Genomic DNA, 72,089 nt, shown 5'->3' on the forward strand with positions numbered 1-72,089 from the left:
GGTAAGAACGGTTCTTGCTAGAAGCCCGTAGTAGCCACGTAAAACTTGCAACAACAAAGTAGAGGACGTCTAACTTGTTTTTGCAGGGCATGTTGTGATGTGATATGGTCAAGACGTGATGAGATATAAATTGTTGTATGAGATGATCATGTTTTTTTAAAGTTATCGGCAACTGGTAGGAGCCTTATGGTTGTCTCTTTATTGCATAAGATGCAAGCACCATATAATTGATTTACTTTATCGCTATGCGATAGCAATAGTTACAAAAGCAATAGTTGGTGAGACGACCATGTGACGACACGTTGATAGAGATCAAGATGATGGAGATCATGGTGTCATGCCGGTGACGATGGAGATCATGACGGTACTTTGGAGATGGAGATCAAAGACACAACATGATAATGGCCATATCATGTCACATTTTTGATTGCATGTGATGTTTATCTTTTATGCATCTTATTTTGCTTAGTACGACGGTAGCATTATGAGATGATCCCTTACTTAAATTTCAAGGTATAAGTGTTCTCCCTGAGTATGCACCATTGCGACAGTTCTTCGTGCTGAGACACCACGTGATGATCGGGTGTGATAAGCTCTATGTTCACATACAACGGGTGCAAGCCAGTTTTGCACATGCAGAATACTCGGGTTAAACTTGACGAGCTTAGCATATGCAGATATGGCCTCGGAACACTGAGACCGAAAGGTCGAGCGTGTATCATATAGTAGATATGATCAACATAGTGATGTTCACCATTCAAAACTACTCCATCTCACATGACGATCAGACATGGTTTAGTTGATATGGATCACGTGATCACTTAGATGTTTAGAGGGATGTCTATCTAAGTGGTAGTTCTTAAGTAATATCATTAATTGAACTTTAATTTATCATGAACTTAGTACCTGATAGTATTTTGCTTGTCTCTATGTTGTAGATCAATAGCTCGCGTATAGCTTCCCCGTTTTATTTATGATATGTTCCTAGAGAAAACTAAGTTGAATAATGATAGTAGCAATGATGCGGACTAGGTCCGTGATCTGAGGATTATCCTCATTGCTGCATAGAAGAATTATGTCCTTGATGCACCGCTAGGTGACAGAACTATTGCAGGAGCAGATGCACACATTATGAACGTTTGAGAAGCTCGGTATGATGACTACTTGATAGTTTAGTGCACCATGCTTTACGGCTTAGAATCGGGACTTCAAAAATGTTTTGAACGACATGGAGCATATGCGATGTTCCAAGAGTTGAAATTGGTAATTCAGACTCATGCCCGTGTTAAGAGGTATGAGACCTCTGACAAAGTACTTTGCCTACAAGATGGAGGAGAATAGCTCAGCTAGTGAGCATGTGCTCGGAATGTCTGAGTACTACAATCGCTTGAATCAAGTGGGAGTTAATCTTCCAGATAAGATAGTGAATGACAGAGTTCTCTAGTCACTATCACCAAGTTACTGGAACTTCGTGATGAACTATAATATGCAGGGGATGACAAAAACGATTCCCGAGCTCTTCGCGTAGCTAAAATCGGCGAAGGTAGAAATCAAGAAAGAGCATCAAGTGTTGATGGTTAACAAGACCACGAGTTTCAAGAAAAGGGGCAAAGGAAAAGAAAGGGAACTCCAAGAAAGAATGGCAAGCAAGTTGCCACTCCTGTGAAGAAACCCAAAGCTAGACCTAAGCCTGAAACTGAGTGCTTCTACTGCAAAGGGAATGGTCACTGGAAGCGGAACTACCCCAAATACTTGGCGGATAAGAAGGATGGCAAAGTGAACAAAGGTATATTTGATATACAGATTATTGATGTGTACTTTACTAGTGTTCATAGTAACCCCTAGGTATTTGATACCGATTTAGTTGCTAAGATTAGTAACTCAAAACAGGAGTTACAAAATGAACAAAGACTGGTTGAGGGCAAAGTGATGATGTGTGTTGGAAGAGATTCCAAGGTTGATAAGATCACCATCGCATACTCCCTCTACCTTCGGGATTAGTGTTGAACCTAAATAAATGTTATTTGGTGTTTGCGTTGAGCATGAATATGAATATGATTGGATCATGTTTATTGCAATACGGTTATTCATTTAAAGTCAAAGTTGTTATGTTTACATGAATAATACCTTCTATGGTCATACACCCAATATAAATGGTTTATTGAATCTCGATAGTAGTGATAAACATATTCATAATATTGATGCCAAAGATACAAAGTTAATAATGATAGTGCAACTTATTTGTGGCACTGCCGTTTAGGTCATACTAGTGTAAAGCGCATGAAGAAACTCCATGCTGATGGGCTTTTGGAATCACTTGATTATGAATCACTTGATGCTTGCGAACCATGCCTCATGGGCAAGATGACTAAGACTCCGTTCTCCAGAACAATGGAGCGAGCAACTGACTTATTGGAAATAATACATACTGATGTATGCGGTCCGATAAGTGTTGAGGCTCGCGGCCGATATCGTTATTTTCTGACCTTCACAGATGATTTGAGCAGATATGGGTATATCTACTTGATGAAATATAAGTCTGAAACATTTGAAAAGTTCAAAGAATTTCAGAGTGAAGTGGAAAATCATCGTAACAAGAAAATAAAGTTTCTACGATCTGATCGTGGAGGTGAATATTTGAGTTGCGAGTTTGGTCTTCATTTGAAACAATGTGGAATAGTTTCACAACTCACGCCACCTGGAACACCACAGCGTAATGGTGTGTCTGAACGTCATAATCGTACTTTATTAGATATGGTGCAATCTATGATGTCTCTTACCGATTTACCACTATCGTTTTGGGGTTATGCATTAGAGACAGCTGCATTCACGTTAAATAGGGCACCGTCTAAATCCGTTGAGACGACGCGGTATGAATTGTGGTTTAGCAAGAAACCTAGGCAGTCGTTTCTTAAAGTTTGGGGTTGCGATGCTTATGTGAAAAAGTTTCAGCCTGATAAGCTCAAACCCAAATCGGAGAAGTGCGTCTTCATATGATACCCAAAAGAAACTGTTGGGTACACCTTCTATCACAGATCCGAAGGCAAGATCTTTGTTGCTAAGATTGGATCCTTTCTAGAGAAGGAGTTTCTCTCGAAAGAAGTGAGTGGGAGGAAAATAGAACTTTATGAGGTAATTGTACCTTCTCTCGAATTGGAAAGTAGATCATCACTGAAATCAGTTCCAGTGATACCTACACCAATTAGTGAGGAAGTTTATGATGATGATCATGAAACTTCAGATCAAGTTACTACCGAACCTCGTAGGTCAACCAAAGTACGATCCGCACCAGAGTGGTACGGTAATCCTGTTCTGGAAGTCAAGTTACTTGACCATGACAAACCGACGAACTATGAGGAAGCGATGATGAGCCCAGATTCCGCGAAATGGCTTGAGGCCATGAAATCTGAGATGGGATCCATGTATGAGAACAAAGTGTGGACTTTGGTAGCCTTGCCCGATGATCGGCAAGCCATAAAGAATAAATGGATCTTCAAGAGGAAGACGGATGCTGATAGTAGTGTTACTATCTACAAAGCTAGACTTGTCGAAAATGTTTTTTGACAAGTTCAAGGTGTTGACTACGATGAGATTTTCTCACCCGTAGCGATGCTTAAGTCTGTCTGAATCATGTTAGCAATTGCCGCATTTTATGATTATGAAATTTGGCAAATGGATGTCAAAACTGCATTCCTTAATGGATTTCTTAAAGAAGAGTTGTATATGATGCAACCAGAAGGTTTTGTCGATCCTAAAGGTGCTAACAAAGTATGCAAGCTCCAGTGATCCATCTATGGACTGGTGCAAGCATCTCGGAGTTTGAATATACGCTTTGATGAGTTGATCAAAGCATATAGTTTTATACAGACTTTGGAGAAGCCTGTATTTACAAGAAAGTGAGTGGGAGCACTACAGCCTTTCTGGTAAGTATATGTGAATGACATATTGTTGATCAAAAATGATGTAGAATATTCGGGAAAGCATAAAGGAGTGTTTGAAAGGAGTTTCTCAAAGAAAGACCTCGGTGAAGCTGCTTACATATTGAGCATCAAGATCTATAGGGATAGATCAAGACGCTTGATATTTTTTTTAGTGAGTACATACCTTGAAAAGTTTTTGAAGTAGTTCAAAATGGAACAACCAAAGAAGGAGTTCTTGCCTGTGTTGCAAGGTATGAAGTTGAGTGAAGACTCAAAACCCGACCATGGCAGAAAATGGAAAGAGAATGAAAAGTCATTCCCTATGCCTTAGTCATAGGTTCTATAATGTATGCTATGCTGTGTACCAGACCTATTGTGTACCTGACCATGAGTTTGGCAAGAGGGTACAATAGTGATCCATGAGTGGGTCACTGGACAGCGGTCAAAATTATTCTTAGTGGAATAAGGAAATGTTTCTCGGTTATGGAGGTGACAAAGAGTTCATCGTAAAGAGTTACGTCGATGCAAGCTTTGACACCGATCTGGATGACTCTAAGTCTCGATCTAGATACATATTGAAAGTGGGAGCAATTAGCTAGAGTAGCTCCGTGCAGAGTATTGTAGACATAGAAATTTGCAAACTACATACGGATCTGAATGTTGCAGACCCTTAGACTAAAGTTTCTCTCATAGACAAAACATAATCATACCTTATTAATCTTGGGTGTTAATCACATAGCGATGTGAACTAGATTATTGACTCTAGTAAAACCTCTTGAGTGTTGGTCACATGGCGATGTGAACTATGGGTGTTAACCACATAAAGATGTGAACTATTGGTGTTAAATCACATAGCGATGTGAACTAGATTATTGACTCTAGTGCAAGTGGGAGACTGAAGGAAATATGCCCTTAGAGGCAATAATAAAGTTGTTATTTATATTTCCTTATATCATGATAAATGTTTATTATTCATGCTAGAACTGTATTAACCGGAAACTTAGTACATGTGTGAATACATAGACAAAACAGAGTGTCCCTAGTATGCCTCTACTTGACTAGCTCGTTAATCAAAGATGGTTAAGTTTTCTGACCATAGACATGTGTTGTCATTTGATGAACGGGATCACATCATTAGAAAATGATGTGATGGACAAGACCCATCCGTTAGCTTAGCATAAATGATTCTTTAGTTTTATTGCTATTGCTTTCTTCATGACTTATACATGTTCCTCTGACTATGAGATTATGCAACTCCCGAATACCGGAGGAACACTTATTGTGCTATCAAACGTCACAATGTAATGGGGTGATTATAAAGATGCTCTACAGGTGTCTCCGATGGTGTTTCTTGAGTTGGCATAGATCGAGATTAGGATTTGTCACTCCGAGTGTCGGAGAGTTATCTCTGGGCCCTCTTGGTAATGCACATCACTATAAGCTTTGCAAGCAATGTGACTAATGAGTTAGTTACGGGATGATGCATTACGGAACGAGTAAAGAGACTTGCCGGTAACAAGATTGAACTAGGAATGATGATACCGACGATCGAATCTCGGGCAAGTAACATACCGATGACAAAGGGAACAACATATGTTGTTATGCGGTTTGATCGATAAAGATCTTCGTAGAATATGTAGGAGCCAATATGAGCATCCAGGTTCCGCTATTGGTTATTGACCGGAGATGTGTCCCGGTCATGTCTACATAGTTATCGAACCTGTAGGGTCCGCACGCTTAACGTTCGATGACGATTTGTATTATGAGTTATGTGATTTGATGTACCGAAGATTGTTCGGCGTCCCGGGTGAGATCACGGACGTGACGAGGAGTCTCGAAATGGTCGAGACATAAAGATTGATATACTGGACCATGTTATTCGGACACCGGAAGTGTTTCGGATAGTTTCAGATAAAACCCGAGTGCCGGAGGGGTTACCGGAACCCCCCGGGGAAGTAATGGGCCTTAGTGGGCCTTAGGGGAGAGAAAGGGCAGCAACCAGGAGGTGGCGCCCCCAAGGGTAGTCCGAATAGGACTAGGGGAGGGGGGCGTGGCCCCTCTTTCCCTCCCCCTCTCCTTCCTTCTTCTCCTACTTGGACTAGGTAAGGGAGGAGCCGATTCCTACTTGGAGTAGGACTCACCCCCTTGGGCGCGCCTCTAGGGGCCGGCCGGCCTCCTCCTCCCCTCCTTTATATACGGGGGAGGGGGCGCCCCATAGACACACAAGTTGATCTTTAACCGTGTGCGGTGCCCCCATCCACAGTTTTCCACCTCGGTCATATTATCGTAGTACTTAGGCGAACCCCTGCGTCGGTAACTTCATCATCACCGTCACCATGCCGTCGTGCTGACGAAACTCTCCCTCGGCCTCAACTAGATCAAGAGTTCGAGGGACGTCACCGAGCTGAACGTGTGCAGGTCACGGAGGTGTCGTGCGTTCGGCACTTGATCGGATGGATCGTGAAGGCGTTCGACTACATCAACTGCGTTACTAAACGCTTCCACTTTCGGTCTACGAGGGTACGTGGACACACTCTCCCCGCTCGTTGCTATGCTTCTCCTAAATAGATCTTGTGTGATCGTAGGATTTTTTTAAAATACTACGTTCCCCAACAGGAGGGTGGCGCCGGCTCGTCCTCGGCAGCGTCCTCCATTGGGACGTCGTCAGCCTCTGTCTACTTGTTGGCAGCAATGGCGGCCATCTCCTTCTTTTGCTTGGATGAGAGGCTATCGCAGAGGGCTTTGGAGCGCGAGGAGGCCATAGTGGGCATGGTGGTGAAAGGAAAAAGGGACCGAGGAAGGATGACTGTGGCTATGGCTGGGGCTGGAGTTTATATGGAGGGTCGATGGTAATGGACCACGGAGGTGTGGTTAATGGAGGGCGGCAGACGAATGAACAAGTCGCGCCGGAGTAGGTTCCTTGGCAACCCCATATCATTAATGCAGGGCAACGAACCGAAATGGTGACATTTGAACGTAGAGCAGTCGCCTGCATCAGGAAGCGGCACAGGCGGCGCTCTCGGTCGGACACCGTTTCAATACCGTTAGTAGTGAGAGGTCGCGTTCTTTCTAGCCGGGGACGGACGCGACATTGAAGCTCTGGAGCGACGTTGACCGTTTCGGGCAGGAAGCGCTCACGGGCGAGGGATGGGGCTAATGGTGGGCCAGGGCAGTCAGATTCATTTCAAATGCGAAAGCACATTGTGCCCTACGACATGCACATCATCCATGATCACAATGTGTAGTCGTTATCGTATCGATGGTACGCCATCTAGATCAGTGTCACCAAGTTTTGTGGCACGGTTAATATGTTGGAGGAAAGGATGCCATTGCTCGCGGCAACTGCAGAGATCGTAAGTTTTGCTTCTTCTTGCTCAACCTCTTGATTGATTCGTTCATTAATTCAATGTTGCCCTACACATTGTGTAGCCCGTACGAGCTACTGTGATGTACCTTAGGATAGAGGGACGGTCATTTATTTGCATACATTATTGGATGAAACTGAAGGGACAGTATGTGTGGGACCACATGATCCGTTCATGAAAACCTAGTTGAACATCCAGTAAATCTCGTTGAATTTGAACTATTGTTGTACTAGACTGTATTTGCATGCTTTGTATGAATGATTTGTGTTATTTTCTATCCAAACTTTAATGAAGTCCGCCATGTTTGCATGAATTCTGTATCCGTATGGATAAGCATTGAAGATGCCCTAACAAGTTCGAGCCGTATTTGGGGCGAGTCAAATGGTTACAGAACTAGTTTTAGTTCCAAACATGCTTGTGGCATAATGGTTGTTACTCCGCTTCAACGGTCATCAGTGCCTTGGTGGTAAGGGTATCTCCAACGCCAACCCTCAAACCACTCGCAATTGTCCAGACCGCGTGGTCCGAACGTGTTGTGTCATCCAACGCAAGCCTGTATCAGTCCGCTGAGCGGCCCGGACGCACTTTATCCTGCAAAACAGAGACAAAGTTAGGGGCATCCCCCCTTCCAGTCCCATTTTCTTTCAATCCACCCCTTCCGCCCCCTGCTCTGCATCCGTACCCTCCTCCTCCACCGCCGCCGTTGTACCTCTCCGTCCAGCACACAATTATTGCCAGACCTCTGAAACCAGCACCGAAGCGACCGCTCCCCTTTTAAGACATCGTCGTTCACCCAGGACCCGTCCGTAGTCAGGTACACTCCGCCCCCCTGTCGAATTCGTCCATGGCGGTCACCACGCCCGGTAGATGTTTGGTCAAATGCCTTTGAGCTTATTTTCGAATGCCATGTCGGTTTTTTAGAGTACAAAGGATGGCGGGGTACTTGACCATGGAGTATGAGTTTTTATGCGATGCATGGTTAGACGTATCTGCAGATTTCATAGGCAGGAGCAGAAGGGGGGTCGTTTTGGCAACGCGTGCATGATTCGTTTCACGCGTCAAAACACATTGCCCCCAACGACATGCACATCATCCATGATCACAATGTGTGGTCGTTATCGTATCGATGATACGCCATCCAGATCAGCGTCACCAAGTTTTACGGGCCGTTAATATGTTGGAGGCAGGGATGCCATTGCGCGCAGCAGCCACGAAGATCGTAAAATTTGCTTCTTCTTGCTCAACCTCTTGATTGATTCATTCATTCGTTCAATGTTGCTCTACACATTGTGTTGCCCGTACGCGCTGCCGTGATGTACCGCCGGATAGATGGACGGTCATTCATTTACATACATTATTGGATTAAACTGAAGGGGCGGTATGTGTGGGGTGACATGATTCGTTCATGAAAAACTAGTTGAGCATCGGTAAATCTCGTTGAATTTAAACTATTGGTGTACTAGATTGTATTTACATGCTTTGTATTGATGATTTGTGCTATTTTTTATCCGAACTTTAATGCGTTAGAGATGCCCTAATGAGTTCGGGCCCTGTCTTCCTTTATTTTTTCAAAATTCCATTGTATGTCCAACGAATTAGGCAAACATAGCAGAAGAGGGTTGTTATAAAAAAAAGCAGAAGGGAGTTTCGAATTTAGGCAAAATAAAAAAGCAGAGAGGGTTTCGAACCCACCACATTGTGGTACAAGAACAAGCGCATTACCATGGCTCCACTGTTGACTGGATTGTGATCAAACTGGGTTCCTGCGCTACTTGGCTATATATTAGTCGTCCAAGTTATAAAATTTAAATTCGATTTTTTTCTCTATAAGCCCATTTACTGGGAGGCACCAAAATACTCGGTAACCGTTGGATAACACGAAATTTTGAGCGGTAACCAAAACATTGGTTGGAGATGCTCTTAAAGCACCGGCGCCGTGATTGAAAGAAAATATCTTCCGTACACAATATTGATTTTTACATCAACTTTTTGATAATCTGTTGGAGATGTCCTAAGGCTGCAGTTTGATATAGACTAAATAAGTGCTAATCGTCGGGATGCCTCGGCGCAATTCACCATTACTACACCATGCTTTCCATGGAGCGGCGCCACCGCCGAGCGCACATACTACGCGGCACGTGTGGCTCAAGCGGCCGCCGGCGAGGACCCGGGCGCAGAGGAGAGGGAGGAGGATGGCGATGATCTCATCGACTCTACGGAGGAGCTCATCGGCAACCCCGATTTGGTGTCGGAGCTCATCGCAAACAAGAAGATTAAACCGAATTATAAACTTGGTGATGCAGCCTGGTAGGGCCGCTGCTTCAACCTGAACTGCAACTGAATTTAGAAGAACAGAGTTCTGACCATATGTGCAAATCAAGAAGTGCTGCAACTTCAAAAACATCAGGATTTGCCTTAGAAAACCGTCGACCCGAATGTATACAAGAAGGAAATTTGCATTAATGATGAAATTGTCCATTGCAAGAATCGCAGAACAGACAACCATATGATCGGTTCCAAATTTGTAATTCAATAAGGCAATCATATTTCATCAACCTTGGTGCTACTAACAGCACCTCAATCGTGCTAATCAGACCTCAATTGATAACAACAAATCCAAGAACTGCCGATAGAATCAAAAACAACAAATCTTGGAAAGGATTCTGCAAAGAACAAACAGCGTTGCCGCCGTAACCGCCGTCCGCCATCGATTTCTACTCATCTTCATCATCGTCGTCGTCGTCTTCTTGGGGTGGAGCGAAGGCGTCGGTATCGAGACCGAACCCCGGGCGTAGAAGTACGGCGCCGCCGTCGCCGTCGTTGCACGCCCCCTCCTCCTCCTCGCGCTCGCGGTCGACGGGAAGCGTGAAGAGGGGACCCCGCGGCCGACGCTGGCGATCTCCGCCCGGCGCTGCAACTAGAACACCGGCGGCCACCGCCGCCTCGTCCGCCATCACCGCCGGCCCCATCCTCGAGCTCGAGCTCCAGGTCCGCCTTCGCCTCCCCACCATGGCGCCGGTGCGGCGGCCCGGTGCACATGAACAACCTCCTGTCTCACAGAGAGCTGCAACGCAAAGACTCATCGCAAAATTGTCGTCCTTAGAGCATCTCCAACCGCGCCCCCAACAGGCCCTTCCCAGGCGTTTTTGCTGCGCCGGCGCCAAAAAACGGCCCAGTCGCCCCCCCAGAAGTCCTTTTTCGCCGGCTCGGGCCGAATCTGGTGCCAGCGGACCCAGCCAGAACCCGGCGCCCTGGGGGGCGCCTGGGGCGCCGGCACAAGCGAAAAGGCGCGCGTGGGTCCGCCCTGTCGGCGAATCGAGCGCCTCTTCCCGCCGTTTCTCCCTGCTTTTCCCCCAGTTCCCTCCGATTTTCTCCGTTCCTCCCGCCATTCTCTCTCCCGCTCGCCTCCCAGCCGGCCGCCATGGCACCGAAGAAGTACGTCGTCCCCCGCGCCGCGGCAACCGCGACCGCCTCCGTCGCCCAGCGAAGCAGAGGAAGCCGAGGGCGCCGCCGTCCAAGCCACCAGGCATGACAAACGCCGATTGGAGGGTAGAAGTACAGCGACGGGAGACCGTCACCGCCGACCGGCGGAACAGGGCCCTCGCCAAGAAGGCCCGTGACAACGCGGCATGCGCGGCTGCGGGTGCCGCTGCCGCTTCCGCGGACCAGGCCGAGGCCGAGGCGGCACGCGCGGCGATGATGAATCCCCCCGGCAATCACGCGCCGTACGCACCCTGGGGCCAGCAAGGTGTCGGGTCTCCGACGCCGCAGCCATGGGGATCGCCGGGCTACGCCGACGGGGACGTGCACAGTGGGTTCAACCCAAATGTCACGTTCCCCCATGGACACCCGGCCCAGCGCACGCCCTCGCCCGCCTTCACCGGCGTGCAGTACCTTCCATACAACTACTCGCCGCCCGCGTACGCGTCCTCCCCGACGCCCCCTCTCCGCCGTTGCGCACTGCCCTTCTCGCACCTCGGCGACGCCGACGAGACCGAGACCGACATGGACGTCACCATCGCGGAAGTATCGGCCACAGCCGCCGGGTCTCCCGGGTTCACCGCGGATGAGGCGGTGGATCTCGGCGGCGGCATGGACGGCGAGCTCGGCTACGTCTACGGCGATGAGGAGTAGGAGGAGCAGCAGGAAGAGGACGAGGGGGAGGACGAGGAGGAGGAGGAGCCGGCGAGGAGGCGCAAGAAGAAGAAGCGGACGGCCAGGTCAGCCGAGCCGCGCATCAAGTGGGCGTCCAAGGAGGAGGAATGCCTCGCTGAGGCATGAAAAGTCGTCTGCCTCGACCCGACCACCGACGCGAACCAGAGCATCGACATGTACTGGGCGCGCATCAAGGCCGAGTTCGACGAGCGCAAGCTCGTCGACCCCTACTTCAAAGGCGTCTACATGCAGCGCGGGTCGAAGGCGATGGCGAACCATTGGGGGCGCATCCAGGGGGCGTGCAACAAATGGCATGGTGTCGTCGAGGAGGTGGCCGCTCGCTCGGAGAGCGGCGCCAGCATTGAGGATCAGGTATGCCACGCCGGTCTCCCGTCTCTCTTCGCCGTGTGCGCCCGCCAACTGTTTGTTCGTCCCCGCGCAGTTGCTGCGCATGTTCGGCCTGTATAGGCAGAGCAACAACGACGCCGAGTTCAAGTACCTCCACGTTTACAAGCGCATTGACAAGTGCGACAAGTGGGCGGAAGTCCGGCGCACCCTCGAGAAGGCCAAGGAGACATACAAGCCGAATGCGCCGGCTCCGGGCGCGTCAGAAGGGTGGCCGGACGGCAACAAAGGTGCCAAGAAGGGGAAACACGCCGACGCGGCCACCGCTCGCGTGCAGGAATCCATCCAGCACTGCCTCGCCGACGCACAGGCCCGGGCCGTCCTTCGTGAAGAGAAGACCGAGGCGTGGTGGTCGGCGTTGATGTCGACAAGCGCCGTCAAGCTCGACCTACTCCGGACCAACGTCGCCGCGAAGAAGAGGAACACCGACCTGGCTTTCCTGCTGGGCGGGGCGGACATGCTCCAGAGCACCGACGAGGCGGTCAAGGCGTGGTACAGGGTGCATGTCGGCCTCATCCTGGACCAGCTTCCCTCGACGACGCCGCCCACGCCCACGCCCACGACGACGCCGCTCACGCCCACGCGCACGCCGACGCCGCCAACAAGCCTGACCGATGATGCCGTCGAGACTGCCCGCAGCGCAGAAGCCACACCGCCAAGCACAGAGACCCCGCCAAGCCCGCGCACGCCGACTCCGCCGACGCCGGAGGCCGATCTCGCCGTCTGATGCGCGTTTCTGTTCTAATTTTTGTACGCCGAACTTTTCATCGATCGCCGGTCACCGCTTGATCGCCGGATTGTGGCGTTTATTTTTGAACGCGGGAATGAACTGCATTTAAATTTGCCAAGGCTGGGGGGCGCCTGGGGCCGTGGCTGGGAGCTAGGCCGCCCCAGGGGCCGAACTAGCGCCGACTCGCCCTCAGGGCGCAGTTTTTCGGCGCCCTGGAGAGCCGAACAGCTGGAGATGCTCTTATCCACGCACGCCTTGCGGTCGCCGGCGCTCTTCGGCCTCGCCTCCTCGCTCTCGCCGGCGCTTCTTGCCCGCGAACAAGTGATCCGGGCGGGGGCGCTCCTCCCCCGCGCGCGCAACACAGGGGTAGGCGCGCCGGGTGGTGGCGGGGCACACGGCCCAGCCACGATCCCACCCGCTGGGGTGAGGACGCCTGAAGACATGGACGCGACACGCGAGACGGCGAGAGGATTCCGTTCGAGAGCAGGGCTTCCTCTGTTCCGTTCCGTTGGAGGGAGAAGAAAAGAAGAGGCAGCTCGTCCTTTTGGTCGCCGTATTTGTAATGGGGTCCGGCCCATTTACTCCTTCGCTCTCCTACATGGGCCTGCCCCATCGCGTAACAGCAGCCAGGAGCGACCACATTCGTTTGTTGAAAAATGTTCAAGAATTCAAAAAAACATATTAGTTCAGTACATACATTTTCTTCCAATACACACTGAATAAAATTATAATCTATGATGAACATCTTTTATACACAGTCAACATTTTCTCAATGTACGGTGAACTTTTAAAAATATATGGTGTACAAGTTTTAAATACACACTAAACATTTTTCAACATATGGCGAACATTTTTACAAAATACACGCTGAACAACTATTTACTCTACGATCGAAATTTTATTTATACATAATGAACTTTTTTTAATTGTACAGTGATTTTTTTAAACATGGTGAACAAGTTCCGCCCCCTCCATGCGCTTGACGATGTCAGGGTCGTTGAAAGCGGGCTGGGGGGACGACGACAGCGCACCCGAATCCTCTCTAGAAGCGCCCCCATGCAAGTCAGACAAGATGTCATGTACAAGCTAGTTACAACCAAAATACTAACATCCAACCCATGGTTCCACAACTCGGACCTTCAAACTAAGCTTGGCCATCGGCGGCGACGAACTCATCGTCTCGTGCTCCCCCCCCCCCCCCCCCCCCAAGCTCTCAATGTCGTAGTCATTGAGAGTGTCGTCTGGAATGGGGGCGGCGAGCGGACACCCGAATCCTCGCTGGAAGTGGGAGGGGTGACCTCCTTGCTCGAGGAGGGGACAACCCATGGCCCATCCCAGTACATGGCAGGGCAAGCATTTTTTTCACCAATAACAAGTTGCAAATATCTAGCTAGCTTTCTAATGATTAATTAAGAAACTAGCTAGCTATAACTAGTATTTTCTATATTATAACCATTTATTTTTATCAATTTGCTAGCAAAAACCGATCATACATGCATGATATGGACATATACTTAACTATTAAAAAATAAACAATTTGCTTCAAATTAATTAACTAGCAAACTTGGGACAAATAAAAAATTTTAATTAGATATGTAATGTGCATTTTAATACATACAAAATTTACTCCTAACAGATACACAATTTACTTCTAATTTGACTAACATTTTCAATATTTTTCCAAATTAACAAGCATTTGCTATACACATGCATGCACATTTTCCCCAAAGTGGAAAAAGATGAATGTGACGCCCCGATTCAATCATACACTAATCATACACGCAAACGTGTATGATCAAGATCAGAGACTCACGGGAAGATATCACAACACAACTCTAGACACAAATAAAATAATACAAGCTTTATATTACAGGCCATGGGCCTCGAGGGCTCGAATACATAGCTCCATACACAAGAGCTAGCGGAAGCAACAATATCTGAGTACCGACACAAGGTTAAACAAAGATGCCTTAAGAAGGCAAACACAAAAGCAACAACGATCGAAGAGGCAAGGCCTCCTGCCTGGGACCTCCTAACTACTCCTGGTCGTCGGCGGTCTCCACGTGGTGGTAGTCGATGCGGTGGCATCTGGCTCCTGCGATTCACCACTTGATCGCAGCAACGGAGTATAGGGGAAAAAGAGGTAGCAAAGCAACCGTGAGTACTCATCCAAAATACTCACGGGCATCAGATCTATACTAAGTATGCATTAGTATCAAAGGAATGGATGTATCTGTGGACTGAACTGCAGAATGCCAGAATATAGGGGAAGGCCTAGCCTATCAAAGACTAGCATCTTCAAGCAGCTCCGAACATCTTGCAACATTCAGAAGTGGAAAAAAGGTGAAGTAGCTCACCTCGCGTGCTCCTCCCTGTGGATTCGGATGGCGGTGCTAGTGTGACAAGGATGGAGGCGGCTGGCGTCGATTGCGGCCGAGGCACCCGTGCCCCTGGATGCGACGGCGTCCACCGATTTGACGACGGTGGAGCCCGGGACCACGTCTTCGACGAAGGCAGCACCGATGGCCATGGTTGCGACGGACGCGACATCCATCTGCATAACTGTTGCGGCGACGTGCGCGGCGGCCGTCCATGCAACGAATGACTCGGCCGCCAAATCGATGCGATGACAGCTTCGAGATGGGGAGGCGGTGGTGCGGCTGGGAGAAGTAGAGGAGGCGGCATGACGGCGGTCCATTGTCAGAGGAGAGGGAGAGGAGGCGGCATGACGGCGGTCCATTGTCAGAGGAGAGGGAACTTGGGTGATTGCATTACAGGTGAGGGGTTTTGTTTGGCGCGAGCCCTCGCCGTTTCCCATTTAAGATGATGGGTCATCGTTTGCCGAGTTTTGTAACTGGACATAGAGAGATGCATGGTCAGTTGGTCAACTACACGGTACTCGACCGCCAACCTTTAGAGTTTTTCAAGTTTTATGTTGACAACACTTGGAAAAGCCGTGATCCCCAACATTACAAAAAAAAAATGTTTGCCGAGTCTCGTTCAACCAACACTCGGCAAGATATGACCCAGGTATTCTGATTTAAAAAAAGTAGAATATGTTTGCCGAGTCTCCGTTAGTCAAAACTGGCAAAGAAAGGAAGATGTCACGGCTCCATCGTAGTCCCTCACAATGTTTGAAGAAGCGAACAAAATTTTAAATCTCAAACTTTTTTTGAAGATCTTGAACATTTTAAATTCATTTGAAATTTATGAATTAAATAACAAAAGAAAGAAGAAAAGGATAAACAAAAAACAAACAGAAAAGAAAAAGAAAGAAAAAGGGAAAAGAACACAAAAAATTGGGGAAAGGGAAAAATGAAAAAAATTCGGGTTTAGGAATCTTTCGGATGGTTTATAAAACCGGTAAAAAAACAGGAATCGTTCCACACCTGATCGATCCATGTTGCTGCTCTGGTGGGCGATTGCAGCTTATATGCATCGCTTACGTATGATTTGTCGGAGCAACTGCTCGTTCGGGCGCCTTGCAAAGGTCATCTGAGGTTGGCTGAGAGTGCGCTCTCACGCGTCGTCACGTGTTGTGCTCATTCGGATTTTTTTATTTATATTTTTTCCCATGCGTTTTTGGCTTTTTAAATGGTTTTTCGGCTTTTCGGGTTTTCATCTTTCTTAGCTTTTGGACAAAAAATATTTGGGACAAAAAAATGCGCGAAAAAACGTGTTTCTTGCTTCCACGAGAGGCACGACTGGGCCTCTTGGAAACGAGAAAAAATTATTTTTTTATTTTTACTTTTGCGAGAGGCACGGATTTACTACCGCGAGCAGAAATGAAAAATAAACATGTTTTTTACTTCCGCGAGAGGCACGAGTTTGCTTCTGCGAGAGGCACGGCCAGGCCACTCGGAAACGAAAAAAAACACGTTCTTTTTGCTTCCACGAGAGGCACAGTTTGCTTTCACGAGAGATACGGATTTACTTTCGCGAGAGCCACGGTCGTGTCTCTCGGACACAGAAAAAAAGTGTTCTCTTTCTTTTATATTTCTTCAGAGGCACATATTTGCTTCCGTGAGAGGCACGAATTTGCTTCCGCGAGAGGCGCGGCCATGCCTCTGGAAACAACAACAAAAACATGTTTTCATTTTTTTGCGAGAGGCATGGGTTTTTTCGTCCTTTTTTTTTGTGAAAAAAAGTTCGTCATAATCTGTAAAGATGGGATCTAGTTTTGAAGATCCCGACATAAGGAATCCAAGGATGAAAACGGTACAGGATTTGGACCGGCGGTTTAAGAGATAAAACGTTTTGAATAAACGAATCTACAAAAAAGAGAAAACTCTCAGGTTGCGACAAGTGGCACACTCACCAAAATCATATAGGGATGCATCTATATCTCGCCTTCAGCAAGTCTGACTTCCGACTCTCGCAAAAACAAAAATCTGACTTCCGACTCGCAAATATGACATCTGATTCGCTAAAGGGGAGAGTGAGATGGGCCGGCCCACAAACGCAGGAGGCCACAGCCTCTTTTCCTATTCTTTTTATGTTTTTTTATTTTTATTTTCTGCTTTTGTTTTCCACTTTCGTTTATACCTTAAATTATTCTAAAAAATGTTTAGAATAAAATGTAAACAAAAAAACACTTTTCAAGAAAAAATAAAAAATGTAAACAAATATTGAATACGTATTTGAAAAATGTTGAACAAATATTTAAATAGATGTTGATCATGTATATAAAAATGTTAATCAGGCATTTGAAAAACAATTATTGAACAAGTATTTGAAAAATGTTTATCAAGCATTTGAGAAATGTTATATTTGTATATAAAAAAATGTTGACCATGTATTATAAATATAATGAATTATTTTATCATGTATATATATTTTTTGAGCAAACATAGTGGGGAAAAACCCCCACTATAACTCTGATTTTCTTTAATAAGGATAAGGTTACATCAACTGTACAATGATCATGAGAAAAAGAAGAGAATCTACACGTAGTCTAGCCAGCTTTGCATTCCCTCCTTTAGGCTAGGTTTTGCTTTCTTGATGATCATGCCAAAGTGTTCTTTGAAAGAACTTATACAAAAAGCCATATTCTTTTCCTTGTGATCAAATATAATACCATTCATGTGTTTCCATAGGCTCCAACAACCTGCAATCAAGCATTCCTTATAGCACATAATATTGTTGTGCCTTCTGCCATCCAACAAAATATCAACGAGATCATAGTCTGTATTCCATTGGAATCCAATGTTCATCCAGAAATTTGAACTAAAATCACAGCTGAAAAAAAGAGGCATCAAGTGTTCATTGGGTTCATCATCACATAAAACACATGAAGTAGATTGGATGTGGAAATTTTTCCTGGTGAGGAGATCTCTTATGTGAAGCCTGTCCTGCAGGAGTGACCAGAAGAAGAATTTTTTCTTAGGCGGAGTGCATGATTTCCATATCCATTGGAATGGCTTAGGTGCATCCATAGGTTTGCCAATGTATTCCGGATATATTGTTTTATTGGAGTATTTTGTACCACCCCAATAGAAATTCCAAGTGTCAGGTTGATCCTGGTTCTCTCTATCATTAATTAAACCTCTTAACTGGATGCTTTGCTGAACAGCAATACTAGACATTGGCAGGTGAAACATCTCATAAAAGCTATCACAATCAAGATTACTAGCCTCCTTTAGAGTGATACTGGCATTCTTAGCATATGAGAATAATTGTGCCATCATGGTGGTCAATGGTTGGGAACTCCATTTGTCAGACCAAAGCATGACGGTATTACCTTGTCCAACAGTACAGATAGTCATTTCTTTGAATTTCTCCATGATAAAGCAACAATCCCTCCACCAAAAAGATCCCACTCCGGTAGGAAAACTTGGTAATTCTCCATTGTTATAGTAATTGTTCCATATCAGCCTCACCCATGGGATATCATGGTTAATGAAAAAATTGTAGAGGAATTTAGTGAGGAGAGCCTTGTTTTGCATTCTAAGATCAAGCACCCCTAATCCACCTGCTTTTTTCGGAAGACAGACCTTGTCCCATTTAACTAGACTGTTGCCATGTTTGTTGATATCTTTACCATACCAGAGGAAACTTCTACCAGATTTCTCAAAAATGTCCAGGATGGTAAAGGGTACTCTAATGCAACACATATCAAAGATAGGAAGTGCAGAAACAATTGCCTTCAGGTGTGTGAGTCTACCAGAATATGTCATCATAGAAGCAATGCCAGACAGTCTAGTGTCCACTCTAGATACCATGGGCATTAAATCAATAACCTTAGGTCTGGTAGATCCCATAGGAAGTCCCAAATATGTGAAGGGCATTGCTTCCCTTTTGCAATTGAAAATGTTTGCCAAGTCTTGAGCTCTCTCATCAGAAATATTTATAGGGACAATTGAGGATTTGCTGTAGTTGACTATAAGTCCAGTGAATGCTGAGAATTTCTCTAGGATGTCAGTGAAGATTCTGATTTGATCTACATCTGCTGGAAGAATAATTAATGTGTCATCAGCATACTGGATAATAGGGTAGGATTCAGTGTTATTTGTGTCAATGGGTAATTTGAGAATTCCCTCTCTCCAAGCCTCATTGACCATAATTTGCAGCAGTTCTCCAACCATGACATATAGTAGAGGAGAGAATGGATCCCCTTGCCTTACCCCACATTTACAGTGAATGTTTTTCCCAGGGACACCATTCAAATTAACAGAGGTGGTAGTTGATGTCAGAATCATGTTAACCCACCTGGTCCACTTATCACTGAATCCAAGATGTTTCATCATAAACAGAATGGCATTGTAGCTCACTTTATCAAAAGCCTTCACAAAGTCAATTTTAAATATAATGATCTCTTTTTTAGATTTGTGGCACATATGGATGTATTCAAAACTCCAGGCCAAGCACTCCTGGATATTCCTGGTTTTAATAAATCCATATTGGTTCTTGCTGACCCTGGATAGGATAACGGGTTGAACTCTATTAGCAAGTAGTTTTGTGAGAATCTTAATGGGCATACTTACCAGAGAGATAGGTATGTAACCATTGGGGGATTCATGATTTTGAGTCTTAGAAATAAGTGTGATATATGCAGTGTTAATGGGCTGTAATCATATGTTTTCCTCACGGAAATCATTGATAAACCTGTAGAAACAGTGTTTGATGATGTGCCAGCATTTCCTCATGAAGTGCCCATTGTATCCATCAGGACCAGGTGACTTGTCCTTTGGCATTTGCTTGATGAGATCATCAATTTCCTCAGTGGAAAATGGTCTATCAAGATCAGTAGGTAGACTTACCATAGCCAGATGTGCTATGTCAAAAGATTTTCTACATTCTGCTTGTGTACCAATTCTTTCTTTGAAAGATGCCCATAGGATAGCAGATTTTTGTTCATGATCATTAACCTGTTGTCCATCAGCAGTAAGAAGATAGTTAATGAAGTTATGTATGAGAACATGAGAAGTAATAGCATGAAATTTTTTAGTATTTTCGTCTCCCAGGTTGGCCCATCTTATATTGGCTCTGATCCTCCAGTATAACCTTTTCGCTTCCAAAAGTTTGTTTTTGTGATTGATTAAGATCTTCCTGAAGTTCTTTTCTGCGGTGGAAAGTTCTCTCTGGTCTTCCAATCCATCCAGAAGTTTGACATAAAAACAATAGTCTTTAATGGTTTTTGTTAAGTTGGGAAAATTTCTTGCTCCATTTTTTCAGCCCTCTTCTTAGGCCTTTAAATTTAGCATTAATTTTTTTTGCAGAGTCAGCAAAGTGGGTTGAGTTTAACCAGTGGTCTTCCACAACCTCCATAAAACCATTGAACTCAGTCCAAAATTCCTCAAATCTGAAAATGTTGCTTTTGGGAATATTGCTTTCCATCTGAACTTTAATAGGTACATGATCAGAAGTAATTTTTGCCAAAGGAAAAGCCATTGTACATGGGTATCTGTTGGTCCAATGAGAACATGTAAAAACCCAGTCCAACTTCTCCAGTAGAGGTATGTCTTGTTTATTGCTCCAAGTAAAAGATCTGCCTTTTAATGGTATCTCCACAAGATCAAGATTTATAATGATATTGTCAAATATCATCATGCTGTTGGGATCACCACCTGGTTTGTTTCTGTTGTCAGGCCCTTTAATGAAATTGAAATCACCCAAGATCATCCATAACTTGCTCTGAGTAATGTTGAGGTTTTGTAACCATGTTAAAAATTCATGTTTGTCTTCTGCAGAGTTAGGCCCGTATACATTTGTCAAAAAGCAACTGTTGTTGTCCAGGTTAGCTATAAACTCAATAGTAATGTGGAAATAGTTCTGAGATATAATTTTCCCTGTGAACAATTGCCCATTCCAAATAGTAATAAGACCACGAGAACTACCATTAGATGGTGAAAAACAATACTGATTGAACCTCTTGGGGCAGAAATTCTTGATATATGCTATATCAAAATTGTCTCTCTTGGTTTCCTGGAGAGTTATGATGCTGCATGCACTTTCATGTATTTTCTATCTAATATCATTCCATCTAGCAGTAGAGTTGATACCTCTAACATTCCAATTTAAAATGTTCCAGCTCCTATTCATATCTGAATAAATGTTGTTTGCATGATATTATCCTATGAATAGCATAGCATAATAGGCCATTGCCAGGGCCATAAACCAGAGATTTTTTATTTGTCATGTAAATCCTCATAGCAGATATGAACTTGCAGTAAACAATATAGAAGCAGGCATTGTAGGTGTTAATAGACATATAGTGGCAGAGTAGAGCAACTGGGAAATCAAGTGAGCCAGGGTAGCATAATAGCAGATTATTACAGACCAGATAGTACTGAGATGCACGCAGGCATCCAAAAGACATGGTAGATAAAACTAACATCATAGAAAAACAAACTGGATAGCAGATAGGGGAGCCACCCAAGCCCCAGGGAGAGTTGCAGAACCTAATCATCAGAGCTATCAGAGCTCAAAACCTTAGATGACACTTCATGAGGTGCCATCTTGCATGGTCCAGTGGCAATAGCTTGGAGGGTTTTGACTGGAAGTTCAGGTGGAGGAGGAGCATATTTATCTCTGACCACTGCATCAAATTGAGGCCCCAGGTTGACAGTCACAGCTTTCTTCAGTTTCTTATTGCTTTGCTGATTGTTTTTTGCACTTGCCTGACTGTCATCCACCTTGCTAGCAGCTTGAGCAGCAGATTTGTCCTTAAAACCCTTAGAAATGAGAGAAATTATGTCACTCCTTCTACAAAAAGCTTCATCAATAATAGGCTTCTTCTTATTTGCAGGCTTCTGAACTTCAGCAAATTCCTGTCCAGATATCTCCTCAATACTGACAGAACCGGTGTGTTGTGGCATTGGCTGTCCCTCATGGACAGTTTGTATCTGAAGATAACATCTTTTATTGGTGCCATTTGCTCCAACCACATCAACAACATTACACTTGGCATTGATGATCTTACTACCCCCAAGTTTGGGAATAATCTCACTGGCATTTGTGACCAAATTGCCCACCAGGTCTTGCAACACAGCAATGTGCTCAGCGATGCTGTCACAGCCCTAGATCATTGCTTGTAATTAGTTGCATCTGCATCCATGTCATCATGTTTAATTTTCTCAGAAACTTGAAATGGGGATGGTAGAAACCCCCAGCACCCCTTAATCCAACTAGGGTTACTAAAATACTTTTTCAATGAACCTGAATTGCCCTTCAAAAATGTTCATCATCTTTGCCCTGGTCTAGAACCTCTAACAAAAATGGTGCACACTTTTCTAGGACATCATAAGGTCACTGGATTAAATCATATGTTATTTGGATTTGGACATTTAAATGCTATAAAATATTTTAAATGTCCAAATAATCATAAACATAAATGTTTACTGTTGGATATATTCCAAACACTGGGCTTGAGCAAGTTTCATGATTTTTGAGTGTGCCTAAGTATTTTTAGTAAAGCCCTGAAACTACAGAAGAAATAGAAAAACAGAAAAGAATTAGAAAAAGAGAGAGAGAGAGAGAGAGAAAACCCACCTGGGCTTACCTCCTGTGCAGCCCACCTGGCTAGTCCACTTGGTGGCCCAGCCCACCGCAGCCGCCACCTTCCTCAACCTCCTGCCAGTAGGCAGGAGGGCGTGTGCCTGACGCGCGCGCACGCGCCGGCCACCTCCTGCTTGCCTGCTCGCCGTTGGAAGCACCCGAGGGCGCCACGCACTCCCCTCGACCCTCTGCACCTCCCCCCTTCCCGCAGCTCTCTCCCCTCCCCTCTCTGCTCTCTTCCCGAGCGGAGCCCGTCACCGCCGTTCGCCATAGCCGCAGCCACCGCCTTCCCCTCGCCCCTTCGACATGTCCCCGAGCTCCGCCACCGTCCGCTTCGCCGAGCTAGCTGAGCCCCGAGCGCTCGCACGCCCCGGAGACGCCTCCTCGACCTCGTCTTCACCGCCCGTCGCCGGAGATCCACCTCGCCGCCCTGCTCAGCTCCGACCGCCCCTGACCTCGTCGTCTGCTCCGCTGAGATCCCCGTGAGCCCTGCTCCGTCCTCCCCCTCTCTGTTCTCGCTCTCGTGCACCATAGCGACCACACGAAGTTCGCCCGCACGCGCCGCCGCCTCTACACGTCGCCGTCGTGGCCACAGCCACGCGGGATCAAAACCGAGCGCGTCACCGCACTCGCCGCGTCCCCAGGAGCCCGCAGCACCGCTCCGCACCTCCTGCCGTGCCTCCTAGCAACGACTTGGAGCTCGCCCGAGCTCCGGCAGCCGCCAACGTCGTCGCCGGCGTCTTTTCCGACCACCCCGAGCACAAACACCACCACCACTCGACGCGGCACCTCCCCAGCTTCACGTAGATGCTCCCCGCGCGCCAAATAGGGCCCTGTAGCGAAATCCCGACTCCCTTCGCCGCGGTTTGTGTCACCGGCGGCTAAACGCCGGCAGCAGACGTGGCACATCATTAGCAGCTAAACACCGCTAATTAACCCCACTCTCTAGACACCGACAGTGGGCCCTACTGCCTAATTAAGCCGCTATTTAGTTTTAAGTTAGAATTAATTAACAAAACCAGCGGACCCACGCGTCAGGGTTGACTGGCTGACGTGGCAGTTGACCAGGCCCACCTGTCAGCGACACTACCAGCCCTGAGTCACTGACCAGTGGGCCCCACTGGTCAGGTTTGACCAGGGGCAGCCCAGTTGACCTACTGACGCCAGGCTTACGTCATGCTGACCTCGTAATCATTTTCTGTTGATTTTATATTTCAGAAATGAATTATAAAATCCAAAAAATTGTTTAAACTTCTAAAAATCATAGAAAATTAACCGTAGCTCAGAATGAAAAGATTTATATATGAAAAATTATCAGAAAAATCCAATCTATCCATATATGCTATTTTCATGCATGTTAGAGGAACTTATGGCTGCTGTTTAGGCCAAATCATATAAATGGCATTTGAATTTCACATATGGAGTTTGAATTTGGATCTTGGATTCAAACCAACTTTATTTAAATTGTTGCTAGTTGCATTAGCTGAAATCACAACATTTTTCCATGTCATATTCATGCATCATATTGTGGCATTGCATTGATTGTGTTCCTCCTTGTTTGCCGGTATTTTCCCCCTCTCAGTAGACGTGGTTCCGACGATGAGATCGATGACACCGACGAAGAACTATACTATCTTCAGAAGTGCCAGGCAAGCAAAACCCCCTTGTTCATTCCGATACAATCCCACTCTCTCGCTCTTGCTCTCTTTTACTGCGTTAGGACAACAACGATTCAACTGTTACATGATGCGGTAGTTGAACCCCTTTTCCTCTGCATGACCTGTCATTGCCACAGTAAATAGATGAAACCCACTAGCATGAGTAGGAGTTGTTTGAGCCCTGATGTGCCTACTCATTCATGCTTGTTGTCATGCCTGCTACTGCTTAGAGTTGAGTCAGGTCTGATTCATCGGGGATGAATTGGAATGTGGTGAACATGTCCTACTGTTGAGAGCTAAGTGTGTGAACACGATTTGGTAAAGGTAGCGGTGAGAGGCCATGTAGGAGTACATGGTGGGTTGTCTCATTGCAGCCGTCCTCAGGAACTGAGTTCTGTGTTTGTGATCCATGAACAGCTACTACCACGCATTGGAATGCTTAAGTGCCCCTCTCGACTTATTAATCGCCTAGATCCCTGTCCAGGAGTTGCAACTAGTTTCTGGTGTTTGTAGGATATGTGTTGGGGGCCGTGCGTAGCGCTGACCCTAGGGGTGGGCTAGGTTGCGGTAGAGACACAAGGCACGGTGTACCGGGACGCCCGTTTGGTGCCTCGGGAACCCTGCTCTCATCGTTTGGGGCCGTGAGCGACACCCCGTCCGGATCTCCTTGCGGATGGAACCCGAATAGGCGATAAATCTAGACTAGAGACTTGTGTGGTTAGTCAGGTCGTGGCCGACTCCCTCGCCAGGCTTCCGCTTGAAGGTTGCCGAGATATGCGACGTGTACATGGTGGTAAGTGGAGAGAGCGTGTGTGTGAAGAAGTACACCCCTGCAGGGTTAACATCATCTATTCGAATAGCCGCGTCCGCGGTAAAGGACTTCTGGGTTGCCTATAACAGTTCATAGACAAGTGAAAGTGGATACTCTAAAATACGCAAGATAAGTGTGGGTGCTATGGATGGCCTTCTCGTGGGGAGACGGGATCGGATCCATAGTGGTGTATTGATATGGTGAATATGTGGACTCGTGTGCGCCACCTCAAAAGAGTTACTTGCAGTCATAGTTTAGGATAGCCACTGAGTCAAAGCTGGCTTGCTGCAGTCAAACTCCACTACCCCCTTTGTTGATACTGATGCATATGTAGCTAGTTCTGATGTAAGTCTTGCCGGGTACATTTGTACTCACGTTTGCCTATTTTATGTTTTGCAGAGAGACGTCAGTCTCGCTAGTAGTTCCGTTTGGACTTCGACGTTTAGCTTGATACCTCAGCTATGATCTTGTGCCTTCGGCAGGATCTGGTAGATAGTCAGGCTTCTCAGCCCTTTTCATTTGTAGATGTCTGTACTCAGACATGTTAAGCTTCCGCATGTGCTTTGACTTGTATGCTCTGAATGTTGGGTCATGAGACCCATGTTTGTAATATCTCGCTCCTCGGAGCCTAATGAATAAATACTTTGAGTCATAGAGTTTTGTTGTGATGCCATGTTGTATTTACACATATCGAGCATATTGTGTGTATGATTGAAATGCTTGGTATGTGTGGGATCCGACAACCTAGTTGTTTATCCTTGGTAGCCTCTCTTATGGGGAAATGTAGTCTTGTGCTTCCATGAGCCATAGTAGTCCGCTACAGCCCGGTTCACCGGAGTCCTGCTAGCCCAGCACTACTGCTCCGGAACACTTGACTGGCCGGCATGTGATTCACTTCGTTCATGTGTCTGTCCCTTCGGGGAAATGTCACGCGGTGACATCCGGAGTCCTGCCTAGCCTGCTACAGCCCGGTTCACCGGAGTCCTGTTAGCCCAGTGCTACAGCCCGGATTCGCACGCTGCTGACCGACATGCTCGATGTTGATTCATGTATGCTTGTCCCCGTAAGCTAGTGCCACTTTGGGTTCACGACTAGTCATGTCGGCCCGGGTTCTCTGTCATATGGATGCTAGCGACACTATCATATACGTGAGCCAAAAGGCGCAAACGGTCCCGGGCCATGGTAAGGCGACACCCGTGGGAATACCGTGCGTGAGGCCGCAAAGTGATACGAGGTGTTACCGGCTAGATCGATGTGACTTGGAATCGGGGTCCTGAGAGATGCCCTCAACAGAGATGTTGCATGTCTGAACATGCTAAGCTGTGCTAGATGAAGGGATGTCATTGTAGTTCATACAAGCATTGTGTGGCAAGAAACTGGGGCTCGCAGGAGCAGGCAACTGTTGCTCAGACTCAAGAGGGATGAAATCAGGTCCCAAGGTATCATATAACCTTTCTCCATCAGTGGCAGCAGGCTGATCTTGAGTCATAACATTCTGCCTAGTCTCCTCTGTAGGGGAACGTAGTATTTCAGAAAAATTCCTACGATCACGCAAGATCTATCTAGGAGAAGCATAGCAACGAGCGGGGAGAGTGTGTCCATGTACCCTCGTAGACCGAAAGCGGAAGCATTTAGTAACACGGTTGATGTAGTCGAACGTCTTCATGATCCGACCGTCCAAGCACCGAACGTACGGCACCTCCGTGTTCAGCACACGTTCAGCTCGATGACTTCCCACGAACTCTTGATCCAGTTGAGGACGAGGGAGAGTTCCGTCAGCACGACGGCGTGGCGATGGTGATGATGAAGTTACCGGCGCAGGGCTTCACCTAAGCACTAGAACGATATGATCGAGGTGTGTAACTGTGGAGGGGGGCACCGCACACGGCTAAGAGATTGTCTGTTGTGCTATTGGGGTGCCCCCTAGCCATGTATATAAAGGAGGGAGGGAGAGAGGAGGCCGGCCAGGTTGGGCGCGCCAGGGGGAGTCCTACTTGGATTCCTAGTCCAAGTAGGATTCGCCCCCCCCTTTTCCTTTCTTCCACCGGAGGGAAATGGAAGGGAGAGAGGGGAGGAAGGAAAGAGGGGGGCCGTTGTAACGCCCGGATAATCATGCTACAGTAATCCCACGCTAATCATGCCACGTCACCTCTGTTACTGTTGCTAACCTCACAATGATTCGAAACCGTTTAAAAATTTAAATTCTAAATAGTGGCAAACACCCAAAGTTTTCAGAAGTCAAAACAAAAATGTTCGGTGGGTGCCAAATAAGGCATAGTTAATTATGGTGAAGTAAACACATTTTTATAAAATGCCTAAATAGTTTAAATTGAAATAAAACAGAAAAGCAAATAAATAAAAGAAAAGAAATTACAAAAAGGAAAACAGAACAAAAAAAGAGAGGAAGGAGCCCCCCCCACTGGACCCTGGCCCAACTGGGCCAACCCCCAGGCCCAGCCGGCCACCCATTCCCCCCCCCCTTATCCACTCACCACCGACACCCCCGCACTCCCCCGAAATATCTCCCCCTCTCCCCCGATTTGGATCGGGATCGAGGAGGAGACCACCGCGCCTCGCCGTTGGACGTCGCCACGCCGGAGCTCCTCCGCCGGCCTGCTTCCTCCTCCCCACCGGCCTGCCTCCCCGTCGTCCGCTCGTTGCCGTCGACCACCCCGAGCTTCCCCGAGCCCGCTGCCCGTGCCTTACTCCTCCTCTGTGAGCTCCCCCTCCTCTCTCTGCCGTTGCCATGCCCGCGCGTGACCGCGCCCCTCTGCTCCTGCCACGCGCGCACCGTCGCCGCTCGTCGCGTGCCACGTCGCCCGCTCCGCCCTCCAGCTGCTCGTGCTCCGGCCTCCACCCGTGCTCACTGCCGCATGGCCGCGCTCACCGCCTCCACCACCGCGCCCCACGGCCCCCCTCCGTCGCCGTGCACACTCGCCGACCCGGGCCCCGAACGCGCTCACCGCATCCCCGCCCTCCTCCTCTCTGCGCCATCTCGCCCGCCATCCACCATGGACACGAGCTCGACCCACGGCCGCGTCGACCTCCCCCGCGCCCTGGCGCCCGTGCCTCGTCCCGGCCGTCTGGCTCGGCCACGGCCAGTCCCCCTTTGGTCCGCGGCCCCGCTCCGGCCAGCCCCGCCACTACCTCCACCAACGCGCCGCCCGCGGCCCTCCGCCACCCCTCCTGGTTGGCGTCGTGGGCGCCGGCGGCCTCGTCCATGGCCACGGCCCCGCCCTGCCCCGGGCAGGCTACGGGCGCCCGTCGCCCACGCCCACCGCCCGTCGCCGCGCCGCACACGCGCACCGCGCCCGCGCCCGCCTGTGGCCCCTGGGCCACTGCCAGGTGGGGCCTCGCGCCCCCTGAGTCACTGCCCCTGGGCCCGAACCCCTTGGGGCCTATGACAGATGGGCCCCACGCCCAGAGAATGTGAAAAAAAGAATTAAAATAAAAAATATAATAATAATAAAAATAATAAATTAATTAATAAAAATTAATAAATATATAAATAAAACAAATAATAAAAAATAAATTTAATTAATTAATTAATTAACTAAATTAATTAATCCTGTTTAAATTAATCTAATTAGTTAGTTAATTTAATTAAACAGTAGTTAATTACCTAACAGCCCCTGATAGGTGGGACCCACCTGTCAGGTTGACCAGGTCAACGGTCAACGTTGACTGCTGACGTCAGCATGACATCATGCTGATGTCATAAATGCAAATTTCGAATTAAATTAAATAATTAATTAAATTCCAGAAATTAATAAATTCTTTTGAAAATCTTATCTTTTAATCCGTAACTCGGATGGAAATACTTTGTACATGAAAGTTGCTCAGAACGACGAGACGAATCCGGATACGCAGCCCGTTCGTCCACCACACATCCCTAACCTATCGAACTCGCAACTTTCCCCCTCCGGTCCGTCTGTGTGAAAACGCGAAACAGCGGGAATACTTTCCCGGATGTTCCCCCCCTTCGCCGGTACCACCTACTGTCGCGTTAGGACACACCTCGCACTGCTCATTGTCATGTCACGCATCGTCATGCTTATGTTTGCATTGTATTTACTGTTTCTTCCCCCCTCTTCTCTCCGGTAGACTACGAGACCGACACTGCTGCTGCCCAGTTCGACTACGGAGTTGACGACCCCTCCTACTTGCCAGAGCAACCAGGCAAGCCCCCCCCCCTTGATCACCAGATATCGCCTATTCTTCTCTATACTGCTTGCATTAGAGTAGTGTAGCATGTTACTGCTTTCCGATATCCTATCCTGATGCATAGCCTATCCTTGCTACTACTGTTGTTACCTTTACCTGCAATCCTACATGCTTAGTATAGGATGCTAGTTTTCCATCAGTGGCCCTACATTCTTGTCCGTCTGCTGTGCTATACTATCGGGCCGTGATCACCTGGGCGGTGATCACGGGTATATACTTATATACTAAATACATGGCACATGTGATGACTAAAGTCGGGTCGGCTCGTAGGAGTACCCGCAAGTGGATCTTTGTGGCGGAGCGACAGGGCAGGTTGAGACCGCCTAGGTGAGAGGTGGGCCTGGCCCTGGTCGGCGTTCGCGGATACTTAACACGCTTAACGAGATCTTGGTATTTGATCTGAGTCTGGCCATTTGGTCTATACGCACTAACCATCTACGCGGGAGTAGTTATGGGTATCCCGGCGTCGTGGTATCAGCCGAAGCCTTCGTGACGTCAGCGACTGAGTGGCGCGCACCGGATTGGACTGGAACGCCACTAGGCTAGGTCTGCTTCCGGCCGCGTATGCAACGTGCAGGTGTGCAATGGGCGATGGGCCCAGACCCCTGCCTGCATAGGAGTTAGACCGGCGTGCTGACCTCTCTGTTGTGCTTAGGTGGGGCTGCGACGTGTTGATCTTCCGAGGCCGGGCATGACCCAGAAAAGTGTGTCCGGCCAAATGGGATCGAGCGTGTTGGGTTATGTGGTGCACCCCTGCAGGGAAGTTTATCTATTCGAATAGCCGTGTCCCTCGGTAAAAGGACGACCCGGAGTTGTACCTTGACCTTATGACAACTAGAACCGGATACTTCATAAAATACACCCTTCCAAGTGCCAGATACAACCCGGTGATCGCTCTCTAACAGGGCGACGAGGAGGGGATCGCCGGGTAGGATTATGCTATGCGATGCTACTTGGAGGACTTCAATCTACTCTCTTCTACATGCTGCAAGATGGAGGCTGCCAGAAGCGTAGTCTTCGACAGGACTAGCTATCCCCCTCTTATTCTGGCGTTCTGCAGTTCAGTCCACCGATATGGCCCTTTACACATATACCCATGCATATGTAGTGTAGCTCCTTGCTTGCGAGTACTTTGGATGAGTACTCACGGTTGCTTCTCTCCCTCTTTTCCCCCTTTCCTTTCTACCTGGTTGTCGCAACCAGATGCTGGAGTCCAGGAGCCAGACGCCACCGTCGACGACGACTCCTACGACACTGGAGGTGCCAACTACTACGTGCAGCCCGCTGACGACGACCAGGAGTAGTTAGGAGGATCCCAGGCAGGAGGCCTGTGCCTCGTTCGATCTGTATCCCAGTTTGTGCTAGCCTTCTTAAGGCAAACTTGTTTAACTTATGTCTATACTCAGATATTGTTGCTTCCGCTGACTCGTCTATGATCGAGCACTTGTATTCGAGCCCTCGAGGCCCCTGGCTTGTATTATGATGCTTGTATGACTTATTTATGTTGTAGAGTTGTGTTGTGATATCTTCCCGTGAGTCCCTGATCTTGATCGTACACATTTGCGTGCATGATTAGTGTACAGTCAAACCGGGGGCTTCACAGCCGTCCCCCTCCCCTAGTCCAATTCGGTTTGGGCAAGGGGAGGGCGCACCCCTCTCTTGTGGCCCTTTCTCCTCTCCTCCAATAAGGCCCACTAGGCCCAGTACTTCTCCCGGGGGGTTCCGGTAACCTCATGGTACTCCAAAAAAATGCCCAAACCAATCGGAAACATTCCAATGTCCAAATGAAACCTTCCAATATATGAATCTTTATGTCTCAACCATTTCGAGACTCCTCGTCATGTCCATGATCTCATCCGGGACTTCGAACAAACTTCGGTTTCAAATCACATAACTCATAATACAAATCATCATCGAACGTTAAGCGTGCGGACCCTACGGGCTCGAGAACTATGTAGACATGACCGAGACACATCTCCGGTCAATAACCAATAGCGGAACCTGGATGCTCATATTGGCTCCTACATATTCTATGAAGATCTTTATCGGTCAAACCGCATAACAACATACGTTGTTCCCTTTGTCATCGGTATGTTACTTGCCCAAGATTCGATCGTCGGTATCATCATACCTAGTTCAATTGTGTTACCGGGAAGTCTCTTTACTTGTTCTGTAATGCATCATCCCACAACTAACTCATTAGTCACATTGCTTGCAAGGCTTGTAGTGATGTGTGCATTACCGAGAGGGCCCAAAGATACCTCTCCGATACTCGGAGTGACAAATCCTAATCTCGATCTTTGCCAACTCAACAAACACCATCGGAGACACCTGTAGAGCATCTTTATAATCACCCAGTTACGTTGTGACGTTTGATAGCACACTAAGTGTTCCTCCGGTATTCGGGAGTTTCATAATCTCATAGTCATAGGAACATGTATAAGTCATGAAGAAAGCAATAGCAATAAACTAAACGATCCTAGTGCTAAGCTAATGGATGGGTCATGTCTAGTCCTGGCCATGGGCAGCCTGGCCCGAACAGCCCGGCCCGGAAAAGCCCGACCCGGCCCGGCCCGACGCCGCTCCTGGGCCGGGCTCGGGCCGGGCCCGGGCCCATCGTTTTCACGTTTTCCTGAAGGACGGGCCAGGCCAGCCCGAAGCCCGACGGGCTTTTACGTGTTCGGGCTGGGCTCGGGCCCAGAAAACAGGCCCCACAGCTGGGCCGGGCCGGGCTCAGGCCTGGGTTTTTTGCATCGGGCTTGGCTAGGCCCGGCCCGAGGTATGGCCAGGTATAGTCATGTCCATCACATCATTCTCTAATGATGTGATCCTTTTCATCAAATGACAACACATGTCTATGGTTTGGAAACTTAAGCATCTTTGATTAACGAGCTAGTCAAGTAGAGGCAGTTTGTCTATTTATTCACACATGTATCAAGTTTCCGGTTAATATAATTCTAGCATGAATAATAAATATTTATCATGATATAAGGAAATATAAATGACATATTTATTATTGCCTCTAGGGCATATTTCCTTTAGTCTCCCACTTGCACTAGAGTCAATAATCTAGTTCACATCGCCATGTGATTTAACACCAATAGTTCACATCGTCGTGTGATTTAACACTCTATAGTTCACATCGCCATGTGACCAACACCCAAAGGGTTTACTAGAGTCAATAATCTAGTTCACATCGCCTTGTGATTAACACCCAAAGAGTACTAAGGTGTGATCATGTTTTGCTTGTGAGAGAAGTTTAGTCAATGGGTCTGCCACATTCAGAGTCGTATGTATTTTGCAAATTTTCTATGTCTACAATGCTCTGCATGGAGCTACTCTAGCTAATTGCTCCCACTTTCAATATGTATCCAGATTGAGACTCAGAGTCATCCTGATCGGTGTAAAATCTTGCATCGACGTAACTCTTTACGACGAACACTTTATCACCTCCATAACCGAGAAATATCTCCTTAGTCTTCTAAGGATAATTTTGACCGTTGTCCAGTGGTCCACTCCTGGATCAATATCATACCCCTTGCCAAACACATGGCAAGGTACACAATAGGTTTGGTACACAGCATAGCATACTTTATAGAACCTATGGCTGAGGCATAGGGAATGACATTCATTCTCTTTCCATTTCCTATCGTGGTCGTGTTTTGAGTGTTACTCAACTTTACACCTTGCAATACAGGCAAGAACTCCTTCTTTGACTGTTCCACTTTGAACTAGTTCAAAATCTTGTCAAGGTATGTACTCATTGAAATTTTTTATCAAGCGTCTTGATCTATCTCTATAGATCTTGATGCCCAATATGTAAGAAGCTTCACCGAGGTCTTTCTTTGAAAGACTCCTTTCAAACACTTCTTTATGCTTTCCAGAAAATTCTACATCATTTCCGATCAACAATATGTCATTCACATATACTAATCAGAAAGGTTGTAGTGCTCCCACTCACTTTCTTATAAATACAGGCTTCTCCAAAAGTCTATATAAACCATATGCTTTGATCATACTATCAAAGTGTATATTCCAACTCCGAGAGGCTTGCACCAGTCCATAAATGGATCGTTGGAGCTTGCACACTTTGTTAGCACCTTTAAGATCGACAAAACCTTCTGGTTGCATCATATACAACTCTTCTTTAAGAAATGCATTAAGGAATGCAGTTTTGACATCCATTTGCTAGATTTCATAAAATGTGGCAACTGCTAACATGATTCGGACAGACTTTTAAGCATCGATACGAGTGAGAAAATCTCATCGTAGTCAACACCTTGAACTTGTCGAAACCCTTTTGCAACAATTCGAGCTTTGTAGATAGTAACACTACTATCTGCGTCCGTCTTCCTCTTGAAGATCCATTTATTCTCAATGGCTCACCGATCATCGGGCAAGTCAATCAAAGTCCATACTTTGTTCTCATACATGAATCCCATCTCAGATTTCATGGCCTCAAGCCATTTCGCGGAATCTGGGCTCATCATCGCTTCCTCATAGTTCGTAGGTTCGTCATGGTCTAGTAACATGACTTCTAGAACAGGATTACCATACCACTCTGGTGTGAACGGTACTCTGGTTGACCTACGAGGTTCGGTAGTAACTTGATCTGAAGTTTCATGATCATCATAATTAGCTTCCTCACTAATTGGTGTAGGAATCACTGGAACTGATTTCTGTGATGAAATACTTTCCAATTCGGGAGAAGGTACAATTACCTCATCAAGTTCTACTTTCCTCCCACTCACTTCTTTCGAGAGAAACTCCTTCTCTAGAAAGGATCTGTTCTTAGCAACAAAATATCTTGCCTTCGGATCTGTGATAGAAGGTGTACCCAGCAGTTTCTTTTGGGTATCCTATGAAGACGCACTTCTCCGATTTGGGTTCGAGCTTATCAGTTCGAAACTTTTTTTACATAAGCATCGCAACCCCAAACTTTAAGAAACGACAGCTTTGGTTTCATGCCAAACCATAGTTCATACGGTGTCATCTCAACGGATTTAGATGGTGCCCTATTTAACGTGAATGCAGTTGTCTCTAATGCATAACCCCAAAACGATAGTGGTAAATCGGTAAGAGACATCATAGATCGCACCATATCCAATAAAGTATGATTACGACGTTCGGACACACCATTATGCTGTGGTGTTCCAGGTGGCATGAGTTGCGAAACTATTCCACATTGTTTCAAATGAAGACCAAATTCGTAACTCAAATATTTGCTCCGCGATCAGATAATAGAAACTTTATTTTATTGTTACGATGATTTTTCACTTCACTCTGGAATTCTTTGAACTTTTCAAATGTTTCAGACTTATGTTTCATTAAGTAGATATACCCATATCTGCTCAAATCATCTGTGAAGTTCAGAAAATAATGATACCCGCCTTGAGCCTCAACACTTACCGGACCGCATACATCGGTATGTATTATTTCCAATAAGTCAATGGCTTGCTCCATTGTTCTGGAGAACGGAATTTTAGTCATCTTGCCCATGAGGCATGGTTCGCAAGCATCAAGTGATTCATAATCAAGTGATTCCAAAAGCCCATCCGCTTGGAGTTTCTTCATGCGCTTTACATCAATATGACCTAAATGGGAGTGCCACAAATAAGTTGCACTATCATTATTAACTTTGCATCTTTTGGCTTCAATATTATAAATATGTGTATCACTACGACTGAGATTCAATAAACCATTTATATTGGGTGTATGACCATAGAAGGTATTATTCATGTAAACAGAACAACTCTGACTTTAAATGAATAACCATATTACAATAAACATGACCCAATCATATTCATGCTCAACGCAAACACCAAATAACATTTATTTAGGTTCAACACTAATCCTGAAGGTAGAGGGAGTAGGCGATGGTGATCTTATCAACCTTGGAATCTCTTCCAACACACATCGTCACTATGCCCTCAACTAGTCTCTGTTCATTTTGTTACTCCTGTTTTGAGTTACTAATCTTAGCAACTGAATCGGTATAAAATACCTAGGGGTTACTATGAACACTTGTAAAGTACACATCAATAATCTGTATATCAAATATACCTTTGTTCAGTTTGCCATCCTTCTTATCCGCCAAGTATTTGGGGTAGTTCTCCTTCCAGTGACCATTCCCTTTGAAGTAGAAGCACTCAGTTTCAGGCTTAGGTCTAGCTTTGGCTTTCTTCACGGGAGTGGCAACTTGCTTGCCATTCTTTCTTGAAGTTCCCTTTCTTTTCCTTTTCCTTTTTTTGAAACCAGTGGTCTTGTTAACCATCAAAACTTGATGCTCTTTCTTGATTTCTACCTTTGCCGATTTTAGCACCGCGAAGAGCTCGGGAATCGTTTTCGTCATCCCTTGCATAGTATAGTTCATCACGAAGTTCCAGTAACTTGGTGATAGTGACTAGAGAACTCTATCAATCACTATCTTATCTGGAAGATTAACTCCCACTTGATTCAAGCGATTGTAGTACTCAGACATTCTGAGCACATGCTCACTAGTTGAGCTATTCTCCTCCATCTTGTAGGCAAAGTACTTGTCAGAGGTCTCATACCTCTCGACTCGGGCATGAGTCTGAAATACCAATTTCAGGTCTTGGAACATCTTATATGCTCCGTGGCGTTGAAAACGTTTTTGAAGTCCCGGTTCTAAGCCGTAAAGCATGGCGCACTAAACTATCAAGTACACCGAGCTTGCCAAACGTTCATAACGACTGCATCTGCTCCTACAATAGGTCCGTCACCTAGCGGTGCATCAAGGACATAATTCTTCTGTGCAGCAATGAGGATAATCCTCAGATCACGGACCCAGTCCACATCATTGCTACTATCATCTTTCAACTTATTTTTCTCTAGGAACATATCAAAAAAATAAACGGGGAGCTACATCGCAAGCTATTGATCTACAACATAGATATGCAAAAAATAGCAGGACTAAGTTCATGATAAATTAAGTTCAATTAATCATATTACTTAAGAATCTCCCACTTAGATAGACACCCCTCTAGTCATCTAAATGATCACGTGATCCATATCAACTAAACCATGTTCGATCATCACGTGAGATGGAGTAGTTTTCAATGGTGAACATCTCTATGTTGATCATATCTACTATATGATTCACGTTCGACCTTTTGGTCTCAATGTTCCGAGGCCATATCTGCATATGCTAGGCTCGTCAAGTTTAACCCGAGTATTCTGCATGTGCAAAACTGGCTTGCACCCGTTGTATGTGAACGTAGAGCTTATCACACCCGATCATCACATGGTGTCTCAGCACGAAGAACTGTCGCAGCGGTGCATACTCAGGGAGAACACTTATACCTTGAAATTTTAGTAAGGGATCATCTCATAATGCTACCGTCGTACTAAGCAAAATAAGATGCATAAAAGATAAACATCACATGCAATCAAAATATGTGACATGATATGGCCATTATCATCTTGTGCCTTTGATCTCCATCTCCAAAGTACCTTCATGATCTCCATCGTCACCGGCATGACACCATGATCTCCATCATCTTGATCTCTATCTACGTGTCGTCACATGGTCGTCTCGCCAACTATTGCTATCGCATAGCGATAAAGTAAAGCAATTATATGGCGCTTCCATCTTATGCAATAAAGAGACAGCCATAAGGCTCCTGCCAGTTGCCGATAACTTCAACAAAACATGATCATCTCATACAAAAATTTATATATCATCACGTCTTGACCATATCACATCACAGCAAGCCCCGCAAAAACAAGTTAGACGTCCTCTACTTTGTTGTTGCAAGTTTTACGTGGCTGCTACGGGCTTCTAGAAAGAACCGTTCTTACCTACGCATCAAAACCACAACGATTTTTCGTCAAGTGTGTTGTTTTAACCTTCAACAAGGACCGGGCGTAGTCAAACTCGATTCAACTAAAGTTGGAGAAATAGACACCCGCTAGCCACCTATGTGCGAAGCACGTCGGTAGAACCAGTCTCATGAATGCGGTCATGTAATGTCGATCCGGGCCGCTTCACCCAACAATACTGCTGAATCAAAGTAAGACGTTGCTGGTAAGTAGTATGACTATTATCGCCCACAACTCTTTGTGCTCTACTCGTGCATATAACATCTACGCATAAACCTGGCTCTGATACCACTGTAGGGGAACGTAGTATTTCAAAAAAATTCCTACTATCACGCAAGATCTATCTAGGAGAAGCATAGCAACGAGCGGGGAGAGTGTGCCCACGTACCCTCGTAGACCGAAAGCGGAAGCATTTAGTAACGCGGTTGATGTAGTCGAACGTCTTCACGATCCGACCGATCCAAGCACCGAACATACGGTACCTTTGTGTTCAGCACACGTTCAGCTCGACGACGTCCCACGAACTCTTGATCCAGTTGAGGTCGAGGGAGAGTTCCGTCAGCACGACGGCGTGGCAACGGTGATGATGAAGTTACTGGCGCAGGGCTTCACTTAAGCACTACGACGATATGACCGAGGTGTGTAACTGTGTAGGGGGGCACCACACACAGCTAAGAGATTGCCTATTGTGCTATTGGGGTGCCCCTGGCCACGTATATAAAGGAGGGAGGGAGAGAGGAGGCCGGCCAGGTTGGGCGCGCCAGGGGGGAGTCCTACTTGGACTCCTAGTCCAAGTAGGATCCCCCCTTTTCCTTTCTTCCACCGGAGGGAAAGGGAATGGAGAGAGAGGGTGAAGGAAAGAGGGGGCCGGCCCCCTCCCCTAGTACAATTCGGTTTGGGCAAGGGGAGGGCATGCCCCTCTCTTGTGGCCCTATCTCCTCTCCTCTAGTAAGGCCCACTAGGCCCAATACTTCTCCCGGGGGGTTCAGGTAACCTCCCGGTACTTCGAAAAAATGCCCAAACCAACCGGAACCATTCCAATGTCCAAATGCAACCTTCCAATATATGAATCTTTATGTCTCGACCATTTCGAGACTCCTCGTCATGTCCGTGATCTCACCCGGGACTTCGAACAACCTTCGGTTATGATATCACATAACTCATAATACAAATCGTCATCGAACGTTAAGCGTGCGGACCCTACGGGTTCAATAACTATGTAGACATGACCGAGACACATCTCCGGTCAATAACCAATAGCGGAACCTGGATGCTCATATTGGCTCCTACATATTCTACGAAGATCTTTATCGGTCAAACCGCATAACAACATACGTTGTTCCCTTTGTCATCGGTATGTTACTTGCCCGAGATTCGATCGTCGATATCATCATACCTAGTTCAATCGCGTTACCGGCAAGTCTCTTTACTCATTCTGTAATGCATCATCCCACAACTAACTCATTAGTCACATTGCTTGAAAGGCTTATAGTGATGTGTGCATTACCGAGGGGGCCCAAAGATACCTCTCTGATACTCTAAGTGACAAATCCTAATCTCGATCTATGCCAACTCAACAAACACCATCGGAGACACCTGTAGAGCATCTTTATAATCACCCAGTTACGTTGTGACGTTTGATAGCACACTAAGTGTTCCTCCGGTATTCGGGAGTTGCATAATCTCATAATCATAGGAACATGTATAAGTCATGAAGAAAGCAATAGCAATAAACTAAACGATCATAGTGCGAAGCTAACGGATGGGTCATGTCCATCACATCATTCTCTAATGATGTGACCCCGTTCATCACATGACAACACATGTCTATGGTTAGGAAACTTAACCATCTTTGATTAACGAGCTAGTCAAGTAGAAGCATATTAGGGACACTCTGTTTGTCTATGGATTCACACATGTATCAAGTTTCTGGTTAATACAATTCTAGCATGAATAATAAATATTTACCATGATATGAGGAAATATAGATAACATATTTATTATTGCCTCTAGGGCATATTTCCTTCATCCTCAGCAATGACAAGAGTTTCAGCGCTATTGTTTATATTCAGATCAACAACATTTCCTGGCAATTCAGCATTGAGATCCACATTAGCATTATTGGGAGCATGCACATTCTCATAGGGTTCCCCAAGTCCAGCATTGTGAGGGTTTATGACAACCTGATCCATAGGAATATTGCCAAGTACCTCATCGTGCCAGAACCCACCATGAACATGTGGCAAGGGGTCTGGATTACCACCATCAGGTGGAAGAGGATCTTCATCTCCTCCGTGCTGCCCAATGAGTTCGCGTGACAGAATGTAGGTAGGGCATGTCCATGAATCACCAAAACCCACATCATCTAAGTTACGAAGCACAACTAAACTGATTGGTATGATGTCAACATTCATTACTCTGAGCTTAACAATAACTCTGGTTTTGTCTCTAGGGTCCTTATTCCAAATTAGAAACCTTCCATATGGAGCAACAGTGCGACTAATCACAGCAACATCCCAACATTCCAATGGGTAATTCATGAGCATGATCCAAACATCATGGGTAGAAGTAATGCTAAGATAGTTCAGACCTCAATCTTGCCTACTAAGCCTCAAAAAAGAGTCACCGATCTGAAAAGGACTGCTACTAACAGCAGTATCTCTAGAACATGCAGTGGTAAACTAAATCAATGATGTGTCCATACCACAACGCGAGGTGTAGTTGATGCGCCATCCCCGACCTTCAAGGTAGTTGGTGATGAGGGCGATGGCACCATGGAATTCCTCCGCAGAAACCTCGGGGATGAGCATAGCGATGGCCCATTCGTCGCAGACCATAGGGAGTTCACCGCCGACGACGACATAGCCGCGGCGAGCACGAAGCAGACCAGGTGGGATGACAGTGGTGCCAGGGGGGTGGTGCGGGAGAGGGTTGCGGGGGTAGCAGGCCATCTCGGGAGGTGGGGTGCTCGCAGGCATAGCAGTGGGCGGTGGACGAGAGGGAGAAGTCGATGAAACTACGCGGGTTTGGTATATATCGGGTGGGGGAGGCTGGGTTTGTTTGATCTGATAAGCATAACTCTGGATTTTCTTGTTAAACAAAAATCTCGCAATGTGGTTATAACCATAACAAGATCTGCACCTGGTTTTATTGCTGCATTGGTACCGCTGATGACCATATCCAAGGCATTTAAAACAGAACAAATATTGTGTTGGAGCGACACCAGAGTTGGGCCGAGACGCTCTGTCTTCCGAATTATTGGGTTGAATAATAGACTCAGGTACATGCGGCCCAGTAGATCTAGCCGATGGAGGGCATGCATTTGAAATTAATATGGGTCTGGGACCGGCCGATCCGTTATGCATGGATTCAGTTAGAGACGTACCAGCCTTGCGAGAAACACGATCATGCGATTGAACATCAGATCTAGGTAGAGTGGTATTGGCACCAGAAACAGGAAGATTACTTGATCGTGGCAGATCATTAGCAGATATATGAGGTGCTAAGTGATGACCAATCCTGCGATATACTTGCCTAACTGGAATATTGCGATTGAGCGTACCTTTACGTCGAGAAGAAACAATAGTCCATTCTGCAACTTGTTCACTATACCATTTCTTCTCCTTGTATATCCAGTTTGGTCCACCACCACTCCATAGGTGGAAATAGCATTTGAATTGATCACAAGAGAAATAGATCTTCCGGACCAGGTAAAAACCCATAGCCTTAGAACAAACTTTGAACCGATAAACATTCCCACAGATGTGATAGACCTCAAAAGAGTTGTGATCTCCACCAGTGATTGCCGATAATACCAGACTGACATTGATGATATTAAGATGGAAAGCAAATCTTGCAAAGGAGATCACCATGGTGAAACCATGTGATGAGGATATAGGGCTCACCGTAGATTGGAACAACTTACGAATCTCACCTTTCAAATGAAGGCCAACCGAGAAATCCAGTTGGTGGGCTATGGAATTGGGGCCTAGGAGCGGATCCATTGGAGAGAAAGAAGGATTTGTTGGATGGATTCGATCGGATCACGATCGGAGTAATGACCGCCGGGAGGGTGGTGGGAGGGTGGGTGGGAGAGCCATTGGCAAACGGGTGTAATGAGTTGATTTTTATCATGTATATGATAATCGAGTATTTAAAAAAATATTAAAGTGTTTGAAAAATGTTAATCAAGCATTTTAAATGTTAAATGTGTATTGAAAAAATGTTGACCTTGTATTAAAAAATTGTTTATCTTTTTATTTGAAAATTGTTAATTAAGAATGTGAAAAATGTTGAACAATTATTCAAAAAATGTTAATCTGATTTTTGAGAAATGTTAATCAAGCATTTGAAAATGTTAAAAAATATATACTAGAAAAAATGTTGACCATATATTAAACACTGTTAAATTTTTATTTGAAAAATATTAAATGTGTATTAGAAAAATGGTGTTCACATATAAAAAAAAATGTAGAATGAAAATGAAAAGAAACTCAGAAAAACAAAAAAAAATGAAAACTGAACAAGAAACATAATAAACCAAGTAAAAAATATATAAAAAACAGAAGAAACAAATGGAAAAAATGGAGAAGAAAAAAGAAAGAAACAATAGAAAACAAAAACAATAAAAAAAATGAAGAAAACCGGTTAACTCGCTTCAAGTAGGTCATGCTCCATTTACTGAGCATGAACGACAGTGTTGCGTGGTGGCTCCCTGCGGTCCCTTCTTCCTTGAGGTCCAGGAATCGAAACCTCGTTCTCTCGTTAACACTTCTTTTTTCTTGGGTTTTCTTTAACATGGCACAATGTGAACCATCGGATGCCATGCGTGAATCTCATTGGGAAACAACGTGTCAACCATGGAGCAATCGTTCGCTTCCGAGCCTTCTGCGGCGCGAAGGATAGTTCTTCTCATGGCCAACACGCATACGTCACCCACCTCTTCATTTACTCCCTCACGTCGTAGCGAGGCGGCTCCCAGCTAGCCGCGGCGGCTCCCATTTCTACATAGGGCACAGTTTGTTGTGGCGGGATGTCCTCGTCGGCCACCTCTCTAATGTTTAGATCCGGCGCACCGGCCGAAACTTCGGCCGGCCTCGTTCCCATAACACACGCACATATAGCAACTACTCCCCTGATGTGGGCCCGTGCATCTTATCCATCCCCTCCCCCGTCGTGCCCACGCAGTCTGCACGCGCCCGCGAGCCAGGCCCCCGAGCTCCATCGCCCCGCCGCCTCGCCGGCCGGTCGCCGGAGGGCTGCGGGCGCCCGCGAGCCGCGCCCCGCCGGCCGGTCGCCGGAGGGCGCTGTCACCGTTGGGTCTCAACCCCATCCACCACTATTTTTCCAGCTACTCAGAGCGCTGACGGCGAGAATCAACGGGACGAGCTACTACCTCGACCGGCAGCCACGGCGGCGGAGCACACAGATGCTACAACCGGCTGGGGAGGGAGCTGCAATCGCGTACTGGTTTTGCTGGAACCAGTAACGACGACCGCTCGGACGTACTAGTACTGCAGCTGCAAACGGCAATGCTCGTGGTACAACCATGAATGCAGAAAGCTACATCTAGTAGATAAAAAAGCTTCAAACCAGACTCGGAACACATGAAGAGCTGCAACCGTTTTAACAAAAGCTTCATCTCGTAGATGAAAAAGCTTCAACCAGAGATTGAAAATCTTCAGCCAGCCACTACAAAGTTTTCAATCGCTTTTTTAGGTACACATGAAAAGTTGCAACCGTTTAAAAAAAAACTTCATCCCGCAGATGAAAAAGCTTCTACCAAAGACCGAGAAAGCTTCAACCAAAATGCTGGAACCTACGACGATGTCATTTTTGCTGGAACCAACGGCGTCGTTTGCTACAACCAGCGACTCAATTTGTTGCGACCCTTCGCGGCGAGCTACAACCGGCGACGACGACGGCGACACGTTTTTGCTACAACAGGCGGCGACCAGGAGCGACGAGCACGGCAGCGAGCGATGAGCGCGGCGGCAAGCACGAGCGCAGGGGCAGGCGACGAGCGCGACGAACGCCGGGGGGGGGGGGGGGGTTCTAGGCTCGGCGCGCGCGAGAAAGAAGAAGGTAGGGATATCGACGAATCGTTTTTTTGGATGGAACGGCCTGAGCGGCTCGCATCCAACGTCTACGGTGCGACCGGCCCAAATTTGGGCCGGCGCACCGGCGCCTATCACCCGCCTTGCAAAAATTGGCTCCAGATCGGGCCAGATTAAGCTCTCCGCCGCCACAGCGGTAAAATCCTCACCTCGGGTCCCTCGCCGATGTCTTCACTAGGACCTCTGATCGCTATTCACACAAGTTTTACCCCCAATTGCAGTCAGTTTCTGAAACCGTGTGCTTGAGTGGGTTGGCGATGGGGTGTCGATCCTTCAAGGTAAGGAAAATTGTACGCGCTGGACCAATTCATTAACCACAGTTTGTACAAATCGATTGTGTGCTATTGGACAAGCAAACACAGACAATTGCAATTGACAAACCGTGGGTGATAATTTAAGAATGACAAACAATCTCTTAATTTAAGAGACCGCCGAACTCCACCGAAAAAAGTGAATCTCACTCCCGTGCGACTCCAGCGAGTCACACTAGGGCGTTCCGATCCGGCAGTGCAGGCGTCCACCACCGGCTTCTATTCTGCCCTCATCGTCGCCGAAGGACGCCGACCGGGAAGGCGTTGGCAGCGGTGGGGCTATATGAAGGTGCAGAGGGAGGTGGCTCCGGCTGGCTCGGAGCTCGGCCACGAGTCATGGTGCTAGGTGCATCGTGGGAAGGAGAAGCATGGAGGCTCCATTGCGGTTTCTCGTGGGGCTACTGATGATCCTGACTGGCGCGGTGCCGACATGCGAGGTCCTGCCGCTCTGCCAAGGCGCCGGCTGTGGGAAACATGGAGCCGTGAATTCAGGGGCCGGATAGGCCGCTGATGCTTGGTGATGCACGCTCTAGGCTCTAACCATGGAGGGCCGCCGCGAGGTTGCCGAGTGAGCGGGTGACCATCTTGTGCGGGCTGGACTCAGGCTAGACCCGATTGGATTTGGCGCCGGGGCCCTGGTGTGCGGCGGGCTCTCTACTGGGTGTGGACTGCGGCGATGAGGTGCTGGCCTTTCGTGCGTGCGGTGGTCGGCGTGCGACGCTGCGGTCCACAACTTGGTGCTGGTGGTCCAGATTCGATTGGACCGATGGTGGTGATCGCAAACTATTCTGCAGTGATTTCCTACAGCTCACTAGTAGGAAACAGGGTTTTGGTCCAGGCCGGGTAAGGGCATTAATCCCGGTTCACTCATGAACCGGGACCAAAGGGGGCATCAGTCCCGGTTCATGAGTCCAGGGGGCCGGTCGGGCCTCAGGAGCCATTGGTCCCGGTTCGTCTGACCTCTTTGGTTCCGGTTCCAGACACGAACCAGGATCAATGGGCCTCGCTCCTGGCCCACCACCTTTAGTCCTGGTTGATGGCTGGAACCGGGACCAAATGTGGTTCTTTAGTCCTGGTTTTGGCCACAAACCGGGAGTAAAGAGAGGCCTATATATACCCCCTACCCGCTCACTGCTCTGTTCTCACTCTGTGTTTTTGCCCTCCTATGCACATGAGGTGTGTGTTGCTCTAGCTCAAATGCACATGAGGTGCTGATGAAATGCCCGAGCCACACTACTTAAGCTTTCTCCTTTCCAAGCTCGACCTCCAAGCTTCATTTTCCTCAAGATTTGTCTAGATTTGGCGGTCCGTCACGTCCTGTCCCCGTCCTCACCGTCGTCGATCGCCCACGCCGATATCGTCGCCGGCACCACCGTGGTGAGCCTCTTGTTCTTATCTTCTTTCTAAAATAAAAAAATCTTACTTGTATGATTTAGATAGATACTTGTATAATTTTCTTACTTTTATTACTGTTTGTTATTATATAGTGCGATGGTTTTGGTATCTGCCCCCGTCGGCCCTCGTCCTGTCTATGATTCGGATGTGGTATATATTATCTTTTATAACTATTTGGTTCATTTAGTATTTATGACAATTATGCCGACCAACGTGACATAGATGCTTTTATCTAGGAGGTATGTGAACCGGAAATTCCAACCGACCCTCTTGTCGAGAGGTTAAATTTAGTTGAAAATGAAAACGATTACTTGAAGAAAAAAATGAAAAGAATTGAGGAGGAGAAGATGGAATTGAAGTTGCATGTTGCGGATATCGTCGATGATCACAAGATCAAGATGGATAAAGTGCGCTTGAAGATTAGAAAGATGAAAAAATACGATGTCCATACTGAGGCTTGGTATCATTGTACCGTTGGATCGATTGTTACCTTAGTTGCGATTATGATCACATTTGTTGTTACCTTAGTCTCAAGCTTGGGGATTCCCAAGGCATCCCAAGATAATATTTCAAGAAGTCTCAAGCATCTAAGCTTGGGGATGCCCCGGTAGGCATCCCACCTTTCTTCATCAACAATTATCGGTTAGTATCGGTTGCGCCTAAGTTTTTGTTTCTTCACATGAGTTGTGCTATTCTTAGAATGTCATTTTATTTTGTTCTTGCTTGCTGTTTTAATAAAATACTTAGATCTGCAAGTTTTAAATAAGAGAGAGTCCTCACATAGCTATCTATTTACTTAACTACCCATTTGATCTTCACTTATATCTTTTTGGAGTAGCTTGTCATTTACTCTTGTGCTTCACTTATATCCTATGAGTAAATTGTTGAATAAATTGAATGTCATGAAGTTGAAATCATATCATGCCTAGTGGTAGCTTCACATTGGGTTTAGAAAGTGAAATCTTTTGAGGCTTGACAATCACAATATTGGTCATATAAGCAATTCATGAATGATTAGTAGAAGGAAGGAGAACTTTCACATGCAAATACACTATCTTGGAAATATTTTGTGATTGTGAGCCCCCATCAAAATATTATATGCCAAAATTATTGACGTTGGACAAGGAAGACAACATAATGGTTTATGTTTGTTCATATTCACATAGAAGTTAAATTGTCATAGATCCTTCAACATGTGGTGCTTGACCCCATCCTTGCTAGACAAAAATTCCGCACCAAGTAGAGATACTACTTGTGCATCCAAAAACCTTAAACCCAAATATTATCTTCAAGAGTCCACCATACCTACCTAAGGATTGAGCAAGATCCTTCAAGTAAGTTGTCATCGGTGCAAATAGGCAATAAAAATTGCTTCTAAAAGTGTGAGATCATTTAGTGTAAGAGAAAATTGAGTGTTGTACGAACTTTTGATGGTTAAGAATAAAAGCGACAGACTGCATAATAAAGGTTGCCATCACATGGGGCAATACAACGTGATGTTCTTTTGCACTAAGGGGTTGAGCATACAAACAAATAAGCACATGGCAACCTCTACTTCCCTCTGCGAAGGGTCTATCTTTTACTTTTATACAAAGAGTCAAAGTTCTTCTCTCTATTCCTTTTTATTTTTCTCTTTTGGCAAGCATCATGTGGTGAGGAAAGATCTAGGCACATATATCCAGTTGGATATGGGTAGCATGAGTTATTATTGTTGACATCACCCATGAGGTGAATACGTTGGGAGGCGAAATTATAAGCCCCTATCTTTCTATGTGTCCGGTTGAAACGTTTTGCTCATGTTTTATGCGGTGAGTGTTAGCTATCATAGAATACTATATGATGGTTGAGTATGTGGAGCTCTTACTTAAACTTTGTTGAATAAGTTGAATTACAATTGCTTGGTGACTGAGAACATAGGTTGTTGAGTTTCAAGAGAATTCATCGTTTGAACCTTAACATGTGAATTGGTTGCTACTTTAACTTGAGAAGTTTCATAAGACAGAGTTGCTATTTTGATGCTAGGAAAAGTGATTGAAATTATCATTGATCAAACTTATGCACTTTGCTAGCATTCACACTTCATAAATTATTTATTTTATCATTTACCTACTCGAGGACGAGTATGAATTAAGCTTGGGGATGTTGATACGTCTCCAATGTATCTATAATTTATGAAGTATTCATGCCATGTTTACAACAATTCTATATGGTTTTGGTATGATTTGCATGGAACTAACCCGGACTGACGCCGTTTTCAGCATAACTACCGTGGTGTTGTTTTTTGTGCAGAAATGAAAGTTCTCCAAATGAGCTGAAACTTTTTGACGATTTTTTTGGAACAAAAGAGACCCCCGAAGCTTCGTGGAAGAACCAGAAGGTGAAGGAGTAGGGCACAAGACACCGGGGCGCGCCTGGGCCCTTATCCGTGCCCTGGTGGGTTGTGCTCACCTCAAGGCCCATCTTCGCGTGAAACCGACGCCAAAAAATCCTATAAATAGAGAAACCATCAGAAATAACCCTAGATCAGAAGTTCCGCCGCCACAAGCCTCTGTAGCCACGAAAAACCAATCTAGAACCCGTTCCGGCACTCCGCTGGAGGGAGAAATCATCACCGGTGGCCATCTTCATCATCCCGGCGGCCACCACGATGAGGAGGGAGTAGTCCACCCTCGGGGCTGAGGGTTTGTACCAGTAGCTATGTGTTTAATCTCTCTCTCTCTCTCTCTCTCGTGTTTGAGATGTCATGATCTTGATGTATTGCAGGCTTTGTTAATATAGTCGGATCATATGGTGTTTTCCCCTCTCTATCTTGTGATGAATTGAGTTTTCCCTTTGAGATTTTGTTTTATCGAATTGAATACTTTTATGGATTTGAGAGCACTTGATTTATGTCTTGCATATGAATACTCGTGGTGACAATGGGGTATCATATTGATTCAGTTGATATATGTTTTGGCACTCAACTCGCGGATTCCCGCAGTAACATTGGGGTAATCTGTGCATAGGGGTTGATGCACGTTCTCGTCTTTTGTTTCTCCGGTAGAAATCTTGGGGCACTCTTTGAAGTTCTTTGTGTTGGATTGAGTATTTTGAATCTGAAATTATTTGGTGTTATTTTTGTACGAACTCTTGGATAGATCGATCGGAAAGAATAGCTTCGAGGTGGTTTCGTACCCTACAAACGATTTCTTCTTATGTTCTCCACTAGATAGGAACTTTGGAGTGATTCTTCATCGCACTTTGAGGGGCGGTTATATGATCCAATTATATTAGCACTGTTGAGAGATTGCACTAGCGAAAGTACGGACCCTAGGCCTCATTTTCAAGCATTGCAATACCGTTTTTGTGCCCGTTTACTATTTGCTACCTTGCTTTTTTTATTTATTCAGATTATAAAAATATATTTCTACCATCAACATTACACTTTTATCACCATCTCTTTGCCGAACTAGTGCACCTATACAAATTACCATTGTATTTGGTGTGTTGGGGACACAAGAGACTTTTTATTATTTGGTTGCAGGGTTGTTTGAGAGAGACCATCTTCATCCTACACGTCCCACAGATTGATAAACCTTAGGTAATCCACTTGATGGAAAATTGCTACTGCCCTACAAAACTCTGTGCTTGGAGGCTCAACACGTGTCTACAAGAATAAAGTTGCGCAGTAGACATCACGCAACAACGGAAGTTCATTCCCGACAGAGAGAAGGACGAGCTGACTGAGGCCCTCAGGAATCCTGAGCACCCTGGATGAACACGAGGCACACCAGGCTCCGTTATGTGGGTGGTTGGCTTTCCTTGCGCAGGCAGTTACAAAAGCCGGGAGAGAAAGAGGAAAGCGGAGCTGAGCGAAATGTAGAAGCTCAATGCAAGACTACTAAAGCTAGAGAAACTTGCAGCTGCTGGCCAACCATCTCAGCGGCACGAAGCTACCCCAGAAGCTACCCTGCCATCTTAGCGGAGAAGCAGCATGGCTTCCACAGAGCTCGTTCAGCCTGACTTCACGGCTCCTAGCTACCCCGTGGATACTATCATGGAGGATCAACATTGCCAGCTTATGAGGAAATGGCAGAACCTAACTTTGAAGGCGACTATCGGCTCTGTTGCACCTCCTCTAGCTGACGGAACATTTCACTGCCGTCCGATTCCACATGGCTATGCTGTTGTGATGGTGGATGAAATAATGGAGGGATTTGAGGAGCTCGAGCTTGACCACCCTACAGGTGAAGGGGAGAATCAGCTGGGTTATGCTCTGAGGAGTACATGTCTATGGCGGAAGGAGTACATCAAGCTTCCAAACTGGAGGCCTCGTCCGCCTTCTCCTCCTCCGACGAGTCAGGGCACTCCGCCTCCTCCTCCGGCGAGTGATCAGGGCACTCCGCCTCCTTCTTTGGCTCCTCCGGCGTGTGAGGGCACTCCGGCTCCTCCTCCGCTTCCTCCGACGCGTCGGAGCAGTCCGCCTCCCTCCTCCGCCTCGTCAGCAACGGCAGAAGACAGCCGCCGCCGCTCTGGCTCCTCCGGCGCATCGGAGCAGTCCGCCTCCTTCTCCGCCTCGTAAGCAATGTCGGAAGAGAGACACCGCCGCTCCAGCAGCTAGCAGTACAAGCAGAGGCGGGAGGCAATTCAGATACGGTCCAACTCTCAAGGCTCCGAAAAAGTTACCATATGAGAGGACCGAGAAGGAAAACGAAGACATCTTTCGTGCCCAAGTGAGGGACTTTTTTGCAAAGAAACCTCCACCTCCAAAGGAGAAGATAGATCCGGTGAAAGCGAATCGCACTATCGATTGCCTGAAGCGACCACCACTGCCTACGCCGCAATCCAACTATGAGCGCATTATTGAAAGGACATATAAGGAAGCGGATCGGTCGGGAAGTACTTGCAGTGATGCAAGGTTAGCAGAACGAAGAAGTGGGAAAAATTCCCCAGCTCGGTGAACAGGCGAACCAATCGTGCCCCCCGCTCAAGGTGTCTAGAGATATCGTCGCTAATCATCCGGGGATGGTGCCCAGTACCGATCCTGCTGATTACTTGAGCGATGATGTAGAGTTTGAAATAATGGAGGTGGACGAATTCAGATACCAGTACAGGCAGCCTCTCGTCAAACCTGATCATCCTCCTCCTCTAACAACGATGATGCAAAGATTCCATGAATGGTACATGAAAACCCGCAGCGAGCCTGGGAAGGATACTTTGACGCTAAGAATTAAAGAGGAGCACGACGTCATTGGAATGGATCAGTTGTCTATTGAATTTGACGAGTTATTCCAGTTATACAATCAAAAGGCCCTCGACAAAACACTTGTGACTTGCTACTGTCTGTAAGTACTACTTCTGTAATTAAGTCTCTATATATAGCTCAGCTCTTTCATTGCATGTATATATAATTATCCTCACTATATTATGTAGATTGAGGATCGTCGAATGCAGAAAAGCACAAATCTATGAAATTGGGTTCATTAACCCAAATATCATACATGAATGGACGGTTCAAAAGAATGTCACAGAAACCGAGGACAACTTGCTACAATCGTTGCTTAAAAATCAAAACAAAGACAAAATACTCTTTCCTTACATCTTCCAGTGAGTGTTACTGTCTTGTGCATATTCGGTTTCCCTTATTACTCGAGGTTATAGTAATGTAATTGATGAGTTATGCATGCGTGTGCAGGTTCCACTTTATTCTAATAGAGATTAAGCTTGAGCGGGGAGTAGTAACCGTCTTAGACTCGAGACGAAAAGATCCCCAGGAGTATGCGGACATGACTGAAATGCTCCAGAAGTAAGTTCAATCGATCATTATCGCACCATATCGGCAACTTTGTTCATTTCCTGATATCAAGTAATTATTTTCTTTGTTTGGCAGGGTTTGGAAAGAGTTCACCGGAATTGTTCCGGCACTGCCAAGGGAGCTGCGATTTACACACCCGAAAGTAAGTACTACTAGCTAGTTCCGCACATCTCCCATTGATTCTAGTTTCATCAATACCATTTATAATGCTTGATTATCAGTTTGATTGAACTCCATTTTGTCATAAAGTGCTTGTGGCAGGAATCGTGGAATGATTTTTGTGGATACTACAATTGCGAGTTCATCTACAACGCGACGACCTCTAAGCGGGGCTACTCTGAAAAACAATATGAAGTGCGTAAGCAATAATATTCACAATTTTATTTTATTACCATCATTTGTGTTGAGTTTCATTCATATATATGTATTGACCCCCTTCTTCAAATTAGATGTGGCAGATGCGGGATGAACTCCTACCACATGATCGCATACGAGCAATTCAAGAGGAATTGGCGGGATTCTTTCTTGACCACGTCATAAATAAAGCCGGAGAATACCATGTGGAATTTGACATTAGATGTTAGGGATTATAAGAAATCTTATATTGTATATATGTAGCTAGTAGCGCCAGATAGATATACGAAAACTTGTTGTTCGACCAATCTCTCGGAGAAAGAGAGGTCGATCACTTCTCTCTGTATATGTTCATGACGATCTTGTGTACTTAATGGTTCCTTCATTTGCTTACTAGCTAGCGTGTCGAGTTCTCTCTATACGTATAGTAGCTAGCATCGACCAAGCACGGAGAAAGAGAGGACACTTCTCTCTATTAGCTAGCTAACACAATATGAAACCCCTAAATTAACCCTCCAAAACCTCCTAACCACCCCCTTTAAAAAACAAAAACCCCAACTCTTGCCCAATGCTGACGCGTGGATGCCTTTTGGTCCCGGTTGGTGTTACCAACTGGGACTAAAGGTCCTCCTGCCCAGGCTCCCCGCAGCGGCCATGTGGAGCCCCTTCTGTCCCGGTTCATAAGCAAACCAGGAGTAAATGTTTTGGCGTTTAGTCCCGACCCTTTAGTCCCGGTTCCAGAACTGGGGCTAATGGGCCTCTGGAACTGAGACAAATGGGTCGTTTTCTACTAGTGGCTCCACGATGGCGATGGTCATCTGAAGGTCTTCGGGAGGGTTCTTCTCCCTTAATCTCATGGTTGACTTCAGCGGTGAGATGCAAATTACGGACGAAGACTTGACACGGCAGGATGGTTGTGCAGTGGCAGCAGTCGCATCGCACGTAACTGCTGGGATCACGGAAAAATGGTGGTGACAACACATGAGAGACTTTGATGGTGGTTCTACTCGAGCACCCGGTATCGAGCTCCGGGGCGAAAGCCTAGGTCAGACCCGAGTGGTTGTACCTTGCAATGGCAATGTTTTTCTTACATCGTTGCCTTGTTGAAGGCATTGTTCGGATATGCTCGGATAATTCTTCAGGTGAAATCCTAGATCCTGGCCATTCCCTTCTTGAGAGTGTTGCTGTTGAAGAACCTAGTCGTCATGTGGTGCCATGAGATGGTTGGTGCGGATAAAGTCATTACTGTTGTTTGCTGATCGTAGATCTAATCACTTTATTGTTTTTATTTTCTCGCCTACACATAGCTTTGGTCTAATATGACTTTGCTAGTTATCAGCACGTTTTAGCGCGTCTGTGTGAGTTGTTGTTGGTTGTGTGCATCCTAGCTATGCAGATGCCGGGTGTGTGCTCATGGTGTTATGTATCTTCTTGATCCTCCATTTTGATTTAATAAAATCCACCCTTTGTCGAAAAAAACAAATGAGTGTATACGATCGATCCACTCATCACACACATTTTCCTTTGTCTAATCGTTCGAGATAGCTCAAGTGATCAAACACAATTTCCTTGTTTATAATGTGTGGGAACATTGTTAGTTACAAATAGTTTGCAAAGTTTGATGGTATACGATCGTGATTATTGCACATGTTTTGTGTATGATGACCATCTGATGTGTAAGTCAGTTCTTACGGTTTGTTAACCTTCACCCGCCGGCTTTGTTTACGACATCACACACGATTGACTTGTCATAGGTGCGTGCTCCATTTTTATTACCACACACAGTTGGTTATTTCAAATAGTGTGCGATTGCTTGAAATCATTTAGACATTTCAAATTATCAGCTCCGCACATTTGATCCAACGGGCCGTTTTGCAAACAGCATGTGCAGTACGACATCATCATCCACATGAACATATAATCAAATAATTAACATATATATATATATTAGCGGAAGTAGCGCGGAAGTAGGGCAGTACTTCCGGAGGCTAGTGCCGCTCATACTACCGCTTGTTTTCAGGCTTCTGTTGCCTATGTTTTATTTACGGAAGTAGGGCGGTAGTAGAACGGTAGTACCGCCCGAGTCGTACTTCCATGCTAGTACTACTCTATCTTCACTGATTCTCTGTGACCTGAGATATTTGGCGGCAGTAGCATGGTAGTAGGGTGGTAGTACCACTTGCGCGGTACTTTCGCTTTTGACTACACATCTGGTAGGGCATTTCCCATCTTTGTGTTTTGGTGATGATGACAACTCTCTTTGTGATCTAATCGTGTGCCAAGTTCTTCAGGTACTCTATGTTTGGGTACAAGACCGTAAGACATTCCCTCCTGACGGAAAAGGTCGAAGACGGATTTTTCTACGTGTTTATTTCTTTGGTCGCAGGGAACCCGTACTATTAAGAGGGAATCCACATCGGAAGGTTTTTGGGTGAATCAATGCACGTACACATCTCTCTTCACCCATCGTTCCCTTCCGTTCGATTTGAGAGAGGTCTCCTTTTTCCTTCTAACCAGTGGTTTTTCCTCTCTAGCGGTTGTACCGCCCTTCTGGGCGGTTGTACCGCGTGTCCAGTTATACCGGCACAACCACTGCCCCAGGGGTGATACCCTGGGGTTGCCTCTCCCATGTATGCCCAGCGGTTGTGCCGCTGCCCCCGGGTGGTGGCACCGCCTCAGCTCTTTGAAACCCTAGGGGGAGCTTCATGGGCGGTTGTACTAGCCATGTACCGCCCAACCACTAGAATTGGTTCTGTGGTGGTGCGGTCCTTGGGCGGTTGTGGCCCAGTTATCCTGGTTATGCTCTGCTAAACCGGTACTACCGGTGGCCAGAGCGGTTCTACCGCTGCGGACTTAGTCGCATCTGTAACTCGGGCTGGGCGGTAGTTTCGGTGCTCTACCGCTCAACCACCGTTGTAGGGGTGATTCCCTTCTGTTGTGAGCGGTTGTTGGGCGGTAGGCGAGCGGTTGGTCCGGTTGCTTCGTGTAACCGGTACTACCGCTCCTACCATCGATTGTACCGCTTGTTAGGGTTCTGCAGCTTACCCGTGAATCCCGGTTCTACCGGGGTAATGAGCGGTTGTACCGCTGCAGTGTAAAAACTGCCGTAACGGTTGGAAAATGGGGGTCCCTTTATAAACGGGGTTTCTTCCACCTACCTCCCCACCTCTTGCCCCTCTCTCTCCTCCATTAATGCCGTTCAAGATTTCTTGCCTGATCTCTCTCCTTAGCCACTCAAACTTGTTGATTTGCTAGGGATTGAAGGAGGAGACCTAGATCTACACTTCCACCAAAGGATATTTGATTCCCCAATACTTTCTTGTGTGCATTTTGTTACTCTTGAGTGTTTCAGCACTCTAGACGGTTGAGGTCACCTCGGAGCCACATTCCATTGTGGTGAATCTCCGTGGTATCATTGGGAGCCTCCAATTCGGTTGTGGAGAGAGCCCCAACCTTGTTTGTAAAGGTACGGTTGCCGCCTTCAAGGACACCACTAGTGGAATCACGGCATCTTGGAATATGTGAGGGTGTGAGGAGAATACAGTGGACCTAGTGGCTTCTTGGGGAGCATTGTGCCTCCACACCGCTCCAACGGAGACGTACTTCCCCTCTAAGGGAAGGAACTTCGGTAACACATCCTCTTCTCCACCGGTTCCACTTGTGGTTATCTCTTACCTTTACCTTGTGCAAGATTTACTTGTGTTGTATATCCTGCTTGCTTGTGTTGTTGTTATTGTTAGCATCATATAGGTTGCCAACCTAGTTGCACTTCTAGACAACCTACTTTGTGCTAAGCCTAATTTGTTAAGAAAAGCTAAAAAAGGTGGTTACCTATTCACCTCCCTCTAGTCAGCCATATCAATCCTTTCACTTGGTATCAGAGCCTCGTCTCTTTATTAAGGGTTTCACCACCCGAAGAGTATGATTGAACCCGGGGAGGAAGTGCCCGAGGCCGTGGAGTTGACTTCGATTACACGAGACGACTTAAATGAAGCCATGACTTCACTTAAGACGTCTATGACGACCGAAGTCAAGTCCATGCTTAACGAACTGCTTGAGGGATTGAAAGCTTCACCCGATCCTTTGCTTGTTGTTAATCCCACCACATCAGAGGCCAATTCCGCTAAGGAAGCGGCTAATGGTACTCATGTTTCTTCCACTCATGACAAGAATGGGACGGGAACCTTTGCCTCGGTTCCCCCTCCCCCAGTCTATGGAGGACCGTTCCCTACACCTCGCATTAATAATCTTGGTCCTCCTCCTAAGCTTGTTAAGGGTGATTTTGCTAATTGGGTTTTTCGCATCAGGTCTCATTTGAATCACAACCCATCAAATCTTTGGAGAATCATCGAGCAAGGCTTCTACCCGCATGATCCAAAAAACTTCACCCCAAGAGAAGAGGTGGACAATCAATACAATCACTCTGCCTTGTTCATTCTTCAAGCCGCGGTTCCTCCCGAGGATCTATCTCATTTGCGCCCCTTCACTCGTGCAAAGGATTGTTGGGAACACATCATATCTTTGTACAAGGGGAACTCAAGCATACAACAATCCAACTTTGAAGTGGTCCTTGATGAGGCCGATGAATTCGTGATGCTAGAAGATGAGGATCCGCGTGATCTCTACCGGAGGGTGATAACTCTTGCAGTTGCTCTCCAATACCATGGGAGCAAGGATACGGATGACAATTGGATCAAGCACAAGTTTCTCAAGGCCATCATGACATTCAACAAGGCCATGTCTTCCGTGTTCCGTCAAAGGTCGGACTTTCACACCTTAACCTCAAGTGAAGTGTTGGATGAGTTTATTGCCATGAACATCTTGAACAAGACCGTCGACAATGCTCTTGCTCATGTCTGGTCAAAGAAAAGCTCAACCACTCTTGCCTTGAAGTTCAAGGCCATTCCAGAAGAAGAGGAGGAAGAAGAGGAGTGTTGCCCCGAGGACACCAAATAGGCTTACCATGAGCACATGGCTCTTGCATCAAGGCAATTTTGGGGCAACAAGAGGAACTCAAGGTCCAACTTCACCAAGAACAACTCAAGTGTCTCAAAGAACAAGCAACGAGTAAGGACTTGCTACAGTTGCGGCAATGTGAGTCACTTTATGGCGGAGTGCCCTTATGATAAGAGGCAAGACAATGGTGGCAAACTCATTCGCAAAGACAAAGCCAAGTCCTTCCCAAGCAAGAACAACTTCACCAAGAAGACACCTCCAAAGCACTCGGTGGCACATGAAGAGTACGCCTCCGATGATGATGAAGACACAAGTGGATAAGGAATGGCAATGGCGACCATTGCCATTGCCACATCTTCCCCCTCCAAGGTGTCTCTCTTCGGCGCCCCAATGAAAACACCGTTGCCAAGTGTCTCATGGCCAAAGGTATCAGCAAGGTAAACTCAAACATCAAAACCACCATCACTACTACTTCATTGTTAGATTGTGTAGATGATAGTGAGGTGGTAAATGTTGATGAGAATGAGTTTACCAAGTTCGTGAGTAAGCTCAAGGGTGAATCCAAGAAGCACTTTGTTGCTCTCTTGGAACAATTTGTGAGGCGAATGATATCATTGAATCTCATGAGGATACTATCTCCAAGCACTACAAAAAATACACTTCCGTAATGATACGTCTTTGTCACAGTAGGTCACGTTTTTTGTCATGCATGTACATCCATGATGATTTTATGATAGAATCAAGATAGTCATACCCGTGCTGTCGTAGAAGTGTTCCATGACATTACCAAAATTATCATCATGGAAGTGTCCACTTCCATGATGATAAATCGCGCGTCATAGAAGTGCTTTCGTCATGGGTGACCGACACTTGGCATCCACCGTAATGGGTCGCCGTTAAGCTATCGGGTCCGGTTTTGGATCTGATAACCCGTTAACAGCCCAGACCAATGGGGATTTTCCACGTGTAAAATTCTCAATGGCCAGAAGAACCACGTGTCGGCTCACCATTGGGACAGATGTCATCCACTCATTGGAGAGGCGCCTATGATACGTCGACACATGGCACGGCCCAATAGAGGCCCATTCCGGTGAAAAGGACGGCCCATTTTACTTGGTCAAAAGGTAGCGGGCCGGCCCACGGAAAGCCTGTTAATGGCCTGTTCGTATATAGCCCATTTACGGCCCGCTAACTCACGACCCGTTACGACCTACCCGAATTAATCCCAGTAGCTTCATCTGGGCCGTCCAATATGATTCCAGCCCGTTGTAACTTCCGGCCCATGTATGGACCATGACGTCTTTCGGCCCATATGAGGCCCTTTGTAACTCTTGGCCCATTAACAACCCATGGTGAAACTGGCCCGTACTGAACAGTGTACAACTTTATACCCATTAACGGCCCATTATTCCATTGGGCCGTTTCCAACACGTGTTATCTTTCGGCCTTCTCAGGGCCCATTTATTCTTGGGCTCATTTCCAGCATTCTGTTACTTACGGCCCGTTACTGGCCTTTTCTGCTTGTGGGCCAAATTTAGCTCGTGGTTACAGTCGGCCCGTTTGTGGCTCGTTAATCCGTTGGGCCATTTTCATAGCGTCATCAAATACGGCCGATTAACAACGACCCGTTATGGTTGGCCCATGAACGGACGATTCCAACTCTAGCCCATTTACGGCCCATAATGCGGTCTGTTATTGGCCCATCTTTGGCCAATCGATCATACGACCCGTAGTAGGCCCATTGATGCTACGGCTCGTAGAAGGCCCATTGTTTCTACGACCGGTAGAAGGCCAATTGTTTGTACGGCCCGTAGAAGGCCAATTGTTTCTATGGCCCGTAGAAGGCCCATTGTTTCTATGGCCCATAGGAGGCCCATGGTCACTACAGTAAATATGTAGCCCATGGTTATTGTGGCCTAGTTTTTAAAAATAGGTTATTGCGGCCACTAGCAAACCGCGGAAAAAGAACTGCACTGACTACAAGCAAACAAATAAACAAGACAACAAGGAAATAAATAAATAAGCAAGCAACTTACACTAGGCTATCACGGCTATTACACATATTACACCCACTGGGCATCAAAGTTCACCACCAGTGCAAATATAGGGAACAAAGCAGCTTATCACATACATTGGTTGTCAAAGTTGGCGACCAGTGCAAATAAACTCCGCAGAAAAACAAGTCCAGAACAGAAAACCACTTCAGAAGAGCTCAAGAAACAATATCCTGGGTACCCATAATGCTGGCAAAACGCTTAGCAAGCTTATTAACTTTCTCTTGTTTGGCGCTTAAATCCTTCAGCGCTTGTTGTTGCACCAGAAAGTATGCATCTGAATTCTGCACGGACTTCCGCAGTCCTTCGGCGTCCTGTCGCAGAAGATCTGATCGATGTCTTTCAACTTGAAGTTGAGACTCAAGAAGCCGAACTGATTCAGGCAGCAAGTTCGAAGAGCTGGTGCCAGCAGTAGTGGGCAGTAACTCGAACACTACATCAAGACAGGACATTGGGGTTGTCTCAGTGTCTTCAATATAGTTTTTATCAGCTTTCTTGGAGACCAACAAGGATGTCTCACTATCTTGAACCTTATCTGCATTACTTCCTTTACCATTGCATAACGGGGTACCCTTCTCCAATATTTATCCGCGTCCTAAAAGAGAAACAAACAGACACATCACATGTTTACCATGTAGTATATGAAACTCATTTTGGTAAACCAGTTCAGTAGTAAGGTGGGCAGGATAACAACATGAAACAAACATATATCTATGTAGTATGGTCACTGTATGGTCTATATCATTCTAGTTTATGTTGCCAAATCAAGACAGAGACAGTTCAAATCATATCTATTTAAGACAAAGCAGCATAGACAGAATATAAGTGTGGGAAACTACACAGCAATAACAACACTTGTAATGTGCATGGCATGAGAACATAACTGTTTATTCAATTGAAACTGAAATCAACATAGATCAAGTTACAACAGCAAACACGTTAAAGAAACAGGTTTAAAACATACATGTTGCACCATTGGAGTTTCAATTGCATCCTTCAAATTTGGAATTAGTTGGTATGAGTAAATATAGTGATGCAAGAGCAAAGGAGTATGAACCATAGCACGGAACCTGACCTGAGAACAATTCTTCTTCTGCTTTAAGCGTTGACTTGGGGTTCGGAGTGGTGGTCCTCATGCTTTGGGCATTGCAGTTGCCTTACTAACTGCTTGTGTTTGGGTGCTCTTTGGTGGAGACGGTGTTTTGTCAACTAGAACTGGGTTACTATCTGCTAGGGTTGGGGTTAGAAGGGGTGTAGCTAGTTCTCTGTCCAACTAGGTAGGGGTACAATCTGTGTGAGTCTGGGTTATGTGTGGTGGGGCTGGTTCTTGGGCAAGTACAACCGTGGTTCTATCTGCATCGATAGGTAGCACGATCTTTTCTGAAGACCATGTTTTTACTCCCGCAGATACTGCCATCACCCCCTCCAATTCAAATGGCTGATAAACAAGAAAAGTAATTGAATGTACACACATTGTAAGATAGACATGTGAAAGTGCGTTATATCGACTAGAGGGGGGGTGAATAGGCGATTTTTATAAATTCTTCACTGAGGAATTTGTGGGTGAGGAAATTCCTTAGCGAAGAACTACTTGCAGCGGAATAAGTACTCAAAAGTATGCATAGCAGAACACAAGCATAGTCATCATGATGAAATGAAAACAAGCACAGAGTACAGAAAGCGTAAACACAGGATAACACATGATGAAGACAAACAGACTGAGGAAATTGAGAAAGTCTTCAGTCAAAGTCTTCAAACACAGATATGAACAATTTCACAACACAGGAATGAGGAAATGAAAGAGTTGAGGAAATAGAACCAGTTGGCTTGGTGAAGACAATGATTTGGTAGACCAGTTCCAACTGCTGTCTCAGTTGTACGTCTGGTTGGAGCGGCTAGGTATTTAAACCTGAGGACACCCAGTCCCGGACACACAGTCCTCACCATATTCTCCTTGAACTAAGGTCACACATACCTCATCCAATCACTCGTGGTAAGTCTTCAGGTGACTTCCGAACCTTCACAAACTCGGTCACTCGGCGATCCACAATTTCCTCTTAGATATTCTAAACCATGACGCCTAACCGTTTGGAAGAAGCACAGTCTTCAAAGGTAACAAGCGTCGAATCCACACAGGATCAATCTCTTCAGTGATGCTCAATCAATTTGGGTTTGTAGGTGTTTGGGTTTGGGGTTTTTCCTCACTTGATGATTTTCGCTCAAAGTCCTCGGAGGATGGGATGCTCTCAAATGACAAGTGTCAGTTTCTCTCGGAGCAGCCAACCAGCTAGTGGTTGTAGGGGCGGCTATTTATAGCCTAGGGAGCAGCCCGCATGATAAGACATAAATGCCCTTCAATGATATGACCATTAGGTGGGTAGATATTTTGGGACAGCTGGCCCATAGCACAGCAACGGTCGGAAATTTGAGGTTCAAATTCCTCAGGGCTATCATGTTCCTCACTATGTAGGCAATCCGCACTGGCGAATTCCTAACTCCTCAGTCAGAACAAATTCCTCAGAGACCAGAAGAACTTCGTCTCTGTCACTGAAGAATATGACTGAACTGTATGAGATTTCCAATGGCTTCACTCGAAGGGATTGGTAGGTGTAGGATTTTGAGTTGAGCATCACATGGAAATTTTTCCTTAGTATTTCCTCGACCCCCTTTAACAGTACGGTGTTTCCTATGACTCAAGAAAGAGAAAATGAAACTACGAAAACAAAAGTCTTCACGCTTCATATTCCTCAAATGAATACCAAGTCTTCAAGGTCACACCAATTTCTTCATCTTCAAAGTCTTCAGAAAGTCTTCAGAAATCCAAAGTCTTCAGTCGAAGAACTTCATTTTTAGGGGTCGACTTTCTCTGTAATTATCAAACTCCTCATAGACTTATAGATCTGTGTACACTCACAAACGCATTAGTCCCTTAACCTATAAGTCTTCAATACACCAAAATGACTAAGGGGCACTAGATGCACTTACAATCTCCCCCTTTTTGGTGATTGATGACAATATAGGTTAAGTTTTCAACGGGGATAAACATATGAAGTGTAAATACTGATATTGAGGAATTTGATTGCCAGATATAGAAGAACTCCCCCTGAAGATGTGCATAGTGAGGAATTTGCTTTTGAAGCAATGCACACTTGAAGAGTTGAATCATGGAGATCTCCCCCTATATCTTGTAATTCATACACGCATTTGACATAATATATGAAGAATTTGAAATGCATGATGAAATATGGTGACTGATGTAATTCAGCATGCGTGCAATAACATTAACGAGGAATGCAGAAGAAACAACAAAAGTATCAGGTCACCATAGAGTTTAAGTTTACAACTCGATCCAGCAAAGTCTTCAAAAGAACGAGAGTTGCAACTTAAAAAAACGCCCATTTAAGATAGACCCGCTTGAAGACTAACTCAAATTTCTCCCCCTTTGTCATCAAATGACCAAAAGGGTCGAAAATGAGGACTAACGCCCCTGAAGAATACCAAGGTGATGAAGGAGCGTAAGCGTTGTTGGGGTCAGTTGTTGGAGTAGGGCCTGCCGCAGTGTCGTCCAAATCTTCATGTTCATCAGTGTCACGTGATGAAGAATAGGAGCTGGCCACCAAGGAAGGAACCTTGCCTTCTTGTACTTCTTCGGAGGAGGTGCAGCCCAGTCAAGATCGTCCTTGAGACCCATTGTCTTCAGATCTTCTTCACTATAGACTTGAGACAGAACAGCCCAGGTGCGGTTGAGGATTTCATGAAGGTAGTAGTGGTTTTTCTTCACTGCATTGTGGGTAGCAGTCATGTTGTGAAGAATTGAACCAAACTGACGCTTGACCCATTTATGATTGCGATCAACCTTCTGGTGAAGACTGAGGAGAAGCTCACGGTCAGTCATCACCCTGGGTGCTGTGCCTTGAGGATTTTGCTTGGGTGCGTTGGCGGCAGAGTCATGGGTGGCAGAGTCATCATTGGTGGAGTAGGATGCAGCCTTGCGAAATTGTCCATCCAATGGACGAATGCCTTCATCAATTACAGCAGTAGCCTTGCCCTTTTCATCAGCTGAGGAAAATGTCCATTTGAGGACTTCAATTGGGGGCAAGTAGCTGCAATGGTTTAGTGTATCAGCTTTATAGTTGAGTGAAGACCTTGTCCTGATGAATCTCATAATCCAAGGTGCATAAGGCTTCAACTCAAATGGTGACATGGTGACATTAGCCAGAGTCCTCATGAAGAAATCATGGAAGTTGATGGGAATGCCATGAATGATATTGAAAAGCAGATTCTTCATGATGCCAACGACTTCTTCTTCATTTGAGTCGTGGCCCTTGATTGGACTCAATGTCTTCGTCAGAATGCGATAGACAGTCCGAGGCACATACAGCAATTCCTTCACAAGGAATTTTGTTCTTGAGGTCTGACTCGGCTTCAAAGGCTTCATCAGCACTTGCATGTAGTGATCGGTTAGCTCAGGTTCATTGTAGACGCAACAAGCACCTTCAAGGGGCGGAATGAGAGGTAAGGCACGAAGCAATTCAGTAGCTGGTGCCTTGTAGTGAGTGTTTTCAGACATCCAGTCCAGCAACCATGAATTCACATCTTCAGAATTTCCGGTGATGTGCAGCGTTGCATAGAATTGAAGAATAAGTTCTTCATTCCAATCACAGATGTCAGTGCAGAAATTTAACAGTCCAGCGTCGTGAAGAACACTGAGGACTGGCTCGAAGCACGGCAGAGATTCCATGTCCACGTGAGGAATGTGCTCATGATCACAACCTCAGGAATCGCAATCTCAGGTTCTTCTGGCTGAGGAATTTCTGGTTCCTCTTCTCAGTGGCAGCCTGGTTCTTGAATTCTTCATTTTCAGTTTCTTCAGCACTAGCGGCTGGAATGTCTTCATGAGCTTCATCAGATCCCATTTGAACTGTAGTGACTGGGGACTGAGGAATTTGCTGCAGTGGAGTGAAGAGTGGAGAATTGGGGTGCTGACTATCCCAAAAGTCATCATTCATCACAGGTGTGGTACAGCCAATGTCCACATCTTCATCTTCAATTTCTTCAACGTCGGCCTCTTCAGCAGTAAACTGAGGCACGGGCGAGGAAACAACTGGGGTTGAAGGGATTTCATCCACTTCAATTTCTTCATCCATCTGCTCTGATGTAGCAGCAGAAGGAGTTTCTTCATCAGATCCGCTAGGGATCACATATTCTTCATCAAAAGGAACAAGGTCCTTTGATGGCATGGTTGAGATTGGAACAGCATCAATCGGGTTTGCAAAAGAGCTGGTCATAGGCTTCATTTTCTTCGGAGCAGAAGAATCTGAAGAAGCTGATGCTTTCCTTTTCTTCACTGCTGCACGCTCTGCAGCCTTGGTCTTCTTCACATGTGATGAAGACGGAAGGATTGGAGTTGGAGTAGGCGCAGGTGGAGCAGAGGAATTTGGTGCAGTTTCTTCAGCATAGTAAGCGTTTAAATCATCGCTGAGGACTTTGATTTCAGACTGGAGCTTTACGAGTTCATCAGTTGTCATAGACACAACGTTGTTCTTCAGAAACTTCTCCTTCCTGTACTGTGCTTTCTTGAGTTGCCTGGCCTTCTCATATTTCCATTTTTCTTCACTGATGAAATGGGTCAGCATGTGACTTTGGCTAGGTGTCAACTTGAAATCAAGCATAGGAGTGTTTGGGTCCTTGTGCCAGAGATCAATATAGTCGAGGATCAGCTTTGGATCCAAAAGCAGTGCCGCTTCTGTGCCCTTGGCTCCAGCGGCCCTGACTTGCCTGTCTCTGATGATCTTAGCAAGTTCTTCATCATCAGCTTCATCATCTTCAGACGGTACTTGGAAGGCGACCTGCTTCTTCTGAGGACTTGGGCGAGAGCCTCGTCCTGCAGTGGTCTTAGTCTTCAGCAAAGAGGGTCCTGTTGAAGAATATGGTGCAGCTGAGGAACTAGCTGAAGCTCCTGAGGCAATGGAGATGCCTGTAGTCCTTTGGCATGTGGCAAGATGCACAGGTGCTGAGGATTTTGCTGGCGCAGCTGAGGACTTTGGAGGAGAAGGAGCGGCTTGAGGAATTGGCCGTGAGGGCTTAGCTGAGGAAATTGGCTGTGAGGGCATTGAAGAAGAGGCACTTGGCTTGTGCGCAGGCTTCTTTGCCATGAATTTCTTCGGCCTTACAGAGGCCTCAGCAGCAGCAGCAGTGGAATCTTCGTTGAATTTCCTCACTGCATCTTTTGCCTGTTTGGCCAACTTGGCCTGGCGCTTGGCCCATTCTTGAGGAAAATCCTCACCGCGCTTGATGCTAGTGGGATCTGGCTCTTGGCCAGGTGCCAATGGAGGTCTTGAGCATGGAGGAGTAACAGCGAATTTCTTCATGTATTTTGGAGTCACATACCTATACTCCCTCCACTCTTTTGCCCATCTCCTTTCTCTCCTATGAATGCGCACCTTGCGCTGATTTTTATCTTCCTCAGGGGGTGTGCAGTACCCAACATAAATGTCCTCAGGGATTTCAAAGGTAGTATTGACCTCAGGCCTCTTTCCTCCTTTCTGTGGCCTCTTTTCATTAGCCATTTTCTTTAGTTGAGAAATTTGAACAATTGAACTCTCTGAAGAAGTATGCAACTTTTCTTCAAGGAACGCTTTAAATGAGTTAAGTTGATGAGAACCTAGTGATTCATCAGCGGACATGAGTACCTGTGAACAGAGTATAGTTGCGAGGAATTTGGAGAGGTCATATGCGTTCTCAAAAGGTTTTTCAATAAGAACAAGTTTGAGGAATTTGACCAGATGAGTCTTGAAGAATTTCACTAAGCGTTCTTTGTCTTAGGTTCCAGAGTTGTATAGATCGAAGATCCACACAATTGAGGAATCTTGAAGAAAAGTGACGCTTAGAGAAACGAATCAAGAGCAGATGACATGTGAGGTGTTTAGTGTGTGAGGATTTGAAGAAAAACACCTTTGAAGATTTTGTAGTAAACATTTGAATCAAAGTGGGCAGTAAAAGTAACTTTTAATTACCCTGAACGAAGAACACGACGAACTGGGATGTGGAGAAGTGAAGCTCGTCTGTGCAGATCTTCCACGCCCTAACTTGGCGGAGGAAGACGGCTACGGCGGCGGCGGAGTGAAGATTTCCGCAGCCGGCGTGAGTACGGCGGCGACGAGGTCGAGGCAGTGAAGCTCTTCCTCATCGGCGATGATGATGTAGAGGCGACGCTAGGGTTTGAGAAGCTCGAGCTTGGAGAGAGGTCGAGCGGAGTAAAAGAAGTGAGGAAGGGGAGAGGGGGTATTTATAGCCACGGTGAAAAACGGTTCGCCCGAAGAAATTGGACGAACGTGCCCCTGACCCTTCTCATTCGCATGACATGTGTCACCCATGTACTGAGAAGTGGAGATCGTGTTAGATCGTGGGTGAATAGATAAGTATATCGTGGGAAGCGGAACGGTTTGAGCGGCAAAGCCGAAAATTTGGATAAGATAAGTTAAAAGTTCCGTTCGCAAATTCTTCAGCTGACAAGGACACCGTGAAGATTTTGAACGAGTTTCAAATAGAACGCACAAGAAGAATTTGTGAATAGATTGGGTTGAATATATCATAGAGGGGGAAGGGTACGATCACATTCACTTAGCAGAAAAACCAACTTGAAGAATTAGCCATAAGTGAATGCTGTAGAGGACATAAACTCATATATATATATATATATATATAGCCAATGAAGAGAAACGACGGAAACAGTGAAGATTTTGCAAAGTTGAAGAATATGAACAACTGAGGAATTTCAAAACTGAGGAAAAACTCAAATTGAAGATTTTCAACTTTTGTGGTGGCGTGACCCAGGGTATAAGAATGATGATTTCAAACACCGCGTACAATTGTCGTAGGGTTCTGAGAATCAAATTCTTCATTAATTTCTTCACACTTAGAGTGTTATTCTTCATTGATTGAAAAAAAACTTTTCTTCATGTGTTACACATCTAAGTCGTCAATTTTGCATAAGTGTTAGGATGAGTGTCCTTTTCAAAGAACATTCGAAGATTCTAAGATATTTAGCTCACACCGCAACTTGCTAAATCTCTTCTCATCCAAGGGCTTTGTGAAGATATCGGCTAGATGTTCTTCAGTCTTCACATGCTCAATAGAAATGTCGCCCTTCAACACATGATCATGAAGAAAATGATGACGAATCTGAATGTGCTTTGTCTTTGAGTGCTGAACTGGGTTGTGAGCAATCTTGATGGCACTCTCATTGTCACAGAAGAGAGGCACATTCTTCACGTTGACGCCGTAGTCCTTGAGAGTTTGCTTCATCCACAGCAATTGAGCACAGCAAGAACCAGCAGCAATGTACTCAGCTTCAGCAGTAGACAGTGATATGCAGTTCTATTTCTTCGAGGACCAACAGACCAAAGATCGTCCGAGGAAATGACATGTACCAGATGTTGACTTGCGATCCACACGATCACCAGCATAGTCAGAGTCAGAATATCCAACGAGATCAAAAGCCGAGCCCTTGGGGTACCATAATCCTAGTGTTGGTGTGTGAGCTAGATATCGAAGAATATGCTTCACAGCCTTATGGTGTGATTCCTTCGGTGTTGCTTGAAATCGGGCACACATGCAAACACTAAGCATAATATCTGGCATAGATGCACATAAATACTATAAAGAACCAATCATGGAGCGGTATACCTTTTGATCGAAGTCAATACCATTTTCATCAGTGCACAGATGGCCATTTGTGGGCATAGGAATTTTGACGCCTTTGCAATCTTGCATGCCGAATTTCCTCAGTACATCCTTGAGGTATTTCTCCTGAGATATGAATATGCCATTGCGCTGTTGACGAATTTGAAGACCTAAGAAGAATTTCAACTCTCCCATCAGAGACATTTGATATTCTTCACTCGTCATATAGGCAAATTCATCACTATAACGTTGGTCAGTACAGCCAAAGATGATGTCATCAACATATATTTGGCATACAAACAATTCATCATCATATGATTTAGTGAAAAGAGTAGGGTCGAGTGAACCGGGTTTGAAGCCTTTCTTCATGAGAAATTCCTTCAAAGTATCATACCACGCCCGAGGGGCCTGCTTGAGGCCATAGAGGGCCTTATTTAGTCTGAAGACTTTGTCAGGATGCTTAGGATCTTCAAAACCTGGGGGTTGAGCAACATATACTTCTTCCTCAAGCTTACCATTGAGGAATGCACTTTTCACATCCATTTGATATAAAGTGATATCATGATGGTTAGCATAAGCAAGTAATATGCGAATAGCTTCAAGTCTAGCAACAGGTGCAAAAGTTTCATCAAAATCAATTCCTTCAACCTGTGTGTAGCCTTGAGCTACTAGCCGTGCCTTATTCCTCACCACAAGGCCATTTTCATCTTGCTTGTTGCGGTAGATCCAGTTTGTGCCAATGATATTGTGTTTGCGAGGATCTGGACAATTGACCAGTTCCCAAACGTTGTTGAGCTCGAACTGATGTAATTCTTCTTGCATGGCCTGAATCCACCCAGGCTCCAGAAATGCTTCATCTACCTTAGTGGGCTCTGAGATAGAGACAAAAGCATAGTGCCCACAAAAGTTAGATAAATGTGAAGCTTTTGAGCGTGTGAGAGAACCTGGTGCTTCAATGTCATCGATGATATTCTCAACTTGCACTTCTTTTGCAACGCGAGGATGAGTAGGTTGTCGTCGAGGAATTTGATCAGCATTTTCTTCAGCACCATTTTCTTCAGCAATTTCTTCAGGTGCATTAGCTCGACGTTCTTCACGTTCTGGAATGAATTCTTCAGCAGATTCTTCGGTAGGAATGACATCCTCAGTAGCCTTGAACTTGATAGTTTCCTCAGGTGCTGGTTCATCTATCACAGAGGGTAGGTGCTCTCTTTGCGAGCCATTAGTTTCATCAAACCACACATCTACAGTTTCAACAACCTTGTGAAGAATGGTGTTGAAGACTCTGTAGGTGCGCGAGTCCTTTCCGTAACCAAGCATAAAACCTTCATGTGCTTTCGGTGCAAATTTAGCATTGTGATGAGGATCTCTAATCCAACATTTAGCACCGAAGACTTTGAAATAACTCACATTGGGTTTCTTGTCAGTGAGGAGTTCATAGGCAGTCTTCTTGAAGAATTTGTGAAGATATACCATGTTGATGATGTGGCACGCAGTATAAATTGCCTCAATCCAGAAGTGACGAGGCGTCTTGTACTCATCAAGCATAGTGCGAGCCATCTCAACAAGAGTTCTGTTCTTGCGTTCCACGACGCCATTTTGCTGAGGAGTGTAAGGAGCAGATAACTCATGAGTAATACCAAGTTCATCAAGATAGTCATCAAGACCAGAATTCTTGAACTCAGTTCCATTGTCACTTCTGATGTGCTTGATCTTCACACCAAAGTTGGTTGAAGCCCTTGAGGAAAATCGTTTGAAGACTTCCTGCACTTCATGTTTGTAAGTAACAATGTGTACCCATGTGTAACGAGAGTAATCATCAACAATAACAAGCCCATAGAGAGATGCGTCATTTGTGACAGCTGAGTAATGGTTAGGACCAAAGAGGTCCATGTGAAGCAATTCGAATGGTCGAGTAGTGGTCATGATAGTCTTCGCTGGATGCTTAGCCTTGGTCATCTTTCCAGCTTCACAAGCTCCACATAGGTGATCCTTGAGGAATTTGACATTCTCAATGCCAATGACATGCTTCTTCTTCACAAGCGTGTGCAAATTCCTCATGCCTACATGACCAAGTCGTTGATGCCATAACCATCCTTCTGAAGCTTTTGCAAGTAGGCACACGGCTGGTTGCGGTCCTGTAGAGAAATCAACAATATACAAGTCTCCTCTCCTAAAGCCTTCGAAGACTTTGGAATTGTCAGCTTCCATAACCACAACACAACGATACTTGCCAAAGACAACTACCATATCAAGATCACAAAGCATTGAGACAGACATGAGGTTGTATCCTAAGGACTCGACAAGCATGACTTTGTCCATGTGTCGATCCTTTGTGATCGCAACCTTACCTAGACCCAATACCTGACTTTTGCCTTTGTCAGCGAAGATGATATGCTTCAGATGTGATGGTGATAAGGTAGCATCAATCAATAGATTCTTGTCACCAGTCATGTGATTTGTACATCCACTATCGAGGACCCACTCAGTGGCTTTGGGTTGATCATCCTGCTGATGTATTAGTGCAGCTTACGAACTTCATATACTTCATCAGTGAAGAATATGACATCAATTCATCAGATCAATTTCTTCAAGCAATAGAACAGATAAAGCAGTATGAGGACGTGAGAAATGAACGTTCATTTCTTCATGATTAGCCTGCGTCCTTTCAGGCAAATTTCAGGTCTCCAGCAAATTCTTCAGACGTTCAAGTACGTCTGGAGACCTGACCCTGCAGAAGAGATTAGTTCTTTTTCTTCACCACCCACATCTGAAGGGGTGGCAAAGAGTTCATCACTCTGCGAGCTCCATATGAGAAAGGTGGCATAGAAGCCAATCCGTTTCGTTTCACATAAGAGAAGTTAGGGTAAGCATATGAATAAGCAGAGAAATTCTTCGAGGACTTATGAACATAATGATTAGAAGAATAATGCTCATATTCATAGCCCTTGGCTCCTCCCTGCGAAACAGAGTTGTTAGCACGATGATGTTCATATGAGGACTTTGATCCTCTTGAGGAATTTGATCCATGTGAGGAATTTGGTCCGTATGAGGACTTGGATCCATATGAAGAATTTGGTTCATATGAAGAATTTGGTTCATATGAAGAATTTGATCTGGGGTTCCTATTCCTCACAGGTGGTGTCATGAGGAGATTCACCTGAAGACTTTCAACGCATCTTTTGGGAACCCGGATTTTCTTCATAGGAGAACCGTTCCTGCAGTTAGTGCCAACATATCTAGCAAATACTTCACCATTCTGATTTTTGAACAGTTTATAGTTGGAGTCAAATGACTCATCAGAAGAATGGGGAGATTCACATGTAAAGCCAGATAAGTTAGATGGATCAACTGGAGGTCCCTTTGCAGCAACCCATGAGGTTTTGGGGTACTGCTCAGGCTTCCGATATGTACCATCAGCATTGAGTTTTCTCTCAAAGTCAATACCCTCTTTCCTAGGGTTTCTGTTGAGGATCTGCTTTTTAAGCACATCACAAAGAGTCTGATGCCCTTTGAGACTTTTGTACATGCCTGTCATGTACAATTCCTTCAGCCCTGCATCGTTAGTGATACTAGCAATGTCCTCAGATGAGGAATTAATGATTGCAGAGATAGTTGAGGAATTTGTAATATTAGGAGCATTTGAACATTCAGGTGAAGAATTAGCAGATTCACGTTCAATGCATTTCAAACATGGAGGAACAAATTCTTCCTGAGCAGCGCTGATTTGTTGAGCAAGTAATGAATCGCGCTCCTTCTGAAGATCTTCATAACTCACTTTTAGCTTCTCTAGATCTTGCTTTCTTTGAAGGAATTCATAAGAAAGCTTCTCATGATCAGACAAAAGAGTGTTATGATGACCTTGAAGGTTGTCCTACCTAGTCTGAAATCTCTGAAGATTTTCAGTCAAGGTTTTAGTGCAATCCATTTCTTCACCCAACATATCATCACTCTTGTCTAGCATGTTTTGAACCTTTTCAAGGGCCCTTTGTTGTTTCACAGCAATCTTAGCAAGTTTAGAATAGCTAGGCTTAAGGTTTTCATCAGATTCATTTTCACTTGATTCAGATGAGGCATATTTGAGTACCTTGGCACCCTTTGCCATGAAGCAATAGGTGGGAGCGTAGTCATCATTGCCTTCATCAGCCTTGTTGGTGAGGTCATTTTCTTCAGAGTTGAAGATAGACTTGCTGACGAATGCAGTAGCGAGGGCTAGGCTTGCCACACCGGATTCGGAATCCTTAGATGCCTCCTCTTCCTCATATTCTTCAGATTCAGCCTCAGAGTCCATTTCCTTGCCAATGAATGCCCGAGCCTTCTTGGAGCTACTCTTCTTGTGAGATGAAGACTTTGAGGATTTTGATGATGAAGATTTTGAGGATTTCTTCTTTTTCTTCGTATCATCAGAACTATAATCCTTGTATTTCTTCTTCTTTGATTCCTTTTCCCACTGAGGACAATCTTGAATGTAGTGTCCTGGTTTCTTGCATTTGTGACAAAGCCTCTTCTTGTAGTCACTGGATGAGGAATCATTGCTCCTTGAGGGTCTTCCAAAGCGACCACGTCTTGAGAGCTTCTGGAATTTCTTCACAAGCAGTGCTAGATCATGGCTCAGTTCTTTAGGATCACCAAGACTGCTTTCAGAGTCTTCATCTTCAGACTCAGAAACTGCCTTGGCCTTCAGTGCACGTGATCTTCCATAGCTCGAACCATAGAGATCTCTCTTTTCAGCAAGCTGGAACTCATGAGTGTTTAGCCTTTCGAGGATATTAGCGGGATCAAGTGACTTGTAATCAGCACGCTCTTGTATCATCAAGGCCAGAGTATCAAATGAGGAATCAAGCGATCTCAGCAGTTTCTTCACCACCTCGTGGTCGGTGATGTCAGTGGCACCAAGTGCTTGAAGCTCATTTGAGATGTCAGTGAGGCGATCGAAGGTTTGTTGAACATTCTCATTGTCGAGTCTTTTGAAGCGGTTGAAGAGATTGCGAAGAACATCAACTCAAGAGTCACGCTGTGTTGAGACTCCTTCATGTACTTTGGATAGCCTATCCCAAATAAGCTTAGCAGTTTCCAAAGCACTCACTCTTCCATACTGTCCTTTTCTCAGATGGCCACATATGATATTCTTTGCTTGAGAATCGAGTTGCTTGAATCTCTTCACGTCGACAGCGTTCAGTGAGGGTGAGACAGAGAGAACACCTTTTTCCACAACATACCAGAGATCATTATCAATTGCCTTAAGATGCATTCGCATCTTATTCTTCCAGTAGGGGTAGTCCGTCCCATCGAAGGTAGGACACCCAACAGAGACCTTG

The sequence above is a fragment of the Aegilops tauschii genome, chromosome 2 (genome assembly GCF_002575655.3).
Source record: "Aegilops tauschii subsp. strangulata cultivar AL8/78 chromosome 2, Aet v6.0, whole genome shotgun sequence".
In the NCBI taxonomy this organism is placed as follows: Eukaryota; Viridiplantae; Streptophyta; class Magnoliopsida; order Poales; family Poaceae; genus Aegilops; species Aegilops tauschii.